Source organism: Gopherus evgoodei, unplaced genomic scaffold, assembly GCF_007399415.2.
Source record: "Gopherus evgoodei ecotype Sinaloan lineage unplaced genomic scaffold, rGopEvg1_v1.p scaffold_36_arrow_ctg1, whole genome shotgun sequence".
Lineage (NCBI taxonomy): Eukaryota > Metazoa > Chordata > Testudines > Testudinidae > Gopherus > Gopherus evgoodei.
Genome location: NW_022060038.1, coordinates 1,082,350 through 1,149,845, shown reverse-complemented (window position 1 = coordinate 1,149,845; position 67,496 = coordinate 1,082,350). Strand labels below are relative to the sequence as shown.

At 45.1% G+C, this 67,496-nt stretch overlaps 3 protein-coding genes and 1 pseudogene across 3 annotated transcripts; all 4 read left to right on the top strand.

Annotated features, from left to right (window-relative positions):
- Positions 1 to 11,682: 11,682 nt before the first annotated feature.
- On the top strand, positions 11,683 to 12,633 carry LOC115641961 (olfactory receptor 52R1-like). Its single transcript, XM_030545306.1, has one exon. It carries the CDS (start codon positions 11,689 to 11,691, stop codon positions 12,631 to 12,633), a length of 945 nt encoding a protein of 314 aa, XP_030401166.1. The 5' UTR covers positions 11,683 to 11,688.
- A 10,768-nt stretch (positions 12,634 to 23,401) lies between these two features.
- LOC115641882 (olfactory receptor 52D1-like) lies at positions 23,402 to 32,065 on the top strand. Its single transcript, XM_030545243.1, has 3 exons — positions 23,402 to 23,477; positions 23,767 to 24,740; positions 32,006 to 32,065. The coding sequence occupies exons 1-3, from the start codon at positions 23,402 to 23,404 to the stop codon at positions 32,063 to 32,065; spliced, it is 1,110 nt and encodes a 369-aa protein (XP_030401103.1).
- Positions 32,066 to 46,073: 14,008 nt separating this feature from the next.
- Positions 46,074 to 47,012, top strand: LOC115641881 (annotated as a pseudogene).
- Positions 47,013 to 56,900: 9,888 nt separating this feature from the next.
- Positions 56,901 to 57,839, top strand: LOC115641844 (olfactory receptor 52N4-like). The gene has a single exon (XM_030545212.1). It carries the CDS (start codon positions 56,901 to 56,903, stop codon positions 57,837 to 57,839), a length of 939 nt encoding a protein of 312 aa, XP_030401072.1.
- The last annotated feature ends 9,657 nt before the right edge of the window (positions 57,840 to 67,496 follow it).

Sequence of the window (67,496 nt, the reverse complement as noted above, 5' to 3'; positions counted from 1 at the left end):
TGGACCCTATCCTTTTCCTCCAGCGTATCTACCTATCCCCTCTGTTTAGTGTCATCTGCAAACTTGCTGAGAGTACAATTAATCCCATCATTTAGATCATTAATAAAGATGTTGAACAAAACCGGCCCCAGGACCGACCCCTCTTGCTTGTTTACCAGGGACCACATGCTGCCTTGAACTCGGCACAGTGCATAGAGCCCAAGGATGTGCTGCACAGAACCAGATCAGTGCAGCATGTGACTTGAAGGCCTTGATTAGGACTTTTTGAGAACAACACACTAGAAATAATGACTAATAATCTCCATGTAATGCATAGACAACCTGTGCCCAAGGTCACCCAGTGCATCCATGGCTGAGCTGAGACCCTTCACTCCAAGTTTCCTGGTCTCTGCAGATGCTTTGTCTCTGGTTAAATATCTTGGGCCAAATCCTCATCAGTGGAGATCCCCAGCACTAGAGAAACCAGTGGAGAGAGAGCTCCATGCCTCTGTGCTGCTGCATGGACCGTACAAGCCAGGTCTGAGAGAGACTAAGCAAGGGATTGGCAGCTAGGGACTCGTGGGGTATCTTCCCTGCTCAAGACACTTCCCTTCCTGCTGACTCAGTTTCCCCATCTGTAAAAGTGGGATACCTCCTGGGAGTAGTGACACTAGTTGGGGAATCACCTGTCAGCAGTGAACTCTGTGACCATGTGTCACTGTGCCTCAGTGTGACACAGCTGAGGATGCCAAATTCAGGACAAGCTGCAGTCTCCTGAGGCATCCCAGCCCTTGGCTATCTACCTTGACACTAGGATCTATGATGAGCAGTCAGTGAAAACCACTTTCACCACATATAGGGTCCTTCTAATTTCAAGAGAACAGCCACTTAGCCAGGTCAATATATAACTCAGATCTTACCTAGTGATCAGTCTGCTGCCAATCCTTTAGCAATGAAAAAATAAAGGTTTAATAATAAAATAAAAGAAGAGGCGCTATAAATGGTTTATAGGTCAGATACATGCAAGTGATTTTTCTGTGTTCATAGATCAGAATCATCGCAGTGATGATATAAACTGTCTCCTTGCAAAAGTCTCTCTGGAAATTACCGAAGCTGGTTGCTGGTCATCAGTCTTTGTTCAGAGCTTCTGTGTTGGAAATCCGGTGTAGGGAAAGGAAGACAAGATGAAGATGTCTCAGGGGTTCTTTTATATCCTCTGTCTTGTGCATGGCATTTTACTGTCCCAAACAAAGCCTATACAACAAATCGTCAATATTCATAACTTCAGACACAAAGAAGATACATGCCTATAAACAAGACAATCATACTTAGGGAATCATAATTTTCACATTCACTCCTGACATGGCATACTTTGCACAAGATGTGTTGCAATTGTATAACAGTGATGTGATAAACATAGAGATAAGGGTAACATAGAATCCCTCCTGGGAAGCTGTTCTAAATCACTTTACCTGTAAGGGGTTAAGAAGCTCAAATAAGCTGGTTGGCACCTGACCAAAAGGATGAATAAGGAAAGAAGATACTGTCAAATCAGGGGCAGGGGAGGTTTTGTTTGGGCTCTCTTTGTTTGTTCCCTCTCCGGACGGAGAGAGAAACTAGGCAAGTAAAACATCTCCTGAAAACATACCTGGAATGATCAATTGTAAGTAGGGGCAAGGAAATGTGTTAGATTATCTTTTGTTTTAGCTTGTGAATTTTCCCTATGCTAAGAGGGAGTTTTAGTCCTGTTTTTTGTAACTTTGAAGCTGAGCTGTCATAAACAGATAAGTAAAAGGTAATAGAACAGAAGTGCTTCCTATCTCTTTGCCTGGAAAGGGTGAACAAGAACAGTGAGCCCGGCTGTCACCTGACCAGAGGACCAATCAGAGGACAGGATACTTTCAAATCTTGAGGGAGGGAAGTTTTTGTGCTGTGCTGTTAGTGTTTGGTTGTTGTTCACTCTGGGGGCTCAGAGGGATCAGACATGCAACCAGGTTTCTCTCCAATCTCTCCAATACAGGCTCTTATAAGATCAGACTAGTGAGTACTAGGTAGATAAGGTGAGTTAGGCTTATGTTTGTTTTCTTTATTTGCAAATGTGTATTTGGTTGGAAGGAGATCAAATGTGTATTTGGCTGAAAGGAGTTTAAATTGGTATTTTGCTGAAAGGATTTTAATTTGTACTTGTGTACTTAGGCTGGGAGGGTATTCCCAGTATCTATAGCTGAAAGACCCTGTAACATATTCCATCTTAAATTTACAAAGATAATTTTTACTGTTTTTCTTTCTTTAATTAAAAGCTTTTCTTGTTCAAGAACCTGATTGTTTTTTTATTCTGGTGAGACCCCAGGAGCCTGGGTCTGGATCCACCAGGGAATTGGGGGGAGAAAGGAGGGAAGGGGGCGAGAAAGGTTAATTTCTCTCTGTGTTAGGATTACTTTCTCTCTCAGGGAGAGTCTGGGAGGGGGAAAGAGAAGGACGGAGGAAGGTGAATTGTCCTCTCTGTTTTAAGATTCAAGGAGTTTGAATCACAGTGATCTTCCAGGGTAACCCAGGGAGGGGAAGCCTGGGAGAGGCAACGGTGAGGGAAAGGGTTTACTTTCCTTGTGTTAAGATCCAGAGGGACTGGGTCTTGGGAGTCGCCAGGCAAGGTTTTGGGGGGACCAGAGTGTACCAGGCACTGGAATTCCTGGTTGGTGGCAGCACTACAAGTACTAAACTGGTGATTAAGCTTAGAGGAATTCATGCTGGTACCCCACCTTTTGGACGCTAAGGTTCAGAGTGAGGAATTATACCATGACATGAGCCTAGAGGGGAATTCTCTGTGTTTTACATTTTTTATTACCCTGTAAAGTTACCTTCTGTCCTGATTTTGCAGATGTGATTCTTTTACTTTTTCTTTAAATAAAGTTCTTCCTTTAAGAACCTGATTGATTTTCAGTGTCCTAAAGGCAAAGGGTATGGTCGGTACTCACATTACTCTCAAACCTCCTCCAGAAAGGGGGTGAAGGGGCTTGGGGGAATAGAGACTCTAAGTGACCCTTTTCCTCAATTTTTGTCTAAATCATTTGGTGGTGGCAGTAATACCATCCAAGGATAAGGAAAGGATTTGTACCTTGGGGAAATTTTAACCTAAGCTGGTAGAATATAAGCTTAGGGGGTCTTTCATGTGGGTCCTCACATATGTCCCCCAGAGTTCAGAGTGGGGAGGGAACCCTGACAAGTGGTAACAACAATGATAAAAATGATCCTATTCAATCTTACAGCATCACACCATGTTCTCCTCCCATGAGGGTGCGACAGCTGCTAGCCACCTAATCAAGGCCCATTGCCTGGGTTCTAGCAGGGCAATCAGCTGGGACCCTAGAGCCACTGGAAGGTGGGAAGAGCAGACAAAACCATGCTTTGATGCAGGGAGCTTGGTCCTTTTACAAAGAAAGGAGGAAAGAGTTCTTTAAAACTGAGAGCTGGACTTGGCTGTTTCCTCCAGGCACCACCAGCCATCCCCCTTGGCTTTGGACAACTTGCCCAGAGATGTGAGAGTCCCTGTGTTTTCTGGGACTAGCCCAAGAACAGACCTCCTGTGATGGGATCCCCGGTGTGCAACTAGGACTGTTGGACAGCTGAGCCCTCTGTCCCACTAACCTGGGGTGTCCCTCTGTCACTGTGATGCTGTGTCAAGTCCCAAACCTATGGCAGGTACTGCGCTTACACAGCCATCCATAGGCAGAGACATAGCCAACTGAGTTACATGAATAATCTCCCAGCCACTCAAAACTAACACTAGAGAGGCTCGAGCCAATTCCGCCCAGCTCCTCAGCCTTCTACACCAAAACTGCACTGTCCTGCCCTGCTCTGAAGCCTGGCCAGTGTAAGTTCATTACCCAGTTCGCCCCTCCCTCTATGTGGAGGACACACGCTAGCCTTTGTAACCTGAGCTGAGATTTCCCAAGCGCTTGAACCAAAACACATGTTTTAGGTAAAATAAAAAACTCAATAATAATGAGGGATTCCAGTTATCCCCATATTGACTGGGTACATGTCACCTCAGGACAGAATGCAGAGAGAAAGTTTCTTGGCACCTTAAATAACTGCTTCTTGGAGCAGCTAGTCTTGCAACCCACAAGAGGAGAGACGATTCTTGGTTTAGTCCCAAATGGAGTGCAAATCTGGTGACAAATCTGAGGAACTGTCCCAGACTGAGGTGTCATTACAGAAGGTTTTCAGAACAAATTGATAAACTAAACAGTAATAAGTCTCCAGGACCAGATGGTATTCGCCCGAGAGTTCTGAAGGAACTTAAATGTGAAATTGCAGGACTACTAACTGTAGTCTGTAACCTATCATTAAAATCAGCTTCTCTTCCAGATGACTGGAGGACAGCTGGTGTGGTGCCAATGTTTTAAAAAGGGATCCAGAGCTGATCCTGGCAACTACAGGCCAGAAAGCCTGGCTTCAGTACTGGGCAAACTGGTTTAAACCATAGTAAAGAACAACATTGTCAGACACATACATTAAGTGCTGGGGAAGAGTCAACATGTTTTTTTTTAAAGGGGAATCAAGCGTCACCAAACTACTATAATTCTCTGAGGAGGTCAACAAGCATATGTGCTGGTGGGGGTTCAGCTCCCTTCTCCCTCTCAGTTCCCAGGCACAGTTTGCTGGAAAAATAACAGTCCAGAGTCCAATCTGCAGGCAATTCGATGAGTTTATTGGGGCTAAACAATCAAGCATATTCTGAAGGGCTTCACACCAGTCAGGCTATCTCTATACCCTGATAGAGTTTAACCATACTCCAAAGCCCTTCACACTAGTCGGGTTATCTCTATATGCCAATAGTTTTCCTCTTCCCCTCTCTCTTCTACTATTCTATATCACTGGTCTACAATTTTTGAGAAGTCATCGGCTTCAGAGATAAAATGTGATTTATTTATTATGTATTTTGATGTGCTGAATTCAAATATGACAATTAAAACAACTGATTGGCTACTGTTTCTAAGATATTTAAGTTTTTACATTTTATGTCTAGGTATATTGTGTAGATAGTAGAGTTTTAATCATAAATTGTAAACCTAGGTCTTTTCATGTATTTATGGTTGCTTTACATTATAATATTTCACCTGTCCTGTTTATGTAAGACTTTAAAAATAAGCAAAAGGGTTATATAAATAAAATTTATTATGAAACAAAAGGCAAAAAACTATTATGGACGTAGTTTAGTCCTATTCAGTGTCTACTCGGCGCTTCTTGGCTAGTCTCTTATATTCATTAAATGGAGCATCTCTTGTCATTGTCCAGCAATAGTCTGCAAGCATTGACGGGCTCCATTTGCCCTGATAGCCTGCCTGGAGATTCCACTGCTGTAGTCTGGAGCCCAACAGCTCTGCCTTACTCTTGAGTAGTTCCAAATCCCTGACAAGGTCATTCAGTTCACCTTGTGTTATGAGGTGTGGTTCAGAGGAGGAGGATGGGAGAAAATGTGCGTCCTGTGACACTGATGATTCAGGACCAGAAGTTTCATCCTCTTCCTCTTCTGACTCAAGTGAGAATGATTCTGGTGCATCAGGAACTGGCAGTCCTTCTCCGTGGGGTACTGGGCGTATAGCTGATGGAATGTTTGGATAATGCACAGTCCACTTTTTCTTCTTTGACACACCTCTCCCAACTGGAGGCACCATGCAGAAGTAACAATTACTGGTATGATCTCTTGGCTCTCTCCAAATCATTAGCACTGCAAAAGGCATAGATTTCCTTTTCCTGTTCAACCCCTGGCGAAGATTTGTTGCACAAGTGTTGCAGCATATATGTGGGGCCCACCTCTTGTCCTGATCTCGAATTTTGCAGCCAAAATAAAGATGATAGGCTTTCTTAACCATAGTGGTTATACTGTGCTTTTGGGATGCAAAAGTCACTTCACCACAAGCATAGCAGAAGTTATCTGCACTGTTCACACCAGTACGAGGCATCTCTGCTCACTTTGGCTAAACAGAAATGTGTCTCTTTGCAAAATCAAACACTGACAAATAAGAGAGCACCACACTATGATTTCCAGAGCTGATATAGGGCAATTTGTTCAGCAGAGCGATGTAAGCTTCGTTATGATTGCATCATCCATGACTTCTAGGAAGAACATGATGCAATTCATATCATGTATAACGCAATACCAGCTTCAGATTGCATCATTCATTGTTTTGCCTAAAAAGCAAGTACTGTCCAAACCCAGTCACAGATTTATTCATAGATCCAGTCAAAGATGTATTTTAGTCATTTCTGGTTTAATTTGAGATCTCTTCCCTTTATAACTCACTTATCCTCCGCCATTCCCAAGTCAAGGGTCGTATATACTGACCCAATAGCACATCTTGAAAACTAGAGCCAATCAACAATTTTAAGCATCATTTTCGTTCTCATTGACCCAGAATTAGTAAAGTTGAACTACATTTATTTCAGAAGCATTTTGGCTGTAGAGCGGTGTATGCCGAAAGAACGCTCTTCTCCTGACCCCTAGCTCCGCATGCTGATGGAGCTCCCTCTTCCACCCCACTCTTCTGGGCAAACGTATTTATTCTAGTAGTGCTCCTCCCGTGGTACCATCCTTACAATATATGGCTGTGTTCCATTCAGGGGTGGGGGGCTTGAGTCTAGGGGCGAGGCAATGAGGCCACCTCTTTTGTACCCGTGAAACTCCGTTGCAGAAGATGTTGTGAAGTCCAAGACCATAACAGGGTTCAAAAAAGAACTAGATAAATTCATGGAGCATAGGTCCATAAGTGGCTACTGGACAGGATGGGCAGGCATGGTGTCCTTAGCCTCTGTTTGCCAGAAGCTGAGAATGAGCAACAGGGGGTGGATCACTTGCTGATTACTTGTTCTGTTCATTCCCTCAGGGGCACCTGGCACTGGCCACTGTAGGAAAACAGGATCCTGGGCTAGACGGACCTTGGTTCTAACCAGTATGGTCATTGCTATATATGTTCTTATGTCTGTCATGAGAAAGTGCTAACCTGTCTTACAGCACCTTGCTCCCGTGGAGGGCTCACAGCTGATGGTTCCATGTGGAAATAGGTACCTCTCTCCAGTCCATTAGCCAGGCTCCTAGAGGCCCAAATCAGTGGGATTTAGGTGCTTAAGGACCTTTGTGAACTACTAGAAAAAAACCCCATTGGATGATGATTCCCTATGGACCCTAGTGGGTGCTGTTTACCATTCCCCATAGGTACCAATGGACTGGAAAGAAGCTTGTGTGATCTGAGTGCATTATCCTGCTTCTTTCCAAATACAGCACAGAATGGTTTATTGAACATTTTCGCCCCATGTGTATCACTATTAACAGTGTTACCATCTCCATCTAGTAAAGACCTATACTGCTATTAAGATTTCCTTCGTTTCTAATATACTAACAAGATCTTATCATTATTTTCCTCAGCCCTGCTAGCCATGGATTTGTCTCTGGTGTCTTTTGCTTCCCTTATCCATTTGCTACATTTTATAACTTTCATATCTATCAATTGCTATCCACTTTCCCTGCTTTACAAGCACTGATGGATGATCTCCTCCTATCAAAAGGCCAGACTGAACAAAGGACTGAAGGACCCATCCCAGGTGTGGATGTACTCCAGAGACTTGATTTGAACCTGCAGTTTATTCCATCACTACTACAACCCTGAACTAAGAACATTGCCATTACTGTTTGTAATTGATTCCATTTAACCAATTTTTGCTCTCATTTATATTTCTTTCTTTTTATCAATAAACATTTAGATTTTAGATTCTAAAGGATTGGCAACAGCATGATTTGTGGGTAAGATCTGGCTTGCATATTGACCTGGGTCTTGGGCTTGGTCCTTTGGGATCAGGATAAGTTTTTTTTTTCTTTTACTGGGATATTGGTTTTCATAACCATTCATCTCCATAAGGAGTGGCCCCGGTTTTCATACTGGTAAACTGAAGTGTCTAAGGAAATTGCTTTTATGACTTCTGGTTAGCCAGTAAGGTAAAACAGAAGTCCTCTCTGTCTGGCTGGTTTGGTATGTCTTAGAGGTGGAAAACCACTAGCCTGGGGCTGTGAATGCCCTTCTCTAAGGTATTTGTCCTGAATTCATACTCAGTTGTGTCCCACCAAAGGCAGCATCATTACACAGGTCTGTAATGAAGGAAAGAAGGATCCACCCTGGAGATGGAACAACTGAAACCCCCCAAGGGCTTGAAACTCTTAAGCAATTCAGCAGGTTCCAGGAAGAGATTCAGACAGAGTTTGAGATATATCTACGCAAACATCTGGGTTGGTGAGAAAGGAGACCAGCAAGAAATAGCAATCTTCTTAAACAGTGCAGGACTTGAGGCCGTGGACGTCTTTACTAGCCTGCAACTGAGGCTTTGTCTACACTAACGCTTTTGTAGGTAAAACTTTTCTCTGCCAGAGTTGTGAAAAAAAACAACACACAGTCCTGACCAAGAAAAGTTTCACTGACCAAAGCGCCGGTGTGGACAGCCCCATGTTGGTGGGAGACGCTCTCCAGCCGACACAGTTCCTGCCGCACAGGGGTGGTTTAATTATTTTGGCGGGGAGCTCTATCCTGCCAGCATAGAGTGGCTACACAGCACACCTTGCAGGGAGCAGCTATAGCAGTACATTTGTGCTGCTGTGAGGTGTGTAGTGCAGACATAGCCCCAGTGAGGCAGAGCGAGCAGATTATTACACCCTTTACAGAAATGTGAAGAGCCTTGTGTAGCGCAAAAGAGCAAAACACTCGAAAGGTGAAATTTTTACCTGAGAGAGTCACAAACACCCAACATCACAAACTTTGCATTGGATACAACACACTCTTATTATAATGATGAGCATGGGGGTGCAGAGTGTTCCCCCGAGGTACAGAGCATCACACGTGTTGGCAGGTTTCTGAGTGGGAGCGGAAGTGGAGTCCCTGAGTTCACACTTTACAGGAGTGCGGAGCTCACTGACTTCAGCTAGTTCTGAAAACCTCAGGTTCATCCTGAGAGGGTGGCTCCCTCTTCCAACCTTTCCTCTGCATCTCACCCAATGAACAGCCCCTGCCAGAGCAGGAGTCCATTTCCCTCCCGGTGTGACAGAGAGACCATACTTATGGCAGGGAAGTCAGGACGCCTGGGTTCTCTCTGTCATCCTGCCACTCAATCTCTGTGGGACCTAGGCCAAATAATGGCTCCCTGTGTCTCAGTTTACCAGTCCATTTAATGGGGCTATGGTCATAGTGACTTTCCTTTGCTAGGTGTTTTGAAGATCTTTCAATGAAAGGTGCTGCACAGTATGATCATAGTTACTGGTGAGAATTGCTGATCTCTTATCCCTTACTAACAGAATCAGACCCTATGGAATTTTAAGCATTATCTCTTTTTATCCTACTAATCAACTATAATTTTTAAAATGCACAAAGCAGCCAATTCCTCTCTGACTCAGCACAGAGTCCAAGAGTTCTCATCTCCCTTTGGGAAGGTCCCTTAATTACTGTTTACTCCCAAAGCTGGATAAAGAACCCAGAAGCCCAGACAGGCTGGTCTCCAGCCTGTTTACATTCAGATACTCGCTTATCTGCTAGAGGCTGAGCAAACCCCGCTGGGATTGCACAGAGCTATATTATAAATGGAGCACACCCCTGTGTCAGCTCTTGGCAGATGCTGGGATGAGAGAGATGTGGAATACGGCTACCTGAGGGGGATTCCCAGGGAAGTTGCTTCCATCTCAGAATTCACAGGTACCCTTGTCTTGCTGAGATATTCACCTGCTCAACAAACCCAGTGCAATGTGGGCATGATGGGATCAATAATAGGTCTGTGGTCCTTTCCGCTCTGCACAGCCAGCAAACATCCAAAAGCCTTTACCACAGAGGATGAGTTTGCTTAAATATCATGGGCTAAAATGTCCCACTTTGCTGTGCCCTCCCGGGCTGATGACGTTCAGCCCCAAATTTGCTTTATTTCAGTGCCACAGTGGATCCTTCAGGATGCACAATACAAGGGCAAATTCTGAGGCCCTGGCCCATAATTTACCAGACCCCACTGAGGCAAACCTGCCGTTGAAGTAAGAACTGAGTAAAGACTTCAGGAGCCAGCTGTGTGTTAATGCAGAGACACTGTCACCTGGTCCTTTGCTTGCATTTCAGGGCTCTGGTTGTTAACAGGGGAACAGGGACTGTTCCCTGACTTTTATCTCCATGGAGCTGCTTGGGATCCTCACTCAAACAATCATACGAATTTTTCAACATGGGCAACACATCTTTTCTCCTAGCTTCATTTGAGAAGTCGGCTCAAATGTTATGCCAGAAACTCAAAATAGAATTCAACCAGAATCAGACACCCAGCATGTGTCATTCTCCATCCCATTCCTTAGGCATCCAAACATTTTCTTTGCTCTGGCCACTGCTGTGAATGAGCAGGTGTTTCCATCGATCTGCTAACAATGGCGCCCAGGTCTTTCCCCTGTGGTGTCTTCTAGTTGGGATGTTTCCCTCTGGTACGTGTTTAGTCAAAGCTTTTTTTTTCCCTCCTCTCTCAGGTTTTGAGCAACTGGGTGAATGGGGAACTCCCTAGAGCAGGGACTCTCTAGCCTGGATTTCGTTGCATTAAGGAACAATGTCATAAACAGACAGTAAAGGGTTAAGTTCACCTACCCTAACTGACACCTGACCAGAGGAACCAATGTGGGGACAAGATTTTTCAAGAGGAAGGAGGGAAGTTTTTTCTTTGTTCTATTCATTAAGTTCTGTGCCGGAGTGAAAAGATCCAGGAATCAAGCAGGGTAGTGGAAGGAATAAATTAGCTGATGTTTATTTCCTTTTGTGACTTCTTTTGCATAAAAGGGTGATTTAAATTGGGTTTTTCTTTCTTGTAACTTTAAGGTTTTGCACAGAGGGACTCCCTCTGTGTTTTGAATCTGCTGTCTGTGAGATTTCCTTGCATGTTAATCTCACTGAGATTTTCATTTCACCTTTCTTTTTCTTTAATTAAAAGTTTTGTTTTAAGAACCTGGTTGATTTTAATTTGTTTCAGGATCCAAGGGGGTTGGATCTGGATTCACCAGGTATTGGTGGGGGAAAGGAAAATTAAACTCCAGTCCTGTCAGGAAAGGGAGAATGAGTAATTTCTCCTTGGTTTAAGATCCAAGGATTTTGGATTGTGTTCACCAGGGAATTGGTGGAGAGGGGGAAGGAAAAATTTCCAAATGACTTTCTCATAAACATGTGTTTCAACCTTTTGGTGCTGGCAGCAATTGGACCTAAGCTGGTAATTAAGCTTAGGAGTTCTCATGGAGGTCCCCACATCTGTACCCTAAAATTCAGAGTGGGGGTGAAACCTATGATAGGAACAATGATGGATAACAAGTATCCACACTCTTGTTTCCCGCTGGTGCCTATTAAGGTTTCCCACATCAGATGTGTAGGAATTATTGAGGCAAGGGGCACCATAAAATATGGAATTGGCATCAGTAGGGTCAGTCTTCATAATTTATTTCTCTGAATAATGAACATGTTATTTGTCAGCGTGTGAAGAGAGGACAATCTGCTTCACTCATTACAACAACCTCCAGTAGTGTATGTTAACATTGTGTCTCCATTCAGGAATATTTTCTGCAACCAACACCCTAGAGCTTGGGTACATACAGGAAGTCAGGGGAACATATGGTACATGCAGGAGACCCCGTTCTGCCTCAGAGTTGGACACCTCTCTTGCTCCATGTCAGATTCCAACACAACCGACTTCACCAACCCCTCCACCTTCATCCTGCTGGGCATTCCTGGCCTGGAGGCGGCCCATGTCTGGATCTCCATCCCCTTCTGCACCATGTACACCATAGCTGTCTTGGGGAACTTCACCATCCTGTTCATTGTGAAGAGGGAGACGAGCCTCCATGGGCCCATGTACTATTTCCTCTGCATGCTGGCCGTCACCGACCTGGTCCTGTCTACGTCCATCCTGCCCAAAACACTGAGCATCTTCTGGTTCAATTCCAGGGAGATCAGTTTCAGTGCCTGCCTCACCCAGATGTACTTTATCCACGCCTTCTCAACGATGGAGTCTGGAATCCTCGTGGCCATGGCTTTTGATCGCTATGTGGCCATCTGCCATCCCCTGAGATATTCCATGATCCTGAAAAACTCTGTTGTGGCCAAGATGGGCCTGGCTGTGGTGCTGCGTGGTGCCATGTTCACACTACCCTATCCCTTCCTAGTGAGAAGGTGGCCATATTGTACAACTATTATCCCCCAATCGTATTGTGAGCACATAGCTGTGGTGAAGCTGGCCTGCGCCGGCATCTTCATCAGTAATTACTACGGGCTCTTTGTGGTATTCTCTATGATTGTACTGGATGGGTCTTCTATTGCCGTGTCCTACACTCTGATCCTCAGGGCCATCTTCAGCCTCCCCACAAAGGACGCCCGGCTCAAGTCTTTTGCGACCTGCAGCTCCCACCTCTGTGTCATCTTAGCCTTTTACATCCCAGGTCTCTTCTCCTTTCTCACACACAGGTTTGGCCACAATGTGCCCCTGCATTTCCACGTTCTCATAGCCAATGTGTACCTCCTGGTGCCCCCCATGCTAAACCCCATCATCTATGGGATGAGGACCAAACAGATCCGGGTAAGGCTGCTCCAGCTCTTTACCAATAAAGAGACCTAAAAGTTTTCTCCTTGTGCACTGATTCTCAGTCTGAAGTCCATGCAGAGCTGGCTGGTGACATGGTGCTGGACCATCTTCCCTGAATCACTTACTGATCAGTCAAAAACACATTAAATCCTTTCCTGGCCTTACTGTGTCAGCGTGACAAACTGGGGAATCAGTCTATGCACAATTCATTGGGTTCCCACCTTTCTAATTGCTGGTGACTGGAACATTTCCACCCCCATCCTCAGCTGCAAGGGGCAAATTTCAGATTTTCTTAGGGTGCCTCCACTTTGATCATGATTCCAGGGGCTTCTTGAAAACTCTTGGGTTTTGGCAGATAACTTAGCAATTAGCTGACGGGAGCACAGTATCTAATTCCTGTATAAAAGAAAGAAAGAGAAATAAATGTTAGACCCACTCAGCTCTAATACTAATATGTTCTGACATCTTGTGGCAAGTCACTTAACAGACACTGGTAAGATTTAAAATGTTAATGTATGTCATAACTATAAAGGGAGAGGAACAGCCCTCCTGTGTACAATACTATCAAATCCCTCCTGGCTAGATACACCAAAATCCTTTTACCTGGAACGAGTTAAGAAGCTCAGGTAACCTGGCTGACACCTGACCCAAGGGACCAATAAGGGAACAAGATACTTTCAGATCTTGGTGGGGGGAAGGCTTTTGTTTATGCTCTTTGTTTAGGGGTTTTTCGCTCTTGGGACTAAGAGGGACCAGACATCAATCCAGGCTCTCCAAATCTTTTGAACCAGTCTTTCCTATTTCAAACTTGTAAGTAACAGCCAGGCAAGGCATGTTAGGTTTATCTTTGTTTTCTCAACTTATAAATGTTCCTTTTTGCTGAGAGGATTTTTCGCTGTTTACTGTAACTGTGAACCTAAGGCTAGCAGGGGTTCCTCTGGGCTCTGTGAATCTGATTACCCTGTAAAGTTATTTACCATCCTGATTTTACAGAGATGATTTTTACCTTTCTTTCTTTAATTAAAAGCCTTCTTTTTAAGAACCTGATTGATTTTTCCTTGTTTTAAGATCCTAGGGGATTGGATCTGGACTCACCAGGAATTGGGTGGGGAGGCATGAGGAAGAAGGGGGGATGGTTAATTTCTCCTTGTTTTAAGATCCAAGTGTTTGGATTGGTGTTCACCAGGAACTTAGTGGAGAAGTCTTTCAAGGCTACCCAGGGAAGGGTTATAGTACTTCGGAGGGAGATATTCGGGTATGGGGGAGGTAGACAGAATTTCCCAAATGACTCTTACATGATTTGGGTGGTGGCAGCCAAGCCAGATCTAATCTGGTAATTAAGTTTAGAGCTTCTCATGCAGGTCCCCACATCTGTACCCTTAAGTTCAGAGTGGGGAAGGAACCTTGACAATGTATATGATTATTTTGTTATTAACTCTACAGAAAGAGAGAGAGAGAGAGAGAGAGACTCCGTCAGGACTCCTGGGTTCTATCTCAGTTCTAGGAGGGGAGTGGGGTCTAGTAGGTTATGGCAGGTGACTGATACGTCTGAGGTCTGTATAAGAACACAAGAAAGGCTATACTGGGTAAGAACAAAGGTCCATCTAGTCCAGTATTCTGTTTTCCAACAGTGGCCAATGCCAAGTGCTTCAGAGGGAATGAACAGAACACAATTATCAAGTGATTCATGCCCTGTCACCCACTCCCAGCTTCTGGCAAACAGCAGGGACACCCTCTCTGCCCATCCTGGCTATTAGCCGTTGGTGGACCTATCCTCTGTGAACTTATCTGGTTCTTATTGGGCCCATGTTATAGTTTTAACCTTTGCAACATCCCCTGGCAAAAAGGTCCACAGGTTGACTTGAAGAAATACTTTCTTTTTTTAAATATGTTTCCTATTAATTTCATTGTGTGACCCCTAGTTATGTGTTTTGTGAAAGAGTAAATAACATGTCCTTATTCAATTTTTCAAAACCAGTCATGATTTTATAGACCTATAGCATATCACCCCTTAGTCGTCTGTTTTCAAATCTGAAAAGTTCCAGTCTTACGTTGCCCTTCTCTGTACGTTTTCCAAATCCAATACATCTTTTTTGGGATAGGGTGACCAAATATGCATGCAGTATTCAATGTATTGGAGTACCATGGATTTATATGGATGCAATATTATTTTGTCTGTATTATTATCTAGCAGTCTCCTATTGATTCCCAATATGCTGTTCGCTTTTTTGACTGCTGCTGCACATTGAGTGGATGTTTTCGGAGAACTATCCACAATGACTCCAAGATCTCTTTCTTGATGGGTAACACTAATTTTAACTCAATCTTTTTGTATGAATGGTTGGGATTATATTTCGCCATGTGCGTTACTTTGCATTTATCAACACTGAAATTCATCTGCCATTGTGTTGTCCAGTCACCCAGTTTTGTGAAATCCCTTTGTAACATTTCTCAATCTGCTTTGGCCTTAACTGTTTTGAGTAATTTTGTATCATCTGAAAATTTTGCCACCTAACTGTTTACCACTTTTTCCAGGTAATTAAACTGCAGGCTCAAATCAAATCTCTGGAGTACATCCCCCACTGGGATGAATCATTCACTCCTTTGTTCAGAGCTTCAGTTTGTAGCAGGGTAAGGAGGTATGGAGCAGGATGGAAGACAAGATGGAGGAGTTCCCAAAACAAGCTATCCAGCACATAGCATGGAAAAACCTTAGAGTTCTGTCCATAGGCAGGTCCCTGCATGCCTTGCTTAGTCACAAGGTGTATCTGCTTTCTCTCAATGGGTCAATTGTATAGCTGATGGTCCTCAATGACTCATCAAGCAGGCTAGGCAATGCTGATGCCAAATTGTCTGGGGTGTTACCCAGAAGCACAGCACAAGTTTGAAATACAGACAGTTTAGAGCCAATATTTATAACTTTAAATACAAAAATGATACATGCATACAGAGAGCATAATCATAGCCAGCAAATGATAACCTCATCTTAGATACCTAACGTGACCTCCTCTGTACAAGATTTGGTGCCACTATAGGACCTTGGTTGCAAGAATGATCTATTACGGTCACAGTTCATATTAATAACAACATGGTTTTTGGAAAAAAATATCTTGTCAAATGTGCCTAAGATTATGCTTTAATGAGAATATAAGTTTGGCTGATCAAGAGAACTGTGCAAATGCAATAAACTTCAGTTTCTCTGAGGCATTTAGTAAGGGGAAACATTCAGGTGAAAAAAGGAACTCCATATAATATCAGTAGATGTGATGTTGCGTGGGATTAATTATATTCCTAGACTCAGTTTTGAACTAATCCCTTACCAGCTTTTCCATTGTTTCCTAACCTTCTCAATTGTTTTTAAAATCAGAACTGTCTGGTATTTGCTTTTTTTTATTTTTTTTTTTTTGGCTCTGCTGCTGCCTGATTGTTTACTTCCGGTTCCAAATAAGATGTGTGGTTGATCAGTCAGTTCGTAACTCTGGTGTTTGTAACCCTAACGTTCTACTGTAGATACTGTTTAACACCCTCCTTGACTGTCAATTCACTGGAAGATATTTCATCACCTCATGTAATATGAGAACCTCATACTGCTTCTTTCGAAATGCAGAACACAACTATCTCTTGACCACTTCTATCTTTTCTGCAAAGTTAACAAACCTCCTTTCTCCCTCTAGCCATTGACCTAAAACTTTTCTAGGATTTCTTTTGTGCTTAATATATTTAGTAACCTACTTTTGTGATCTTTAGCCCTGTCTTGACAAAAGGTTGTTTTTTCCCTACTCTCAGATTTTGAGCTACCAGGTGAATGTGGAACTCCCTACAGCATGGACTCTCTAGGATGGCTTTTATTGCATCTCAGAAAAGATATATTGGAATAAACAAGGCTTTGGAGTGGAGCCCAGAGCAGTGGAGCTGCAGGTTTTTGCCTGGAGCTGGAGCAGAGCTGCCACTGTGGCTGCCAGCTCTGGGGACCTCGTCCCTTGCGGGGGCTGACAGCTCCCAGGCCCTCACCAGCTGACAGCTCTGGTTCTGCCACCTCAGGGCTCAAGCATAAAATGTAAAGGATGTCTCTTAAAGTCATGGATTCTGTGATCTCTGTGACTTAATCTTATCCTTAGCCATGCCTATGAACAACTTCCCGTGGTGACTGGGGAAGTGGTGGAACCCCAGTGACTCAGGCAGTGGCCACACCTTGAGTGCAGGGGAGAACAACTCCGCTGTCTGGAGCTAGTCAGCGACTGTTGTGCTTCCTGCCCAGAATGTCAGCGGGCAGTTGTTATGTGCTGAAGGCTGGAATGTTGTTGCCTCAGTAATGCTGTTCAGGTTGCTCAGTGCTTCTGTCCTTGGAGCTCCAATGTTATCGTTATTAGCAGACAAGGCAGCCTGCTCGTTCAGCAGACCTCAAAGTTACTCATAAAGAAAGACCACAGGCATGGTTCAGTGACAAAGGCACCCAGCCAGATGTGTTGCCCTCAAGGCATAGCCATCACACCCTCCCTCCATGGTCACAGGTATGCTAACATACGAGTGCCGAGTGGCTCAGTCAGCAGCAGGAGTCTCTGCTGTCCCCTAGGCCACACAAAGGATTAAGACGAGTACCCCAACATTTATAGACTGAGATAAACAACGTACATACCACTTTTTCTGTTTCATTAAATCTGTTTGTTACTTCCCCTTATGCCACATTTCTTAGACAAAACTGCTCTAGTCATTATTTTGTCAAGCCATCTTATCTTGTATTAGGTTGGGATGTATCCGCACTAGCAGGAATATATTTACGAAACAACTTTGCCAAGTTCATGTACTGGACAGTGAACTTGTGAGCATCTGCTTTAATACTTGGCCTGACTTTGGTTCGCAGTCTCTGGTTCAGGCCTCAGATCTTGCAGCAGGACCAGTGCTCAAGTCTCTCTCTCTCTCCTACACTGGTCCGTCCTAGGGGAATACCCAAAGCCCCTCTCAGCCTACTCCCCCATGTTGATAACCTATTTGAAACAACGGGCATAGACTTTGTGGGACTCCTAGAGAAGAGCGCTGTGAGGTATTAACATAATATTGTTATCCTTGTCTACACAGTGTACACCCCAAAGCCATTCCCTTGCGCTCCACCAATGTACCTGCCATTGCAAATTAGCTTATGAAATTCTCCTCCCACTTGGTAATACCCTGAGAAATCCTTATTGATCAATGGCCTAACTTCACTTTACAACTAATGAAAGAACTGTGTGACCTACTGAGAGTAAAGACGTTCAGAAGGTTGATCTACCATCCCCAAACTGTTAGGTTAGTGGATTGATTTCTCAAAACTTTGATGGTGACATTAAAGAAGTTTGCAGGGTCGGATCCCAGACACTGGGACCAACTCTTCCACCCCTTTCTTTTTGCTATCAGGGAGGTGCCTGAAGCTGTCAAGTTTTCTCCCTTTTAACTGGGTGTCTGGGAAGCAACCTCGAGGATTTCCAGACCTGCTTTGAGAAACATGGCAGAGCAAAGACCCCAGGCGATGAGCATAGTCGAATACATTCTTCCATTAAGAAATCACCTGAGGACAGGTGTTTGCTAAAAGAATTTTCTAAATGCACAACTGGTACAAGAAAAGGCCTATAACACAGGAGTCCAGCTGTGAGTGTTCAAACTGCATGATTGAGAGTTATTGTTGCTACCAAGCTTGCGATTCAAATTACTGGTCCGATGGCAGGCACCATTTGAAGTAGTGAGGTGCTTGGGCCCCATCGACTGAGGTCCAGCACCCAGAGAAGAAAAAGGGGACTCGGGGTACTGGACTAGATGGACCATTGTCCTGACCCAGTGTGGCCAGTCTTAAGTTCTTATCTGTCTTCTGACAGTGGTCAGTGCCAGGCGCTTCAGAGGGAAAGAACAGGTCAATTATCAAGGGATCCATCTCCTGTCATCCAGTCCCAGCATCTGGCAGTCAGAGGCTAAGACACCAGGGCATAAGGTTGTGTCTCTGAACATCTTGTTTAACAGTCATTGATTGACCTATCCTCAATGAACTTATCTAATTCTTTTTTGAACCCTGTTACAGTCTTGGCCTTCACCACATCCCTTGGCAAGGAGTTCCACAGGTTGATTGTGCAGTGTGTGTAGAGGTATTTCCTTTCATTTGTTTTAAACTTGCTGGCTGTTAAATTCATTGGGTGACCCCTAGTTCTTGTGTTATGTGAAGGAGTAAACAACGGTTCTGTGTTCACTTTCTCCATACCAGTCACAGCTGTATAGAACTTTATCATACCCCCTCTCACTCATAAGAATGGCGCAACTGTTTCAGACCAAATCTCTGTCTAACCCAGTGTGCTGTATTCTGACAGTGGCCAATGTCAGGTGCCTCAGAGGGAATGAACAGAACAGGGAATCATCAAGTGATCCACCCCCCGCTGCCTGTTCTGAGCTTCTGGCAAACAGAGGCTACAGACATCATCCCTGCCCATTCTGACTAGTAGCCATTGATGGACCAATCCTCAAGAAACTCTTTGCCAGAGGATATTGTGAAGGCCATGACTACAATAGATTGGAAAAGGCACAAGGGCAGTAGGCACCAGAATTCCACTGAATGCTGATGGACACTGGGCATCTAACTCACATCTGTTTCTCTAAACATCTCCCTCCACCCTCCCTAATTACAGCCTGTGCAGTGACTCTAGCAGTCCCCAGGCTTCAAGGCGCATGCTGATTGCTGAAGGGATTCAGGAAGTTGCTCCTGCCCATGGCATGATAATGAACTATGGGGGGTTTATGACTAAGCAGGGGCAATCGGTTCTGTACTCTGTCAGAGAGATGCTATCAGATGAGAGGGGCTGTTACTCTGCAATTGAACCAAGGATATGTGAGAGTCTTTCCATGTGTATGTCGTGTTCTCATGGATCGAGCATGGGGCTTGTCAGCTGGGAGGAGAGGAGGAGATGTTCAGATTCTATGACAATAGGCGGCAACACAGAAATGCTGATAGACAAGTGAATACATCTATGTTGTGGCTCTTCCTTTTCTCTCAGGGTTTAAGTAGTGCTGGGCCATCCTAACAGGTCTGCAAGACTCAGTTTGCCCTGATAATTTGAGCCCCTAGTATCAGAGAATCATTTCTTCACTCCCTTGGGAGGCTCTTTGGCTAAAGCTCTCCAGAGTCTATTTTTTGCTGTTTCTGCTGCTCAAGAAGCCGAGGGAATTGTCAGGGAGTCCAGGCCAACCTGACAGTCCACAGGGACTGTACAGGGAATCATAAAGGTTGCTGTCCAATACAGCGAGCGGCAGGCATGCAAAATTCATACACTGATTCTCAGGGATCTGCCTTTCGGTCACTGTAAGGAGATTTCCTTTTTCTGCTGAGCAGGATTTCGGTGAGTTGCCTGTTTCCACAATAAATTTTGTGCTGAGGGCTTAGGAAGTGTTCCAGGGTTCAAACCAAGAACTATCTGGGCTGGAATTCACCAGCACGGTGACATGAACTGTTTAGTATTATCAGGAAAAACAGACTTAGAAGTAGTCTCAGCACATCAGTTGACAGCTCCCAAGGGGGGTTCTGTCATCCAACTCATCACAACAAGTAGCACCAAAAAGGAGTAAAAATAAAAGCATGTTTCTGGAGTAAAGGACACCAGGTGGAAATCTCCTGGGGGGATGTCCAGGAAAGTACCTGGGGAGGTCCAGAAAAGCATGGTGTGTGTGTGTGTGGGTGTGGGTGTGTGTGTGTCTGTGTGTGTGTGAGTGTGTGTGTGTGTGTGGGTGTGAAATAGGGTGGTGTAATGAGGCCATGAGTAATCCTACTTCAGTCTCATGGCAACGTCAACACAGAAAAGCGGCCTCAGGAAGGGGTGTGCAGGTTTCTAATGGGCTGCAATATGTTAAAGGCTTATGTAGTTTTGAGGAAGAGTTACTCATGCTGGCTCCTTTTAGTCTCCATGTCCTCTCTCCCTCCTGCCAGGTCAGTCCCTCTCTCCTTCCCTGCACAGGCTGAGCTGCTGCGGGGGTTCCCTTCACCTCTGGAGAGGCTGATCTCCCCCTTCACCCCGGTGCAGGCAGACACTGAGTTCAGCCTAGACTGAAGAGGTATTTCTGTTAGCTGTTGCTGTGGGATCTGGCTCCTGTTGTTGGTCCTGGGTGAAGGGTGTCACTGTGTGGCAGGGCTGGAAGTTGTGGGTGTGGGAAACCTACATGCACAGACGCGCAGTACTGGCGGTTGTGTGGCAGGCACGGGGTGTGTACATGGACAGGCAATGCTGGGAGCGGTGGGGGCAAGGAGGAAGGTGTACACAGAGAACATTGGAGTTATGTGAACAGGCAGGGAGGTGTACACAAAGAGGTGGGCAGCACTGGAGGTGGTGAGGGCGAGGAGCCGGGTGTACACTGACAGGCATTGCTGAAATTAAATTTCTCTTTTGATTGTTGGTCCACAACCAGCACTGGGACCTTTCTTAGCTCCCAGACTGGGCAGGTCTCAGTGTCTCTTTGCTCTGGCAAGCTACAGAACTGCATCCTAGGTGTCACAACCTTTATTCAATTTTGTTTCCAACTGTTATTGTTGTTATGTAAATTCAGGCATTACACCATTTGAAAGAACCATTGATCTTTGTGTGACACTGTAACCCATGTTCTTCATAGTGATACTAGTATGATATGTAAGAGCAGCAAAGAAGCCTGTGGCACCTTATAGACTAACAGACGTTTTGGAGCATGAGCTTCCGTGGGTGAATACTCACTTCGCCAGATGCATCTGACGAAGTGGGTATTCACCCACGAAAGCTCATGCTCCAAAACATCTGTTAGTCTATAAGGTGCCACAGGACTCTTTGCTGATTTTACAGATCCAGACTAACACAGCTACCCCTCTGATAGTATGATATGATTATAGCATAATTATGAAATATTTCATACAAGATGTTTCGTAAGATGTCATTTTTCTGAATATGATTATCCTATTTGCATGCATGTATCATTTTTATATCTGAAGTTATAAATATAAATATTGACTATACAGTTACACCTGGGTAACTCAATAGCTGGTTGGGAAACACCTATTCAGGGCAATGAGTCATTAGGGAAAACAATAGGCCATAGGCTAAAGCTATCTCCTACTTGGTGAGGCTTCCTGAGAGTGCTCCAGACAGCCGGTAAGTAATGGATACTATGACTCTACAAGGGCATGTGACCAGGCCACATAACTCTGAACTTAATTTTGGAGAGTCTGTATTTTCCCCACAAACTAGAGTGGGAACCACATTTTGAAATAAAGGGTTCCCACTATATGCTAAAATTACATAAGGCAGGGAGGGACATCATCAGTGGTTCTTCACTCCCCGCACAAGAGGACTCCTGGAAACATCTGATGAAAAAAGTGTGAACTGGGGAAAGTGCTGGACCCAGGCTAAAGGGGTTTCTAGCCTGTGTAAGGCAACCTGAGAAACCCAAGCTCCAAGGCAAATGCAGATTGTGTCTCGAGAAGTTGCCAGGCAGCTTATAGCATCAATCAGGGTGAGAAACTGCTAATTCATAGTCAATCAAAATAGGTACACTTAGTTTGCGTTTTTGTTTATTTGCTAGATTATCTGCTTCGGTCTGTTTGCTATCCCTTATAATCACATACAATCTATCTGTTGTAGTTAATAAACTTGTTTTATGTTATAATCTAAACCCAGGGTGCCTTTAAGTGATGTGTCTGAGGGAAAAAATCTCAGCTTGGTTATCACAAGTGTGCATTGACCTCCCCACATTGAGGGAGTGGTGAACCAGGTAACAAATTCATACTGGTTGGAGTTTGAACCAGGGCAGGACAGTCCAGCTCTGGGGTCCTAGGTTAGGGAGCTGCTGGTTAGTTTGCTTGTAGCCTCTCTACTGTTGGTTCATGCAGTGGCTGGTCAGAGAGCCTGCACATAACTGCAGCTGGCAGTGACCCTGCCTGTGTGAATGCTGGTGGAGGTGTAGGATCAGGAGCAGGTCTGCAGTTTGTCACAGCATCACACTGAGAGAGGGAGCCCAGGCTGGTGAGTCAGAAGGCTCAGTGGTACCCAGTTCTAGGTGACACCCCGGGGGGGAACCTGTCACACTTTGCTCCTGAGTTGCTTCAATCTCCAAAAATACTCTGGCCCCTGTCCATATGTTCCTTCCTCGTCCCAGGATGCTCTGATTCCAACAGCACACTGGTTGCCAGTTTCTTCTCCATGATCCCCATTCATCCCTTCCTCCCATAAGCTTTGAGATGCCCTACGCTCCTTGAAATTCTTCCTCTGCAAGGGGTGAGGTGCCTCCCATCACACCTGCCCCCTTGGCTGGGGGGTAATCAGTGACTGTGTCTCACCGATGATAACATCTCACCCATAAGTGGCATATGCCAAGGCATCAATGTGCAGGAACCACTGGTAGCTGCCTGAAACAGTGGGCCACAGATGTTAAACCCAGGATGCTCTGGGACCATTTGCTAGCCAGTTCTACTAGCCATCAATAGCAAGAGTTGTACAAGATTTCATTGGCTAAAGTCATTATTTTTCTCACTTAAAACGTTCATACATGCAGTGGGTCACAGGATTCCTCAGCCTCGTGAAATACTCACCTAGTGTAACATTTCAAAGGGGCAGCACTCACATGAGCATTTCTCCCCATAGGGGCTAAATTCAACAGTCACGAATATGCATCTGACGAAGTGGGTATTAACCCACGAAAGCTCATGCTCCAAAAGTCTGTTACTCTATAAGGTGCCACAGGACTCTTTGCTGCTTTTACAGATCCAGACTAACACGGCTACCCCTCTGATACAGTCATGAATAGAAAAAAAAAGCCTCCTGTAAGCTCAGGTATGAGTTTGCAGGCAAAATGCCTGCAGCTGACTCCTGGGGACATGTTCGCAGATTCCAAGGCCACAAGGGACCAACGTGATCCATCTAGTCTGTATAACACAGACCGGAGAATTTCTGCAACATTTTTGCTAGAGAAGATCTTTAAGAGGAACATTGAACCTTGACTTAAAAATTCACAGTGAAGAAGATTCCGCCAGGATCCTTGGTAAATTATTCCAGTGGTTAATTAATCTTGAGCCATCTGCGAATGCTGCCACCGCACTGCTTACCTCCCTTTCTAGATTGGTTATAACTATAAAATATTTACCATAGTATTTGTTATAAAGTGTGTAACTCCGCTCGTTGTGCTTCTCTCCTTTCACAGGCATCGTAAGCATTTCTGAGACCTCTCGATGCATCAACCACTTCATGGCAGGTTTCAACCTCACCTCCTCTGACCCTTCAACATTTATCCTAGTGGGCATCCCCGGCCTGGAAGCTGCCCACTTCTGGATTTCCATCCCTTTCGCTGTGTTCTACTTTATCGGCCTGTTGGGAAATTTCACAGTTCTGTTTGTTGTAGGTAAGGAGCAGACCCTGCACAAGCCGATGTACCTGCTGCTCTGCATGCTGGCACTCACAGACATTGGCTTGTCTACCTCTGTCGTGCCGAAGGCACTTTGTATATTTTGGTTCAATTTGAAAAGCATTACTGTGGGTGGCTGCCTCACCCAGTCATTCCTCCTTCACATGGCTTCTGCTGTTCAGTCAGCCGTCCTCGTCACAATGGCCTTCGATCGCTATGTTGCCATATGTAACCCCCTGAGATACACCACCATCCTCACCAACGCACGATTAGCTAAGCTAGGACTAGTGGGTTTGACAAGAGCTGTTCTCATCGTACTGCCCGGGCCCCTGCTCCTGATCAGGCAGCCATTCTGTGGCAACCACATTATCCCCCACACTCATTGCGAGCACATGACTGTGGCAAAGATGTTATGTGGGGACATCACATTTAACTGGACATATGGCTTGGTGATAGCATTTGTAGGCATCGGGTTAGACCTGACGCTCATTGCCCTGTCCTACGGTCTGATCATCAGGGCCGTCTTCAGAATCTCCTCCAAGCAAGCCCACCAGAAAGCCCTCAACACCTGCACAGCCCACATCTGCGTGATACTGATTTCTTATACTTCCATCCTTTTCACCATTCTGATTCACCAGTTCGATCAGGGAGCTGTTCTGCATGTTCACATCATCTTGGCCAACCTCTATTTCCTTGTCCCCCCTATGCTCAACCCTGTCATTTATGGGGTCAAAACCAAAGAATTTCGTGATATAGTGGGCAAATACATCTGGATGATCATCTGGGGCCAATGACTTTAAACCTGTGTGACAAGAGGGGGAAAGGTATCTTGTCATTAATCAAGGGTGCTCTGTACCAGTGAGTTTTCTACTATTAGTGTTGCCGAAGCATGCAGTTTTAAACCAGAAGAAATGACAGTTTGTGTGAGAAAAAAAATCTGGAACTAAAGAATGATGTCTAGGATTTGTTGGTGCTCTGAGAGAGAGGATACCGGCACCATCTATCACAACATGAAGCAGTTCTTACAACCTCCCAGCTAATTGGGATGCTCTTTGGGAAGAATCTGAAAAGTTCTGTGAGCTGCACGATGTCCCTTTAGCCAGGTACAAAGGAAGAGCATGCCTAGAAATGAACTGTGAAAAAAAAATGCCTTCTTTGGTGTTGAGATGATGCCAGATTGGTGTGGCCATGCTGAATGAATGCTGTGAGCACAACTTGACATGACTTAAACATGACTGAAGAACTGCAGAGGATCCTAGGAGCAGGGTCCCCTTTAAGCAGAGGCAGACTTGATAAAAGACTGGAAAAACCTGCATATGCGATCAATATTGAACCTATTGGTTAGTAAAAATGAGCCCATGAAAAAGTAAAATCATAGAGTTATTAGGGTTGGAAGGTCATCTAGTCCAAATGCCTGCTCAAAGCAGGACCAATCCCCAACTAAATCCCCAAATGGCCCTCTTAAGGACTGAATTCATAACCCTAGGTTTAGCAGGCCAATACTCAAATCACTGAGGTATCCATCCCTCCAAATAGCCCATCCGTAATGTTCCAGCATGGAGTACAGGCCGACCTGTTTATAGTGACCCTATGGCAAGGACTCCATGCAGAGAGCCAGAGTGAATGATTGACTAGTGAGTAAACATGAAGTGGTCTTTGTTTGGTACACCCCACCCCCACCACAGCCCCTTCCAAAATACTAATCAGCTAAAATTAATAACCATGCGCCCACTGGACATGCTTCTGAGACATGTGACTCCTTTGAGGGAAAAAAATTATAAGAATCAAGCAAAGTAAATTACTGTCAGAGAAGAGATGAGAGAAAAGGGAGAGGGGATTCCTTAATTGTTACTTGAAGACGCTGCTAGACAGAGTAGCCAAAACTCTGCTCCGTGGGCTCAAGTAGGACTGTGACCAGAAAGGTTTCCAGGCAACCAAGGCCTGGTCTTGAGGAAATCCAAGACAGACCAGAGGGCTGAGGAGACTGGACCTGGAGGGAAGAAGTCGTCCATAGACTTGGTAACCACCTTCTCTGCTTGCCAAGCAGGAACTGTGTGAGGCTAGCACAGTGGATGTTTGCGAAAGAGAGGCTCGCTAAGAGGAAAGTGTCGTGCTTGTTGTATAGTTCTTTAATGTTTAACATCGGAGTTATGTGCTTGATGTAACCTTTTTCCGTTTGTGTAATTACTTCTCAAATAAACTGCGGTGTATGCAAGTTAATTACCATGGATCTCTTTCACTGGTATGACAGTGACCTGTTCCACGGGGAGCCATTAAAAGATCCATGCAGGGGTAGTAGCCCCTGGGCCCAACACTTGGCTATTCAGGTATTGCAAGCTCTCGGACAATGTTAATACCAGCCAGATAAAAGCGAGTAAATAATTTTAAATAAGTAGAAAGTTACAAGTAGCTTTTAGAAAAATTAATACTGCAAAGTTTGGGAAAAGTTTGGAGGGAAGTAATAGGTTAGGAGCTGTAAAAATGTTAAAAAATAACAGCTCTGAACAAAGGAGTGTTATAAAAGGACATTTTCTGGCTTAAAAAATAAAACCCTGCTCTGTAAATGTAAGTATCTGTGCAACTTGGTACAGTCACATTGGATAGACTCCTGCTAATTAAACAAATTATATATGGGGGTCAGGTGGCTACTACCACCATAATGTTTTTATCCCTAGGTCTTCACAGCTATTCTGAAGGAAAATGGGCCTTTTTGGTGCAGGCAGCAGGCAGCCAGATACTCTGATCTATATTATTTGGTTATTGGACAAGTTAATGAAAATCACTAAAGGAATGTAAGTGGTATATATATATATATATAGCAGCAAGGTCAGTGCATGGTATAACCTGCCCGGAGAGTTCGGTCTACCCATCAGGGTGAGGGGGAAAATCAAGTAATGTACCGCATTCCAGGAGAACACCATCCATTTCCAGTTCCTAAAAGAAGGGTTCCTTACCCAGGTTTTAACCAGTTGGGCCCAGCCTGCTGCTATTGAATACAAAAAATGGAGAACAGAAATGGGTTTATTGCACGCAAATAAAAAGGCACAGTGTAGTGAGGCGGTATGGCTCCCCTCCAGCCCAGATGAGGAAGACCCCAGCCGGAGGCCAGAGTGGGCAGAGCTAAAGAGCTCTGAGCCCGCCCCTCAAAGGGTCAGGCGCCGACCCGGAACTATAAAGGCCGGCCCTCAGAGCTCAGTCAAGCCCCAGCAGTCGGAGCGAGCAGACGTCCCTCAGGGAGCTCGAGACTGGGAAACTTCTGCGACCCAGGGCAGCTGCCTAGACTGGCCTGAGCTCCCCCGTGCCCGCTACCCAGAGGAGCCACTGGAGCTCCTCTGCTCCCGCTACCCAGAGGGGCCGCCGGGGCTCCCCCCGCACCCGCTACCCGGAGGGGCCACCATGGCTCCCCCGTATCCATTACCTGGAGGAGCCGCTGGGGCTCACCCCGCACCCGCTACCGGGAGGGGCCACCAGGGCTCCCCAGTATCCACTACCCGGAGGAGCCGCCGGGGCTCTCCCGTATCCACTACCTGGAGGAGCTGCCGGGGCTCACCCCGCACCCGCTACCTGGAGGGGCCACCAGGGCTCCCCCCACTCCTGCTACCCGGAGGAGCCACTGGGGCTCCCCCGTATCCACTACCTGGAAGGGCCGCCTGGGCTCTCCCGCGCCTGCTACCAGGAGGAGCCACCAGAGCTCCCCCACGCCTGATACCCGGAGGGGCCTCCGGGGCTCCCCCGTGCCCGCTACCCGGAGGGGCTGCTGGGGCTTCCCCAAGCCTGCTACCCAGAGAAGCCGCCAGCACTACCCTGGCCCGACTATCCCGAGGAACTCCCGGACCTACCACCCAGCCCCGGCCGCGACGAGCCCATGCTCCTGGACCTTGCAGAGGCCGACGTCAGGACCCAGGTAGGCCCTGAGGAGGAGGACGGAAGTGGCCCGGGGGCAGCTGACCCCAGTCCGGCTGCAGCCTTGCTGGAGGCTATGTCAGTGTGTTGTGGCCAGGATCCCCAATGACTGACCAGCGGATCCTCAGCCATTGCTAGGGCCCCGCGCTGGGACGCAGTGGAGTGGGAGGGCCTGTGTCCCCCTTGCCACACATCCCGGGGTGGCAGACTCCCCCTTTCCCTGGCCTGAGGAGGCCAAAGCCTATGATTACTGCTCAGCTCTGCCCAGGGCCTGAGCTTCCTGACTCAGTGTTTGCTGCCCCGCCCTGACCTAGAGCCAGGCTCATATCGATGATTAAGGCTCAGCCCTGCCGAAGGACCTGAGCCCTTGCCCCACAGGGCAGGCGATTGCCGCGAGGACTGCCGGGCTATTTTTCTGGACCCACCAGTGTGTATTGAGCCAGCGTGGCTCCCCTCCTCCTCCCAGAGAGGGTCGAGCCCCGGCTGCACTCGTGTACACACAGAATGGGGGTTAAAAATGAGGATGAATAAATTCTGTTGCATGAAATTTACAGGTGGATCCACAAAGGGAAAACAAGGACACTGTCACAGTTAAATTCAGGACTCACAATTTGTCAGACCACTCTGTTTATTAGTGTAGCGCTCTGCTAACACACCCAGATAATGTGAGCACCACGCAAGACCCACACTACTTTATTTTATACAGATAAAAAGGGCAGGAACTTGACAAGATAACGAAGGGAGCAGAACTGACAAGTTTACCTGAGGCTAGACATACATAGTTAATTCCTTGCTAACTTTTACCAATCTCCGGCTAATGTTCCACCATTAGCCTGAGTGGACTCATTGTTTGTGCCTTAATGGTTCTTTTCCTGACTCCTGTATTTCAACATTCCTCGTTTCTGCTTAAAGGTACATACAGCATTTCTTTAATCCTTTCTATTTTTACAATATAATTCATTCTACTTTCACAACACCCTGGTCTGGAATAGAACAATCATTGCTGCTATTGTTACTGTAAGCCCTAAACAAATCCAAATCCAGCAATGTAAAGTGGTAAAGGGAGGAAACACGAGGAATGTTACACCCCCAAGTAGTGGTAATGAGGAAAAGAAGGACTGTAAGTATGTACCCATAGAAAACTGTACTGCTAATGCCCCATGGGAATTTGGGAATATCAGTATGTGGTGTATGGATTGAAGGGGGGATCCTAACCTGGTGAAAAATATCAAATTTATCAGGAAATATTGCCTGGTATTCCTTAAAATATGTCATAATGAATGACCGTGGAAAACAGTCATCCAAACATGTGGTTTGTCACGGAGCACCCCCCTCCAAAATATATATATGTATAACTCTCTGGCCTCGTAGGGTGTTTGAGTTATGGGGTGCCACAATAGGGGTGTGCTGTTACCATGTGTAATCATAATGGTACTGCTAGAGAGAACAATCCTTAGGCTTGCAGTTATGTACAGACATAGTGCAGATGGCAGCACGTTACACACAGAAAAGAAAGCCATCGTCAATTGCTAGGCTGAACAGATTGCCAGACTCTGTTTGCCCTGACAATCTGAGCCTCTGGTATCGGCACATCATTTCTTCACTCCCAGGGGAGGCTCTCAGGCTGAAGTTCTCCAGAGTCTATTTTCTGTTCTTCCTGCTGCTCATGGAGCTGAGGGAATTGTTTGGGAGTCCTGCCAACCTGAGAGTCTGCAGGGACTGTACAGGGGTCGCTGTCCAGCTCGCTGAGGGTCAGACATGTGCTCATTCTCGGGGCTCTGCCTTCCTGTCGCTGTAAGGAGATTTCCTCTCTCTGCTGACTGGATTTCAGTGAGTTGGCTGTTTCTGCATTAAAGTTAGTGCTGAGGTCTCAGGAAGGGTTCAAGTCAAGAAACTTCTGGGCAGGAATTCAGGAGCACGGTAACTTGAACTGGTTAGTATTATCAGACACTACCAAGGGATTTACCTGGTAAATTGGAACTACAGCTGTACTGGAAATAGTTTAGACAAATATTTGTTTTTTAAGATCAGTTTCTTGTCTCTACTGTGTCCTCTGCTAGCTGTCTTAGTAGCTTCCTCTGCTTGTACTTTCTGGTTTTCCTCTGGTTCTTTCCAGTTTTCCAATTCAGCATCTTCACTGCCCTGTTGGTAAGTACAGCCAAAGCCTCTGCAGTGGGTATGTGTATAACCAGAGGGTTCACAACGAGAATGGGTCTCACACTGGCCAGATTCTGCTCTCACCTTCTGTCTTTAGGGAGACACTCTAGATTGGCACTGGCCTCCCTGAGAACAAAATCAGAGCCCCTGTGTTTTGGAATCTCCATCTTTTATAGCTGGTCTCAGAGCACCACATAAACGGGGGGTTTCTGTTAGTGTCTTTGAGCACCTTCACAGAATAGCGCTCTGTGCAGCAGGACCCAAAGCCACGATTTTTGCAGCTCGGAGCAGAATGTTAAACACAACGGGTGATTCTGATCCCATTGTGATCAATGGCAAAACTCCCAATATGGCCTGGAGTTCACTCTAAATCCACATGTAGGGACTTAAATAAATAGCCTGATTTACACCAACCATGAACCTGCAGACTGGAGTCATCCTGTGGCCTCCAAGGATAGACCGGAGAGTTTCTGAAATCTCAGACACGCAGGCTTAAAGTATCAGACGGGTAGCCCTGTTAGACTGGATCTGTAAAAGCAGCGAAGAGTCCTGTGGCACCTTATAAACTAACAGAAGTTTTGGAGCATGAGCTTTTGTGGGTGTATACCCACTTCATCAGAAAGCTCATGCTCCAAAACATCTGTTAGTCTATAAGGTGCCACAGGATTCTTTGGTGCTTTTACAGATCCAGACTGACATGGCTACCCCTCTGATACTTGATGCCATGCAAGGCACTGCATTTAGCCATATGGAGTGGAAATCCGTCAGTCTCATGAAGAAACTTGCACAAATACAGACAGGCTTAAAGGTTCAGATCAATCAGGATAACGTTTTTTTCTGGAGAAAGATGAGTCTTCAGGAGAGGATGAGAAGCACTGCAAGGCAGTAAAAATAAGAGCATAATTCTGGCATGGAGGAAACCATACAGGGTTGGAAATCTCAGTGGAGGAGGTCCAGAAATGCAGAGTGTGTGTGTGTGTGTGTGTGGAGGGGGATGTAGTATCCAGTTCACAGTGGCACTGAGTACTGAAACCAGGTGAAATAGTGAATGAACTTCCTGCCTAATGCACAGACCAAAGAGGCGTAACAAGTCCTTCTGAGGCAGGGGGGTGTCAAACTGTAACATAGCATGGACCACACACTGTAGTAGATTCTCTGACACCCTCCCCCATCTGAACCGTCCCTCCTTCTGTGAGCAATCCTACTACTGCCTTGTGCCAAGGTCAGCAATTGCCAATATGGAGAAGCAGCCTCAGGAAGTTGCTAACGGGCTGCGATATGTTAAAGCTTTGTGTCGTTTCGAGGAAGAGTTACTCACACTGCCTACTTTTAGTCTCCACATTCTCTCTCCTTCTCACTGGGCCTGTCCCTCTCTCCTTCTGTGCTCAGGTTGAGATGTAACGTAGTCTGAGGAGATATTTCTGTGAGCTGCTGCTATGGGGACAGGCACCTGGTTTTGGTCCGGGTTGAGGGGTAGCACTGTGTGGCAGGGCTGGAAGTTGTGGGGGTGGAGGACCCACATGGACAGGCAGGCAGTGCTGGGGGTTGTGGGAGCAGGGAGTGGGGTGTACACAGAGAGGTGGGCAGGTCTGGAATTTGCAGAGGCAGGCAGAGGGTGTATATGGATAGGCGGACAGCGCTTGGGGTTTTGGGGGCAGGCTGGAGGCGTACACAGACAGGTGGGCAGCACTGGGGATTGTTGGCGCAAGCAGAGGGTACATGGAAAGGTGAGTAACACTGGAGGTTGTGGGGGCGAGGAGCAGTATTTGGCAGAGCTGCTGAAATTAAGTTATTCTTTGTGATTGTTGATCCAAGGCCAGTGCTGGGACCTTTCCTGGCCCGGAATGCATGTGGGCAGGTCTCACTGTCTCTTTCCTCTGACAAGCCACAGAACTGCAGCCTGGGTGTCACAAATTTTCTCAGTTTTGTTTCAAATTGTTGTTTTTGAATGTAATTTACGTAACCTCAGGCATTTCACCAGTGGAAAGAACCACTGATCTTTGCTCCTCAGCTAGTTCAATCTCCCAGCATATTCTGACTCCCTGTCTATACTCTCCTTCCTCATCCCAGGCTTCCTCAATTCCAACAGCATGCTGGTCGCTGTGGTTAGATGTTTGGCTGTGTGTGTGTGTTCTCCCTGTGTGCTGTCCCAGCTCTGCACAGACAGCTGGCACGGCAGACCTCGACCGAACTGCCCAGTGACCACAAGATCCGTTACGGGATGAAGGCACCCAGCCAGGTTTATTGTTGACTAAGCACAGTACTAGTATCCTGCAGACTCTACTGTACCACTAAGACATGTTTGCCCATAACAATGGACCAGCTCAGTAAATCACGGGATTTCCATTCCTCCCTCTGAGATACATCTTTATACCCCGATACAAACAAGTTATGTACTGCCACTCTGACATAGTTAGTTACTGCCCCCTGTCGTAGCTATTTATCACCCATCTCCTTGTACATATTGGTTCAGTCAAAACCTCTTTATTACGTACTGTCATCCTGACCTAATTTTTAGGAGTGGACAGCGTGTTCCTGTTATCCTTGGGGAATGGTTTTGTACCATCCTTGTCATTGCAATGTTCTGGTACCACTTGATATCAGGATGTGATTGCGTGAGTGCTCTGTGCCTAGCACCTCTTAGGAATGTGTATTTCCACAATAACAGCCCCATTCTGACAGATTCTGTAAAGAGGCCTTGCCTCTTGCTCACATCTTGTCTTTCTTTTTTTATCAGTAAAGCTTTGACTACTATTCTAGCCCACACCTCAGGCCTCTGATACAAGGGCTTATGTCTCAGGTTCTCTTCCTACACATTCCCCCACCTTTTGTCATTTTATGGGAAGGATGGTTACCCATCATCTTGGAAAAGCATAATGCCTGGACTGAAGATGGTCCCCTGGGCTAAACACTGTTATGTGGCCACCTTACTTTCCGATCCACACATTTGTGCCCCATCTGTGCCTTAATCTGCACATTCTCTCATACAACCAATGGACAGATTTTATTTTCCAATTGTTTTTAGTCCCTTTATGACTGTGCCTTGGGGGCACTTTTAGATACTTAATATGTATGGGTAATATGGATATGGTGTATATATGTGTATGTTACATATGAGTATGTATGCGTACATAGGACAGCACTTTATATCCAAGCATAACAATACTTTTCCAGTCTGGGTGGCGTAGTTTGGCTGTGCTGGTACTGCAGATATCAACTATTAGCATATATGCTTGTTTGTCAGCCTGAGATTGAATTTTGGGGTTGACTTTTTGATACTTTCAGGTCTTGTACTAATATGTGTAAACAAAGGACAAAGATACTGTGTGTTGCATTTTCCACAATCTGATGAGTCTTTTAGTACAATGAGAAAAGATAACACACATGCACCTTTACATATACTACTAATCATGTAAAACTGCAAGATTTTCCACATTTCAAGGACAATTTTTAACCAGTTGATTCTGGGAAACTTTCACAGGAGTGCATCAGCTACTTTGTTAGAAGCTCCTGAAATGTGTTGAATTTCAAAATCAAAATCTTGGAGAGCTAAACTCCATCGAAGCAGTTTTTTGTTGTTTCCCTTGGCAGTATGAAGCCACTTTAGCGCAGCATGGTGAGTTTGTAGCTGGAAGCGCTGTCCTCAAACTTATGGGCGTAGCTTTTCCAGGGCGTACACAATGGCATAGCATTCACTGATTGACCAGTGGCTTTCCCTCTCAGACAGATTCTTGCTGAGAAACACGACAGGATGGAAGTTTTGATCCTGTCCTTCCTGCATTAAAACTGCTCCGACACCACGCTCAAATGCATCTATGGTTACTAGGAATGGCTTGTCAAAGTCTGGGGCCATTAGCACAGGGTCAGACATGAGTGTCGCCTTAAGCTGGGTAAAGGCCTTTTGACACTCATTAGTCCACTTAACAGCATTCGGCTGGGTCTTTTTGGTCAGGCCCGTTAGTGGGGCAGAGATTTGGCTGTAGTGTGGTACAAATCGCCTGTAATATCTGGCCAAGCTTAAGAAAAATTGGACCTGTTTCTTTGATTTTCGGACAGGCCACTTTTGGATAGCATGGACTTTTGAATAGCATGGTTTATTGTTCCTCGACCCACCTGGTGTCCCAGGTAAGTCACTCTGTTTTGGCCTATTTGACACTTTTTAGCCTTAACAGGTAATCCTGCCTGCCTGATGCGCTCGAAGACTTTTTCCAGGTGTTCTAGGTGTTCTGCCCATGAATCAGAAAAAATGGCCACATCATCGAGGTAGGCAACTGCGTAGTCTCCCAATCCTGCTAGGAGACCATCTACAAGTCTTTGGAAGGTGGCGGGTGCATTTCGCAGCCTGAAAGGATGACCATTAAATTCATACACCCCTGCATGGGTGATGAAGGCTGACCTTTCTTTGGCGGGTTCATCTAGCGGTACTTGCCAGTACCCCTTTGTTAAGTCTATTGTAGAGATGAACTGGGCACATCCCAGTTCCTCATGGGTGCGTTCCATTGGATAGCTGTCCGGACGAGTTACCGCATTTAGCTTACGGTAGTCCATGCAAAAGCGTATTTCCCCATCTGGTTTGGGCACCAGAACCACTGGAGATTCCCATGCGCTGCTAGAGGGGCGGATTATACCCATCTATAGCATGTTTCGGATCAAACGTTCTATAGCAGCTTGGGCATGAGGAGACACCTGGTAGGGTAGGGTTCTAATTGGGTGAGCATTACCTGTGTCAATGGAGTGGTATGCCCATTCAGTCCGTCCTGAGGTGGCTGAGAACAATGGGGCCAAGCTAGTGCACAGCTCCTTGATCAGTTGCCACTGCAGACGTTCCAAGGTTGTGGAGAGGGTCACCTCTTCCACGCCACCGTCACTCTTTCCTTCGTAGTAGACACCTTCAGGCCACGTAGCGTCATCTTCTCCCTGGGCTTTAAACTGACAAACTTTTAAGTCTCTGGAATAGAAGGGCTTGAGAGAATTAACATGGTACACTTTAGGCTTTAGGGTGGAGGTGGGAAATGTTATGAGATAGTTAACAGCTCCCAGGCGCTCTTGGACCATGAATGGCCCTTCCCATGATGCTTCTATCTTATGGGCCTGTTGCGCCTTCAAGACCATAACCTGTCTCCTATTTTGAAGGAACACTCTCTGGTGTGTTTATCATACCAGGCCTTTTGCTCTTCCTGAGCATCCTTTAGATTTTCTTTAGCAAGGCTCATAGACTCATAGACTCTAGGACTGGAAGGGACCTCGAGAGGTCATCGAGTCTAGTCCCCTGCCCTCATGGCAGGACCAAATACTGTCTAGACCATCCCTGGTAGACATTTATCTAACCTACTCTTAAATATCTCCAGAGATGGAGATTCCACAACCTCCCTAGGCAATTTATTCCAGTGTTTAACTACCCTGACAGACAGGAACTTTTCCCTAATGTCCAACCTAAATCTCCCTTGCTGCAGTTTAAGCCCATTGCTTCTTGTTCTATCATTAGAGGCTAAGGTGAACAAGTTTTCTCCCTCCTCCTGATGACATCCTTTTAGATACCTGAAAACTGCTATCATATACCCTCTCAGTCTTCTCTTTTCCAAACTAAATAAACCCAATTCTTTCAGCCTTCCTTCATAGGTCATGTTCTCAAGACCTTTAATCATTCTTATTGCTCTTCTCTGGATCCTCTCCAATTTCTCCACATCTTTCTTGAAATGTGCTGCCCAGAACTGGACACAATACTCCAGTTGAGGCCTAACCAGTGCAGAGTAGAGCGGAAGAATGACTTCTCGTGTCTTGTTTACAACACACCTGTTAACGCATCCCAGAATCACGTTTGCTTTTTTGGCAGCAGTATCACACTGTTGACTCATATTTAGCTTGTGGTCGACTATGACTCCTAGATCTCTTTCTGCCATACTCCTTCCTAGACAGTCTCTTCCCATTCTGTATGTATGAAACTGATTGTTCCTTCCTAAGTGGAGCACTTTGCATTTGTCTTCATTGAACTTCATAAAGAGTGTTGGAGGGTGCTTTGTAGGTTGCTTACCAAGTCTAGAATGTTAGTTCCTGGAGAAGGCGTAAACCCCTCCCATTGCTGCTTCACCAGCTGTAATGGCCCCTTAACCTCGTGACCATACACAAGTTCAAATGGTGAAAACCCTAAACTGGGATGTGGTACAGCTCTGTAGGCAAAAAGCAACTGCTGTAACACTAGGTCCCAATTATTGGAGTATTCGTTGAGGAATTTACGTATCATGGCCCCCAAAGTTCCATTAAACCTTTCCACCAGGCCATTGGTTTGATGGTGGTAAGGGATGGCAACCAAGTGATTCAGCCCATGAGCTTCCCACAGATCTTTCATGGTCCCTGCCAGGAAATTAGTTCCTGAATCTGTAAGGATGTTGGACGGTCAATCTACCCTGGCAAAAATGTCTGTTAAGGCCTGGCACACAGTTTTAGCCCTGGTGTTGCTTAGAGCTACTACTTCCGGCCATCGGGTATCAAAATCCACGAAAGTCAGTATGTATTGCTTTCCTCTGGGGGTCTCTTTTGGGAAAGGACCCAGAATATCCACAGCTACTCGCTGAAATGGGACCTCAATTATGGGGAGTGGCTGGAGAGGGGCTTTGACCTGGTCTTGGGACTTTCCTACTCTTTGGCACACCTCACAAGGTCGGACGTAATTAGCAACATCCTTACCCATCCCCTCCCAATGGAAGGACTTCCCCAACCTGTCTTAGATTCAAAGTTACAGCAAATAGAGGTAGAAATCCTTCCAGCAAAAGACACATTTACAAGTTAAGAAAACAAACATAAGACTAATCCATCTTTCCTGGCTATTACTTACTATTTTGAAACATGAGAGACTGATTCAGAAAGATTGGAGAAAACCTAGGTGTACATCTGGTCCCTCTTAGCCCCAAGAGCGAACAACGAACGAAAAAAACAGCACAAACAAAGACTTCCCTCCACCAAGGTTTGAAAGTATCTTGTCCCCCCATTGGTCCTCTGGTCAGGTGTCAGCCAGGTTCACTGAGCTTCTTAACCCTTTATAGGTAAAAGAGACATTAACCCTTAACTATCTGTTTAAGACAAAGGGGGTGGGGGGTTCAGGGGCAGGCATAAGAAACACTAATAGCCAAAGAAAGGCCTGGCCTTGGCCAGAGCACGACCTCACTCCTTACCCCTCCCATGGGGTACAAAAGAGGTGGGATGAAGACCCCAGATTTATGACCCTCCAAAACGGACCATGACCATAAGTTGTAAGGGGTGAGACTAGGGGTGTGCATTGCAGGTATATTTGGGTCTGCTAAGAAGGAGGAGATGGGAAATGAGAATGGGGAATGGGGACACAGGCAAGTCTTTGGGGCATCTGTCATAACATTTCTTCCCAGATCTGGACCTTAGCGTCCAAAATATGGGTGTTAGCATGAAAACCTCCAAGTTTAGTTACCAGCTTGGACCTGATATCGCTGCCACCAGCCAGGAATTATACAGTGCCTAGCTCACTGTGGTCTCCCCAAAACCTTCCCTGGGGGACCCCAAGACTCAGATTCCTTGAGTCTCAAAACAAAGGGGAATAAACTATTTCCCTTCTCCCTCTACCTCTCCAGGTTTTCCCTCCCTGGGTTCCTGGAGAGATATACAGAAGCAAGCTCCGTGAATCTAAACAGAGGGACTCCACCCTCCCTATTTCCAATCCTGGGAACACAAGTACTGAGAGAGCTAATCTCTCTCCCCCTCACCCAGAGGGTATGCAAAGTCAGGCTTCGTAAATCTAACACAAAGAGATTTTCCCCCCTGACTTTTTTTTCCCACCAATTCCCTGGTGAGCTGCAGACTCAATTCCCTGGAGTCCCCACTAAAGAAAAACTTCAACAGGTCTTAAAAAGAAAACTTTATATAAAAAGAAAGAAAAAAGACATTAAAAATAGGCTCTGTATCAAGTTGACAATATACAGGGTCAATTGCTTAAAGGAAAAAAATGAATAAACAGCCTTATTCAAAAAGAATACAATTTAACACATTCCAGCAACTACACACATCAGCATCAGAGCTGGGAATGGAACGATGGGGAACACACTCTGCCGGCATGCAGAGCTATTCCTACGCTTGCTTGGAACTAATCCCAATAAATGGTTCATTGTCTGCACTTCGGACTTCTGGACTTCCCCTTTCTGTCTGCATGATGACCTCCAGGGGATGGGGTGAAGGTGAAGCCCGCTATCAGCAGTACATTCCCATTATGGCAATTACAGTTACCACCTGTATCATTACTGGCAGTAGGCAGAGTGTTCTGAAATCCTGGGACTGGCGTTATTGCCGTGTGTCCTACAGTGCTGTGTGAAGTAAAACAGAAATTTGAATTAGTGATACTAAAATGAGGCCGTAATATATAAATATCTTAGGCCTGGGCTACACTTGTGTGTGGGGGGGGTTTGAACTAAGATATGCAACTTCAGCGACGCTATTCATGTAGCTGAAGTCAAAGTATCTTAGTTTGACTTACCTAGCCGTCCTTATGGCGGCGAGTCGACTGCCGTGGTGCCCCCGTCAACTGTGCTTGCTCATCCTGCCAATGTGGAGTACGGGCGTTGAGTAGCGGATAGATTTATCGTGTCCAGATGAGATGTGATAAATCGATCCCGATACATCGAACACTACGCGCTGGATAGTATAGACATACCCTTAGTTACTATAGAGTCCTGTTCATTCATGTTATAGGTTACCCTTACTGCTGGTTGTTACCTTCTCGTAAACTTTACTGGGCAGGAAACAGGAATGGCTAGCTTCTCTTCCAGGCATTGTATACTGTTACACCTCCGTACGCTAGTCTGAAAAGTCTATTGTTAAATATTTCTTCCCTATATTATGTTAGGTACTTACAGGCTTTTATCAAGACACCACTTAACCATTAGGTTTTCTAATCTTTTAATAATTCTTGTGACACTTCTCTCAACCCTTATCAGTGTATCAACATCTATCTGTAATGGTGGGCTCCAGAACTGTACACAGGATTCCAGCAGGAGTCACACAGGTGCCAACTATAGATGTAAAACAACTTCTCTACCTCTTCTTGATATTCCGCTTGTTATTATCATGGTATCTCATTAGCTGTTTTGGCCACATGATCACACTAAGAGCTCATATTTAGCTAATTATCCCTTCATGCCCCAAATATTGTTCAGAGGCACTGCTTCCCATGGCAGATTCACCCACCATACAAGCATTGCCTACATTTTTTTGTTCCTAGATGAAGATAGCTACATAGCTATATAAGAATACATATCCTTTGCTTCGATACAGTATACCAACCAATCCAAATCCTAGAATCCTAGAATCATTTTCATTGTCCTCTATTGGACTCTCTCCAATTTGTCCACATCTCTTCTGTAGTGGGGGTCCCAAAACTGGATGCAATACTCCAGGTGTGGCCTCACCAGTGCCAAATACAGGGGAATAATGCTCCTAGTAATGGAGCCTAATATGCCGTTGGCCTTCTTGGCAACAAGAGCACTCTGCCGACTTATATTCAGCTTCTCATCCACTGAAATTACCAGGTCCTTTTCTGCAGAACTGCTGCTTAGCCGGTTAGTCCCCAGCCTGTAGCAGTGCATGAGATTCTTCAGTCCTAAGAGCAGGATTCTGCACTTGTCCTTGTTGAACCTCATCAGATTTTTTTTGACCCAATCCTCCAATTCATCTAGGTCACTCTGGACCTTATCCACTCTGGACCTTATCCTCCTGCGTATCTATCTCTCCCCGCCAACTTAGTGTCATCTGTGAACTTCCTGAGGGTGCGATCCATCCCATCATCCAGATCATTAATAAAGATGTTGAACAAAACCGGCCCCAGGACTGATCCCTGGGGCACTCCGTTTGATACCAGCTGCCAACTAGACATCGAGCCATTGATCACTATCCGTTGAGCCTGATGATCTTGCCAGCTTTCTATCCACCCTATAGTCCATTCATCTGTACTTCTTTAACTTGCTGGCAAGAATATTGTGGGAGGTCGTATCAAAAGCTTTGCTAAAGTCAAGATATATCATGTCCACTGCTTTCCCTGTATCCACAGAGCCAGTTATCTCATCATAGAAGGCAATTAGGTTAGTCAGGCATGACTTGCCCTTGGTGAATCCATGTTGACTGTTCCCGATCACCTTCCTCTCCTCCAAGTGCTTCAAAATTGTTTCGTTGAGGACCTGCTCCATGATTTTTCCAGAGACTGAGGTGAGGTTGCCTGGTATGTAGTTCCCTGGGTTCTCCGTCTTTCCTTTTTTAAAGATGGGCAATATATTTGCCTTTTTCCAATCGTCCAGATGCAGGTTGCTCTGAATCAGTGACCTGTTCTCATCATTAGTTACAATCCCCCAATTTTTGCATCATCTGTAAACTTTATCAATATTCAGACATGAGAAGGGTAGGCAGCCGAATTACTGACACATGGCTCGGCTTACATATGTCAGTAACAACCGTAACGTATTGTGACGGGATACCCAGGGTGCAGCCTGGACTGAGGAACCACAGTGCCCGCTTAACTTTCCAACCTGGATTGTGTCTCAGCAGTGCTTTGCTAGTGACAAGCAGCAAACCCTCCAGGCTCTGTTATCACTCAGCACAACCTCATGTGGAGTCCCACACACAGCTAGATTGCATGAATGTTCTTTAGAGCCACTCATGAATCACGCAGGGAAGGGCACCCGTGAAATCCCCCCAACTCCTAGCACAGTACCTTAGGAATATATCATCTTGTCCTGCTCAAGATGACCAATGTAAATGTATTATTTTTTTCACACATTATCAATGGAAAGTGGATATACACCAGCCTTTGTAAACCTGAGCAGGTTTACCAAACACTTCAGGCAAACTCACTGGTAAAAATAAACAGTAAAACATGTTTATTGACTGCAAAAGATAGATTATAGATGATTATATGTCAGAGTTAGTTACCAAAAGAAAATCAAATATAAGCACACACTCTAAACTCTCAAACTTATGAGACTGGGCAACATCAACATTAAGCTGTTTTTCTCATCCCACTGGATATTGCAGTTCATAGTACACAAGTTTCACCCTTGAAACCTCCGCCAGATGCCTCTCTTGAATTCTTCAGTCTTCTGAGTGTCTTTGTTGCTTGCACAATAGATTGAGGGGGATTGGATGGGGGTTAGGAGAAAAGGTCAAGTGTGGGCTACTGTGTTTTGTTTTATAGCCTTACTTCACGGGCTTGGAGAATGCAAGTCCAGCATGTCTGGTGGGCATTGACCCACGCTAGATAGAGCAATTGCCCTGATATGGCCTTCTGTGAGTTTGGCATTGCATTGTAGCTCCCTTGCTAGACAATGGCTGTTGATGTTTATTCAACACCCTCCCGGGCATTCATTAATTTTCCTTGCTGTTGTTTCTGGGTAACATAAGAACATAGGAATGGTCTTACTGGATCAGACCGAACGTCAGTCCAGCTCAGTATCCTGTTTTCTGACAGTGGCCAAAGCCAGGTGCCCCAGAGGGAATTAACAGGTAATCATCAAGTGATCCATCCCCTGTTGCTCATTCTCAGCTTCTGGCAAACAGAGGTTAGGAACACCATTGCTGCCCATCCTGGCTAGTCACCATTGATGGATCTATCTTCTGTGAACTTCTCTAGTTCTTTTTTTAACCCTGTTATGGTCTTGGACTTCACAACATCCTCTGGAAAGGAGCTCCACAGGTTGACTGTGAGCTGTGTGAAGAAAAACCTCCTTTTATTTGTTTTAAACCTGCTACCTACTAATTTCATTTGGTTACCACTAGTTCTTGTGTTATGAGATGTAGTAAACAACATGTCCTTATCTACTTTCTCTACACCAGTCATGATTTTACAGACCTCAATCACATCTCCCCATAGCTGTCTCTTTTCCAACCTGAAAAGTCCCAGAGTTTTTAATCTCTACTCATATGGAAACCATTCATACCCCTAATCATTTTTGTTGCCCTTTTCTGAAACTTTTCCAATTCCAATATCTCTTTTTTGAGATGGGGAAAACACAGCTGCAGACAATATTCAAGATGTGGGCGTACCATGGATTTATATAGAGGCAACACGATATTTTCTGTCTTATTATCTATAACTTTCTTAATTATTTCCTGCATTCTGTTTGCTTTTTTGACTGCCACTGCACATTGAGTGGATGTTTTCAGAGAACTATCCACAATGACTCCAAGGTCTCCCCTTCTTGAGTGGTAACAGCTAATTTAGACCCCATCATTTGATATGTATAGTTGGGATTATGCTTTCCAATGTGCATTACTCTGCATTTATCAACATTAAATTTCATCTTCCATTTTGTCACCCAGCTTTGAGAGATCCTTTTGTAGCTCTTGGCAGTCTGCCTGGGTCTTAACTGTCTTTAGTAGTTTTGTAACATCTGCAAATGTTGTCACCTCACTGTTTATCACTTTTTCCAGATCATTTATGAATATGTTTGTTAGAATATAGATATTCAGGCCTGTCTGCAAAGGCCTATCCTTTAAGAATTTAGGTGTAATCTTGTCACTTAGCTAGTTATAGAGGTATAAAAAAAAGAATCAAAATCATTGTCTGTGGAATGGCCTTCTCTTACTGTGACAGGCTAAGGCCATCAGCTAAGATGTAGTTAGGCAGCTATAAGCTGGGACGTGTATGGTCACATCCTCACATTCCAAACTAGTCACATTGAAATAAGGTGCTACTGGGCTGTTAGGAATACAGTCCTGTCCTGATATTCCATCACCTCCAGAGAAAGGGAAGATCCTGGAAGATGTAAAAGGAAACTTAGTTTGATAGCATCCTGTCTGGCAAGAACTCACTTATCAATAGACAGAGCTGGAAAACCCTTATATCTGTATAGGTGTAGTTGTGAAATCCTCACTTCTATATTGTTTTGTATGTTTATTTGCATGGTCTCTGTCTGGTTCTGTGATTGTTTCTGTCTGCTGTATAGTTAATTTTGTTGGGTGTAAACCAATGAAGGTGTGGAATATAATTGGTTAAATAACCATGTTACAATACGTTAGGATTGGTTAGTTAAATTTCAGTAAAATGATTGGTTAAGGTATAGCTAAGGCATTCCTCTCTGTTCATGCGAGAAGGACCAGGGAAGTGGCAGGATGAAGGAATAAGCCCCCTAACAATGTTGACTAGGACTGGTCACAGAACAGACCCCTAGGGGACATGACTATTTCCCTCTCTCCATTCTGAAAACTGACCATTTATTCCCACCCTTTTTTTCATATCTTTTAACCAGTTACCAATCCATGAGAGCACCTCCCTCTTATCCCGTGGCAGCTTACTTTGCTTAAGAGCCTTTGGGGAGGGGCCTTGTCAAAGGCTTTCTGAAAATCTAAGTACACTCTATCCACTGGATCCCCTTTGTCCTCATGTTTGTTGACCCCCTCAAAGAATTCTAGTAGATTTGTGAGGCATGATTTCCCTTTACTAAAACCATGTTGACTCTTCCTCAACAAATTATGTTCATCTATGTATCTGATAATATTGTTCTTTATTATTGTTTTTACCAGTTTGCCCGGCACTGCAGTCAGGCTTACAGGCCAGCTGATTCCCCAACAGAAGCTGCTGATTCCCCAGCTTACAGCATGTTTTCGTAACAACCATACAACACAATCTCAAACTTCAATTGCACTAATGATATACATAATTAGCTAGAACAATGATTTTCAGCAGATCATAACCTTTTTCCTGATGCCTCGTATGGCGTGCTTTACATGCAATAGCACAATTATATTTAAATGAGGGATATGGTGCTTCTCTGAGGTATAGAGTGTCACACTTATCTCAGACAAAGCCAGGTGCTGGCAAAAAAGTCTCTCATGAATAGAAACAAGGGAAGTAACAGAGATGCAGGTCCATAGACCTAAATACCAAGACTGTTGTGCCCTTCGTGCCCACTCTGTTGAGCACAAAGCCATAGCCCAGCATGATAGCATCTCTTTCCATGGGGAAAATTTGGCTTCTTTCCAACATAGGAATTGCATCATGTATCAGACGTATGGTCCAATTGGTCCAGTGTCCTCTCTCTGACAATGACAGCCCCACTGCTACAGAAGAAAGTGTAAGAAACCCAGCAGTAGGTGGATGGGGGATGATCTGACCCTCTTGAAGGTGTCACCCCTAATACCTAACAGCTAAAGACTGGCTTGTGCTCTGAAACACGTGGGTGTATAGGCTTTCCAAAATATTTGTTTAGCAGTATCTTTTGTAACTGTTAGTCTCACTAGCCATGTAAATGTCAACACAGTTCCTGATTCTTACTTATCTCACGGCCTCAACTACTTCTTGTGGCAATGAGTTCCGGAGTCTAATTAGGCACTGAGTGCAGAAAGCATTCTTTTTTATCAGTTCTGAATTTGTCACGTTTCATTGTAATTGAGTGTCCTCTTGACTTTATGTTATGAGACAGGGAGAACACATTCTCAATCTACTCTCTACCAGTCATTATTTTATAGACTTTTCTCATATCCCCTCTTATTCATCTCCTTTCTAAGGTAACAATGCCAGTCTTTTCAACCTCTCTCCATATGAGAATTTCCCTGGGCCCTTGATCATTCTCATTGCCCTTCTTTGAACTCCTCTAGTTCTGCAATATCCTGTGTGAGAAGGGTGCCCAGTACTACACAGAGGAGTCCAGAGCTTTTTTCCTCCAATGGGCATACACGCTGTATTTATTGACGTCAAATTTCATCTACCATCATGCTGCCCATTCACCTGGCTTGGTTAGCTCCCTCTGAGGGCTTCTCTGGACTTCATTTTGACCTAAAACATGTAGTGCCATCTGAAGTGTTGCCACCTCACTGCTTACCCCCCTTTCTAGATTGTTACTCTTCTATTTGATATAAAGTCTATAACCCCCCTTATGACAGTTTGGACCCCCCCCCCTTCTGGGATGCAAGCTGGTATACTGGGGTTTCACTGAGCCCCTCCTGCTCTGCCAGCCTGAATTCTCTCCCCCTGTTTTGCTGAATTAGGATCTCTGGCCGCTTGCAACAGACACAGAGACGTAGGGCCACACCAGCTGCAGACAGAGACTGAAGTCAGCTCTGTGTTAGAGGATTCATCCAGTACTCACATGCCCATCCTTTTGGGGGAATAAACCAAATTGATACTGTCCTGCCTTGTGTAGAAAGATCTGCACAGTGCAAACTCATAAAAATTCGCCTCAGTGTGAAGAAAGATATGTCCCCCTGATAGAAATTGCACAAACTGGGGTTTAATAATAAACAGAACACATGCATTAGCTTTAAAAGGCAGTTTTAAGTGATTATAAGGGATAACAAACAGAACAAAGCAGATTAACTTAGTAAAGAAACAAGAACCACAAACTGAGCTTAACACTCTAGATAGGTAGGATATGCATTAGCTAATACTCACCCTGAGTGATAAACAGGCTGGCAGATTCTTAAGGCACAAGTTGCCTTGGCTTTCATGGGTTTTAGGCTAAAAAGCCTTGTAGCCTGGGACCATCACTTCCCACAGTTCAGGCTTTGTTCCTCGGGTGTTTCCAGGTGTGTTGTTGTAGGGAGACTGAGGCCCTTCAATCATGTCATTTTCTCCCTTTTATATTTTCTCCCTACTTGCTGAAAAGTTCTTTTGCTGTGACCTGGGTCAAACAGTTCCCTTGTGCAGTGCTATCTGTCAGAGGTTTCTATTGTACACAGTTCCTGGGGTAATACTTGTGCTTGTATACATTTTCTCAATAAGCCGTTAACAGTGTTTGGCCTTTTTACTGTCGTACCTGAAAGGCTGCCTGTGGGTGTTTCCAACCTCAGGACGTTTCAGCAACACATACATAGCCAAACTTCATAACTTCACATATAACGATAGTACATATAATCCAATGAGATATTACTCTCCAGCAGATCAAGACTTTTAGAATGACACCTCACAAGGCATATTTTGAATAAGTCTTATCTTAATTACATGACAGTGGTGTATATTGGGGTGTTTCACACCATCTCTCTGTTTTTCTCCCTTTACAGACACCTTGAGCATTTCTGAGCCCGAACAACGCATTAACCACCTCATGGCAGTTTTCAACCTCACCCCTTCTGACCCTTCAACATTCATCCTAATGGGCATCCCTGACCTGGAAGCTGCCCACATCTGGATTTCCATCCCGTTCTCTACATCCTACATTATCAGTCTGTTGGGAAATTTCATAGTTCTGTTTGTTGTAGGCAAAGAGGAGACCCTGCACAAGTCAATGTACCTGTTTCTCTGAATGCTGGCGCTCACAGACATCAGCATGTCTACCTCTATTGTGCCAAAGGCACTGTGTATATTTTGGTTCAATTTGACCAGCATTACTGTGGGTGGCTGCCTCATCCAGACTTTCTTCCTTCACGTGGGTGATATGATGAACTCAGCCATCCTCGTGACAATGGCCTTCGACCTCTACGTCGCCATATGTGACCCTCTGAGATATGCCACCATCCTCACCAACACACGGATAGCTCAGCTAGGGCTTGTGGGTTTGTTGAGAGCTGTTCTCGTCATTCTGCCCCTTCCTCTGCTCCTGAGCAGGCTGACATTCTGTGGCAACCGCTTTATCTCCCACAAGTACTTTGAGCACATAGCTGTAGCGAAGATATCATGCGGGGACATTGCAGTTAACAGGATATACACCTTGGTGATAACATTTGTAGTCCTCGCGTTAGACCTGACGCTAATTGCTCTCTCTTACACTCTAATCATCAGGGCTATGCTAAGAATATCCTCCAGGAAAGCCCACCAAAAAGCCCTCAACACCTGCACAGCCCACATCTGTGTGATGCCGACATCTTATACTCCCTTCCTCTTCTCCCATCTGACCCACCGGTTCGGTCAGGGCATTGCTCCCCATGTTCACATCATCTTGGCCAACCTCTATTTCCTCATACTCCCCATGCTCAACCCTATCATTTATGGGGTCAAATCCAAAGAGCTTCATGACAAAGTGGGCAAATACACTTGCAGAATGTGATTGCCAGGGGGCACTGACTTTAAACCTCTGTGACAACAGGGGGAAAGGATATCTCCTCATTAATCAAGGGTGCTCTGGACCCATTTGGCTGAGCTCAACATTGTGGAAGTTCAGAGCCTGGGAACTTCCTCGCACTTAAAGTCTTATCACTCAGTCACCAAGTACTCCTCTCCCTGTTGCTGAGCTCCTGCTCTCTGGCCATCACCTGACCTCTTTAAGCACCACCTGTCAGCCCTCAGCCCCACAAACCCTGTCAATAAGCTTTTCAGTGACTTCCAAACCACCAAAATATCTCACAGCTTTGTGATGCAAGGTGGTTGTCAATTAATCCCTGTGTGGACAGGGTTTTGGATCAGTTTGGATGAACAGAAGCTATGCTTTCACATAACAAAAGACAAAGAAAGAAACTACAATGCTGAACTGCTTTATTGTATGTGCAATGATTCAGTGAACAAAATGTACCTGATTTTTCTACACCGACAAAAAAAGTGATTGCACTGGTCACTGCTGATGGATGACCAGCAGCAGAAGAATTCTACTTCAGACGAAGACTGCAAGGATTAAATGTTGCCTTTTAGAAACTAACAGTAACAAACTAAATCAACAGAAAATGTGGACATTGACTACTATGACTGAATGCATCAGAAATAAAAATAATGCAAAAAGTAGCCCAAAAAGTATTTAGTGCAAAAAATATATATTTTTTTATATTATTTAACACTGTCATTCTTCATTTTTTGTTCGAAACATCTGCTGACCCTCAACTGGGATACAAGAACTATTATTGGGGCTGTCAAGGTGTCACCCCCACTCTGAACTTTAGGGTATAGACATGGGTACCTGCATGAGATAACCCCTAAGCTTATTTATCAGCTTAGATCTAGTAGCTGTCACCACCAAATAGTTTAAACAAACTTTTATGGGAGAGTCATTTGAAAACTCTGTCTTCCCTGCAATTTTTTCCCCAGTCTTTATCCCCCTTTTCCTAGCAGAATTGAGACTGATTCACCTCCCACCAATTCCTGGTGAGCCCAGATCCAAAAAACTCCTTGGATGTTAAAACAAGGAAAAATCAATCAGGTTCTTAAAAGAAGACTTTCAATTAAAGAAAAGGGTGAAAGAAAAACCTCTGTGAAATTAGCATGCAAGCTACTCTCACAGACAACAGATTCAAAACACAGAGGATGTCCCTCTGGTCAAAACCTTAGTTATACAAAGAAACCCAATTTGATTTTCCCTCTATGCAAAAAGAAGTCACAAAAGAAAATACACATAATCTAACACATTCCTTCTCCTTCACTCTGGCACAAACTTTTCTGAACCGACAAAGACTGATTTCCCTCCTCCCTCTTTGAAAACATCTTGTCTCCCGATTGGTTCCTCTGGTCAGGTGTCAGCTAGGCTAGGTGAACTTCTTAACCCTTTACAGGTAAAAGAGGAATTAACCCTTAACTGTCTGTTTATGACAGGTGCTTTGAATGTGAATTCGAGTTTCATCTCGCTTTGTGGCTAATGTGAACTCTTGCTGGGGCTTATAGCATTTTTTGTAATCAAATCTGTACTAGGTATCTAACAAAAGTTTTCATTTGCTACTTGATGTAGTATTAAGTGACGTTCAGCTATTAATGCAGTAGAAACCTGGCAACCACAAGCCCAGACCTGGGCTGGAGGTAGAGCAGCAGCACTGAGGCAGAGCTGGGAGCCTGAAGAGGACCAGAGTAAGGAGCTGTGGCAGCTCAGACCTGCTGCACCTATGGATAACTAGGGCTGAGCTACAGCAGGGAACTGCAGGGCCAGAGCCAGGATAGAGGGTGCCGGATATGCCACAAGTAACACGGCTGCTGAGCATGATGAGTTACTGGGGAGAGCAAGGTGGGGCCATGGGCAAAGGGCCCAGCACAGAGAGACATTGCTAGACAGGAGGGCATTGAAGGCTGGACTCAGAGTGGGGGATGTGAACCTAATGTGGGGGGGTTGATGCTTGGGGGAAGGGTCCTGCCACCTAGAGCCTGAGGGAGTGTGGACGCTGTCAGAGCGGGTATCACCACAGAGCATCCAGAGCAGGGAGAGAGGCCTGTTACGTGTGAGAAAGAGATCTTTTTTTTCTTACATCCCAGAGATGGATGGTTTTTGGTGTTTCCTATGCCCATAGAGTGGGTTTCCTTTTTTCTCATACATTTTTTTCCATTTGTTCATTATTTTTCTTACAGTTGCTGTTTAATAAATTGTATGTGGCTTGAACGTAATGCAGTGATCAGAGGGTCAGAGAAGTGCTCGTGCTGAGAGAGTGCCCCAGAGTGGGGACACCATAGCCCCTGTCCTAAGTGATCACAATGAGAATGGGGGTCAAACACAGGGCCGGTGTTTGATGTGGGCAGTTCTGGCTCAGGCCAACATACTGAAGGTGATTTGGTTTGATACCTATCACTTGACCTGACCTTCTGACCAAGAGCCAGCTGGGCTTACGGAGGCAGGCAACCAGCCAGCCAGGTGAGAGACATGCAGCTCTGGAGAGGGTGGACCCAAGCTGGAGCTTCACCAGGCAGGCACTCAGTCAGGTAACTCCTCCAGTCAGAGCAGGGACACGGGGCCACCTGCACTAGAAGCCATGTCTGGTGTGGGGCTAGGCTGGAAGAGGCTTCCTATCTGATCCATGGGATGGGCAGCTGAGGTTGATGCAGGGCAAGAGGAGGTGGGGTGCACATGCCAGCACATCTAAGTATCCACACTTGCTCAGGAAAGGGCTTGCTCTTCCCCCTGCCACTGCCGGCAGATAGGGGAGTGCACACTTAGCTCCACACAAAAGGGAGTTCCACACTAACTGAGGGCACTGGTGCCTGCTCCCATCCCTCCCTTGCAGACCAATGACCTGGGAGTAGAGTTGGAATTTGGGGGGAGCATGGGCTGTTATAACAGCAGTAAGGGATAGACAAGACGGAAGTGGGGTGTGGTGGGGGATAAAATCAGTATCTTAGATGTCTGTATACTAATACGAGAAGTACACCTCTACCTCGGTATAAAGCTGTCCTTGGGAACCAAAAAATCTTACCATGTTGTAGGTGACACTGTGTTATATTGAACTTGCTTTGATCCACTGGAGTGCACAGCTCCCCCTTCCCCCCCGGAGCGCTGCTTTACCATGTTATATCCAAATTTGTGTTATATCAAGTGGTGCTATATCGAGGTAGCGGTGCATGAGGAATAAGCAGGAAGAACCAGAAATGCTAGTAAATAAACACACCTATGACGTTGTTGACATTATGGAGACTTGGTGGGATAATACGCCTGACCAGAATATTGGTATAGAAGGGTACTGCTTGCTCAGGAAGGACAGGCAGGGGGAAAGAGAGAAGGTATAGCTTTATGTATTAAAAAGGTATACACTTGGACTGAGGTTGAGATGGAAATAAGGGACAGATTTGTTGAAAGTCTCTTAAGGATAATGGGGGCAAAAAATAAGGGTGATGTCATTGTAGGGGTCTACTGCAGACCACCTAACCAGGAAGAAGAGGCGGATGAGGCTTTTTTTAAACAACTAACAAAATCATCCAAAGCACAGAACTTGGTGGTGATGGGGGACTTCAACTATTCAGACATCTGCTGGGAAAACATCACAGCAGGACATGGATAATCCAACCAGTTTTTGGAGTGTATTAGAGACAATTTTTTATTTCACAAGGTGGAGAATGCTACTAGGGGAGAGGCTGTTCTGATGACAGAACAAAAAGCAATGGTCTCAAGCTGGATATTAGGAAACACTATTTCACTAGGAGGGTGGAGAAGCACTGAAATGGGTTACCTAGGGAGATGGTGGAATCTCCATCCTTAAGAGGTTTTTAAGGCCCGGCTTGACAAAGCCCTGGCTGGGATGATTTGCTGGTGTAGGTCCTGCTTTGAGAAGGGGGTTCGACTAGATGACCTCTTGAGGTCTCTTCCAACCTTAATATTCTATGAGTCTATGTTCTAGAATTGATTTTGACAAATAGTGAGGAATTGGTTCAGAATTTGAAAGTGGAAGGCAGCTTGGGAGAAAGTGATTATGAAATGATAGAATTTGTGATTCTAGGGAATTGTTGGAGGATGAGCAGCAAAATAAAGACAATGAATGTCAAGGAGACAGACTTTCGCAAACTCTGGGAGTTGGTAGGTAAGATCCTATAGGAAAAAAGTCTTCAGTAATCTAAAAATCCAAAAAGAGTCCTACAAAAAGTGAAAACTATGTCAAATTACAAGGGATGAATATAAACAAATAGCATCTGTGTAATAGTTACTGTGGTACCTGGAATGGGACGGCTACTAAGGTGGTCCCCATGAGCCCTATGGGAAAAATGAGACAGGGAGAAGCTCGCTGGGAGCCACTAGGAGTAGATGAGCAGGATGGAATGGTGTAAAATGGACAATAATTCAGTTAATACAGATATCACTGTATTCATCTTTTTTTGAAATGTCTAGCAAATCACCTGTCAATGGTGGAAAACAGGAAATTGCCTTATGTTAATCTGTGTAGCTAATTACCGGTGATGCTTAGGTAATAGGTCTACTTCAAAGTCTCCATGATTGCCTATTGTTCACCTAAGGACTCCGAGCTGGCAAGAGAAGGCCTGGAACTGTATAAAAGACACTTGGGACCTGATCATTTTTATCTCAGGTCTGCTTGATGCTTCATGAAGGGGAAACTTAAGTCTTAAGATTGAGATCTCCAGTCCTTTCTGGATCACTCTGAATATGAATATTGGACTATAACCTATGGACTAATTCTGAAAGAACTCTTTGCAACCACCAAGCTCACCGTCTCTACAATGAATCTGATCTCAGAACAGTCCTCATGTCTGCATGTATACTGATCTTTTAACTAATACTCCTTCTCTCTTTTCTTTTTTAATAAATTTTAGTTTAGTTAATAAGAATTGGCTGAAAGCATGGCAAAGTCAGGCCGGATGGCTGCAGGAGGGTCTGGGAAAACAGGTATGTTAGCCCAAGAATACTCAAGGCCCTTTTTCCTACAAGCGGGGAAGGGGTTACTTCAGGTCAATTATGGACACCTGAGTCTAATTAAGGGCTGCCTGAATCCTGTTAAAACCTCCCTCCAGGTGAGAGAGAGGGTGAGGAGAGATTAAGTGCTGCAAGGCTGGAGGCAGTAGGGAGATAGACACACAGAACCCAGTGCCTGTTTAGGGGAAGGACTGACACCCTAGGACCAGTGACAGGACAACACCTGCAAATTTTAACACCATCAGCTCAGGATTAAACAAAGACTGTGACTGGCTAGCCAACTACAGAACCAGTTTGTCCTCCCTTGGTTTTCACACCTCAACTGCTAGAACAGGGCCTCATCCTCCCTGATTGAACTAACCTCGTTATCTTTAGCCTGCTTCTTGCTTGCATATGTATACCTGCCCCTGGAAATTTCCAGTACATACATCCGACGAAGTGGGTATTCACCCACGAAAGCTCATGCTGCAAAACGTCTATTAGTCTATAAGGTGCCACAGGATTCTTTGCAGATCCAGATCCAGACTAACACAGCTACCCCTCTGATACTTGACAGACATAAGGGTTTCCCAGCTGTGTCTATTGATAAGTGAGTTCTTACCAGGCAAAAAACTATCAAACTAAGTTTCCTTTTACATCTTCTAGGCTCTTCCCTTTCTCTGGAGGTGATAGATCGGATTACCTTCCTAACAGGCCCAGATTGCCTGATTTCAGTGTGACGGGTTGGGGATGTGAGGATGTGACCGTTCACTTCCCAGCTTATGGTGGCCTCTGCTGCTTAGCCAAAGGCCTTAGCTTAAGAACAGGGCCTTAGACAGTCACAGGGAGAGAAGACCCTTACACAGATTCTTTCTTTTACACTTCTATAACTAGCTAAATGATAAACATACACCGATATTCTTAAAGTATAGGGCTTTACAGACAGGTCTGAATATCTATACCCTAACACTCCACCCTTTTTTCTCTTTTGGGATCCTCTTGTCCAGGTATCCTTGGAAAAGCACAGGACATATGGCGACACATTTCCTGATAGGGCCAGGCATCATGGTGGAAGGTGTCGATATTCCATTTGTCCCACTGCCCCTTGTGTAGTACCGTGCCCTGCACCTTCTCTCATATGGACATACCACACCTATTCCAATTAGCATTCCAGGCTTCCCATTATAGTGGGCTTGAGAGTTTGTGTCTGGATTGTCTAGTGGAGAGGGCTTATTACATTATGTATAGGTTATAATTAGTGGTTGTTCACTAGGGGGCTGTGCCTCCCTTGATCATTTCCATATGCAACGTAACACAAATACAGTTAACAATACACCAGCTGCTATGATAATCCACAGCAACACTGAGAGGCCAGACCACTGCAGTACAGTCGAACATCCTGACCACCACCAAAAACACTGCTTCTCCTCCTTTGATAGGTTAAAAGTTTGTCAGCACCATCCTGTAGTGGGTATTGTAAGTTTGACCAACTGTTGACTCTTACAGCAAGTTGCTCTTGTAATCTTTGTGTACTTTGTCCATATTGTGTCTCCATTGAATATCCACAATGAAATTTGGTACTGTCCAAACCAATTCAACTACTTGGTACTGCCTAGGGTAGTAGGTGCTGGTTCGATTGTTTACAACGATTAAGTCCACTGATCCACTGGTGCACCATAGTCCATGTGGCAGTGTACAGAAGGTCCCAATTTGGTCATATAGTGGAAGTAGTTTGCCTCCTAGTCTTTTTGGTCCCGTATCTTGCAGCAGCATTCCCAAACATAGTGCAGGGGGCAGTACACTACACAGAGAAAAGAGCCATCACCAGTTGCTAGGCTGAACAGTCTGCAAGACTCAGTTTTCCCTGACAGTCTGAACCCCTGTTAACAGAGAATCATTTCTTCACTCCTGGGGGAGGCTCTCAGGCTGAAGTTCTCCAGGGTCTATTTTCTGCTCTTCCAGCTGCTCACGGAGCTGAGGGAATTGTCTGGGAGCCCAGGCCAACCTGACAGTCCACAGGGATTGTACAGGGGAATCATAAATATCGCTATCCAGCACGCCAAGGATAAAATACGTGAGATTCATACACTGATTCTCAGGGCTCTGCTTTCCTGTCGTGGCCAGGAGATTTCCTCTCTGTGCTGAGTGGGATTGTGGTGAGTTGCCTGTTTCTGTATAAAGTTAGTGCTAAGGGCTCAGGAAGGGCTCCAGGGTTCAAGTCAAGAACCAGAAATTCTCCAGCACGGCAACTTGAACTGTTTAGCATTGTCAGAAACTCCAAAGGTTTTACCCGGTAAAATTGGAACTACAAATGTATTGGAAACTGTTTAGACAAATATTTGTTTCAGATCAGTTCCTTGTCTCTTACTGTGTCGTTCTAGCTGTCCAAGTAGCTTCCTCTTTTTGGGTTGTGTGGTTTTTCCTCTTGTTTGTTCAAGTTTTCCAATTCAGCAACTTCGCTGCCCTGTTTAGAAGTGCAGCCAAAGCGTCTGCAGTGGGTATCTCTCTTACCAGAGGGTTCACAACAAGAATGGGTCACACACTGGCCAGATTCTGCTCTCATATTCTGCCTTCAGTGGGTCACTCCAGATGGAAACTGGCCTCCCTGAGAACAAAATCACGGTCCCTGTGTTTTGAAATCCCTGCCCTTTATACCTGCTCTCTGGATGACACATAAATTGGAGTTTTCCTTTAGACTCTTTCAACACCCTAACAGAATACTGTTCTTTGTAACAGGACATGAAGCTGTGATTTTTGGAGATGGGACTCGAAAGTTAAAAACAAAGAGTGAATCTGGTCCCATTAAGTTCAATGGCAACATGGCCAGGAGTTCACCCTAACTCCACATTTAGGGACTTATATAAATGTCTTGCTTTACACTGGTCATGAGACTCCAGTGACTTCACCTGGAGTCGTCCTGTGGACTCTAAGGACGGTGAACTCATTTGGATCAGAGAATAACTGACAGGAAATCTCAAATTCACAGGCTTAGAAGTTCAAAACAATTAGGAAAACAGTCATTTTGCAGGAGAGAGAGGGGTCTGCTCTCTGAACCCTGCATCTCTGCTTTTGTAGAACATGAGAAGCACCAAAAGGCAGTAAAAATAAAACCATGCAGATCACAGTGGTGCAGAGTCCTGAAACCGGGTGAAATGGGGAATGTGTGAAATCTCCCACACTAGTGGCAAATACCAAGACACCTGTGCTGCTGCTCTTCGTGCACCCACAGAAACCATGTGCAGCTTTGGGAACTGCTAAACAGGAACATTCAGTAGCTAGGAAGTATGCACATCATGATAGCGGGCAGCTCTGGGACATGTGAGTGCCTAGAAAAATACAGCTGCCATGTGTAGGAGCCACTGCTATCTGTGTGAAACAGTGGATCACTGGGACTCACACTTTAATCCCCAGATGCTCCGGGACCATTTGTTAGCCAGCTCTGTTAGCCATTAATGGCGAGGCTTGTACAACTTTTTATGGGGTCAAGTCATCATTATTCTCACCTGAAACGTTCATCCTGGCAGTTGCGTCACGGGACCCCTCAGCCTCGTGAAATACCCACCTACTGTTACATTTCCCAGGCACCACAGTCACATAAGAATTTCTCTCCATAGGGCTAAATTCCCCACTGTCATGAATAGAAAAAATGCCTTCAGGAGGTTTAGGCACAAGCTTGCAGGAAAAATGCCTCCAGCTGACTCCTGAGGACGTGTTTGTAGATTCCAAGGCCAGAAGGGACCATTCTGATCATCTGATCTGTATAACACAGGCTTGAGAATTTCCCCAAAACTATTCCTAAAGCAGATCTTTTAGAGAAACATCCAACTTTGATTTTAAAATTCTCAGTGATGGAGAATCCGCCATGACCCTTGATAAATTGTTCCAATGATTAATTAATCTCACTGTTCAACAAATGTACACTTTATTTCCAGTTAGAATTTCTTTAATTTCAACTTCCAGCCACTGGTTCATGTTACACCTCTGTATGCTCAGCTGAAAAGCCTGTTATTAAACACTGGTTCCCCATGTAGGTACTTACGAAGCCATCCCTTAACCATCATTGTTAAATTAAAAAGATTCAGCTCTTTGAGTCTATCGCTGTAAGGCAGGTTTTCTAATCTTTTAATAATACTTGTGACTCTTCTCTGAACCCTCTTCAATATATCAACATTTCAATCACAGACACAAGAACTGGATACAGGATTCCAGCAGGAGTCGCACCAGTGCCAATGACAGAGGTAAAATAACTTCTCTGTCTCTCCTTGAGATTCCCCTTGTTATCATCCAAGAATCACATTGGCTCTTTTGGCCGCAGGGTCACACAGGGAACTCAGGTTTAGCTAATTATCTCTTCACCCCTCTCCCAAATTTTGTTCACTCATTCTGCGTCCATTGAGATTCCCCTATCATGTAAGCATCACTTGCATTCTTTGTTCCTAGATGTAGATGTCTATATAGCTATATTAGAAGACATTCTGGATGCTTCGACCCAGTTTGCCAGCCAATTTGGATTGGTTTGAATCAGTGACCCGTCGTGTTCATTATTAACCATCCCCCAATTTTTGTGTCATCTGCAAACTTCATCAATATTCAGGCATGGGAAGGGTTAGCAGCTGACTTGCTGACACGTCTCTCTCCTTGCACTTGTCAGTTAACACATGTAACTTATCTTTCAGCCTGAGCTTGGCTTGGTTAGCTCCCTCTGAGGACTTCTCTGGACTTGGCTCTGACCTTAATAATCTGGTGCCATCTGTAAATTTTGACACCTCACTGCTCATCCCCCTTTCTCTATTGTTAATAACTATAAAATATTTATCGTACTATTTGTTATAAAGTGTGTAATCTCCCTCGCTGTGCTTCTCTCCCTTTACAGGCACCTTGAGCATTTCTGAGCCTGATCAATGCATCAACCGCCACATGGCAGCTTTCAACTTCACCCTGTCTGACCCTTCAATATTCATCCTAATGGGAATCCCTGGCTTGGAAGCTGCCCGTATCTGGATTTCCATCCCTTTCTCTATGTTCTACTTTATCAGCCTGTTTGGGAATTTCACGATTCTGTTTGTTGTAGGCAAAGAGCAGACCCTGCACAAGCCGATGTACCTGCTGTTCTGCATGCTGGCACTCACAGACATTGGCATGTCTACCTCTGTTATGCCGAAGGCACTGTGTATATTTTGGTTCAATCTGAAAGGCATTACTGTGGGTGGCTGCTTCACTCAGATGTTCTTCCTTCATGTGGTTTCTGGTATGAAGTCAGTCATCCTTGTGATAATGGCCTTTGATCGCTATGTTGCCATATGTAACCCTCTGAGATACAACACCATCCTCACCAATGCACGAATAGCTAAGCTAGGGCTAGTGGGTTTGACAAGAGCTGTTCTCATCGTACTGCCCGGGCCCCTGCTCCTGAGCAGGCAGCCATTCTGTGCCAACCGCATTATCCCCCATATGTACTGCGAGCACATAGCTGTAGCGAAGATATCATGTGGGGACATCACAGTCAACAGGATGTACGGTTTGGTGGTGACATTTGCAGTCCTTGGGTTAGACCTGATGCTCATTGCCCTGTCCTACGGTCTGATCATCAGGGCCATCCTCAGAATCTCCTCCAAGCAAGCCCACCAGAAAGCCCTCAACACCTGCACAGCCCACATCTGTGTGATACTGACATCTTATGCTTCCTACTTCTTCTCTAACCTGACCCACCGATTAGGTCAGGGCATCGCCCCCCACGTTCACATCATCTTGGCCAACTTCTATCTCCTCATCCCCCCCATACTCAACCCTATCATTTATGGGATCAAAACCAAAGAGCTTCGTGACAAAGTGGGCAAATACATATGCAGAATGTGATTGCCAGGGGCCACTGACTTTAAACTTGTGTGACAAGAGTGGGAAAGGATATCTCCACAGTCATCAAGGGTGCTCTGTCCCAGGTGGACTGAGCTCTGCACTTTGGAAGTTCACAGTCTGAGTTCTTCCTCACACCTAATGCCTTACTACTTCCAGACCAATCACTGCTCTCTCCACTGCTCAGTTCGCTCTCTCTGACCATCCCCTGACCTCTTTGAGCATCACCTGTCAGCCCCCACTACCACACACCCTGTCATTTGGCCCTTCCATGATTTCTAGACCTCCAGAATATACTGCAGCTTTCTAATGCAACTTTCACATTAGTCTCTGTGTGAATAGGGTTCTGGATCAGTTTGGCTAAACAGAAGCTATGCTTTCTGATAGCCAAAGACAAAGAAAGCAGCTACAATGCTGAACTTCTTTATCATATGTGCAGGCATCCAGTGAACAAAATGTGCCTGATTTTTCTACTTCCAATCCTTCAGAAGGCCTGGAGGATAAACAAAATGTCAGTTGAAAAGTGCTAATGCAGGAAAGCTGCTGCAGGATTTGAAGATATTCTATTAGAGCTTGTTGGTGAGAGTTATGAAACTTTGTGTTTTTCAGAACCTTTGTGTCAAATAACTTACCTCTTTGCACAGTTGATTTTGGAATGACTTTTCACCTGGAACTTTCAAAACACACATTAACCATTCTTACTATTGAAGATGTGACAAGGAAGCGTCAAGATTTCATGTTGGAGTTTGTGAAACACTGATTGCCACCAAATGTCCAGTTGATTGAATCGCTTGGAGTACTACATCCTTCTACTGCACTCAGTCCTTCACCACCTAGGTTGGCTGATATCTCAATTTTGCCATTGTTTTGTGGAGACCTTGGACAGCTGGAGCAGCAGTGGAGAGTTTTGCTAATGGAGGTGCACTGGCCTCATACTCAGGACAATCAAATTGAGCAGTTTTGGGTTGAAGTTCTCCAACAGATGGATGCCGCTGAGGACAAAGGCTTTAGTGAACTTGGCTTATTTGCTCTTTCACTGTTGTTGCTACCTTTTAGCAACTCTGCAGTAAAAGATTTGTTTTTATTACATTCATCTAAGAAAACAAACTGCAGAACAAGATGCAAGAGGAACTTTCAGAAAACATTCCCCATGTTACAGCATATATGCAACAATACAAAATCTGTTGGGAACAGTTTACGCCAATGAAAGAAATGACTGCACCGGTCATTGCTGATGTATGACCAGCAGCAGAAGGATTTTACTTCTGACTAAGACAGCAAGGATAAAATGTTGCCTTTTGAAGACTAACAGTAACAAATTAATTCAACTCAAAATATGGACATTGACTACTATGATTGAATGCATTAGAAATAAATATAATAAAGTTATTTTTGTTTTTCCACTATATATATATTTTGAGCTACTTTGGGGCTATTTTTAACATTTCCCATTTTTTGTTTGAAACATCTGCCAACACTTATTAGGGGTACAAGTACTAGTATTGGAGTTTTGAATGTGAATTTGATTTTCATTTAGCTTTCATTGGTTACTTGATGTGTTAGTAAAAAAATGTGTTAATAAAAGCCCCCTTTGTTTCAATAAATCGATTGGGCTACTTTGGGTTAATTTCTAAGTGATTTGGGGCTATTAATGCAGTAGAAATTTGTCAATTGCAGTAAAGAGGCAGAGCTGGGCTAGAGGCAGAGCTGCAGTGCTGAGGCACAGCGTGGGGGCTGCATAGACCAGAACCAAGAGCTGGGGCAATGCAGACCAGCTGCACCTAGGGGGAACAATACTAGGCTTACAATGGTGCCAGGACCGCTCCGGTGCCAGACCCCATTTGCAAGCTGTCCATAATAACTACTTGGAGGCCCACAAAGGGTTATTCCAGCCCTGGCCATAACCAAGCAATGCACTGCAAGGTGTACTGGGAGTTGTAGTTCGCACATTTGTGCCTTCCACCAAGGCCCTTGGATCTGCGCTGACAGCTACACTACTAACCCAGAATGCCCTGCACTGTGCTGTGAGCTGCCCCAGTTGAAGTGGGTTGAAGGAAGGGAAATGGTTTAGGGAGAGGTTTCCCAGTGCTGAGGTGCTGATCCCACCACACCACCCTCCCCATGGGACACAGGGTTGGGCTTCCGGTGTGGCCTTCCCGCCCCCAAGTCTCCTCTGTGCTTCTGGGATGGCAGCACTGCTGTGATTCCCGGCATGCAGCCCCTAGCAATCATGATGCCCGGCTGCAGGATCCTGGGCACTGTCTTGGCCCTGCAGCTTCACTCTGGGTGTGTGTATCTTTGTGTGTCCCTTGGGCCGCCATCTAGCATGGCATGGGGGCAGCTGGTTGTCTGCATCCCAAAGGGCCGGGGAGTGGGGCGTGGTGACAGTGTGGCTGGCTGCTGTCCCCCCTGCCAGTGGGAATGCTCAATCACTCCCCCCTGCTAGCACTCCAAGAGGGGAAGGGGTACAGTGCAGTTTGGGGGAAAGGGGCAGTTGTGGGGCAAGTCTAGGTGAGGTGGGGGAGCTAGCAGTGACTCTATGTGGGGGAATAGGAGAAGCGGAGTGTGAAGCTGGGGGTTGGCTGTGGGGGCAGAGGGAGAGAGGGAAGAGTCTGGGTTCAAGGTGGGGTTGGCTCTGTGTGTGGGGGCAGTAGAAGGGAGGGAGGTGACAGCCCTGGAGTGAAAGTAGGGGGTGGGCAATAGTAGGGTACTTGAGGAGAACCCTTGTGTGAAGGTGGGGGTTAATTGTTGGTGGGGACAGAAGGAGGGACGGGGAGAGGAAGAGCCCAGGTGTGAAGATTGGGGTAGAGGGGGCTTGAGGCTGGATTGTGGTGGAAAAGTGTGTGTGTGTGTGCCTGTGTGTCTCAGTGGCCGTTTATCCCTGCAAAAAACAGGCACAAGCAACGTTTCTCCCCACACTCCAGGCGAGTAACTTTACTGTTTCACTTGAAGTTATGAGGGATGGTGAAGCAAAGGGAGAAATAAGCTAAAGAAACTAACTTTAAAAAACAGTTTTTTAAACATTATTGTACCAAATTAGATACAATTAACTTAGGTTTGAACAGAGACTGGGAATGGTTGGGCCATTACACTAACTGAATCTGTTTCCCCATGTTAAGTATCCTCACGCCTGCTATGGGTCATCTCAATTATCACTTCAAAAGTTGTTTTTTTTTTCTGCTTTGAGCATAGCGAAGAAGCTTTATCAGTAGCAGTGAAGCTTTTGGCAAGTTGTAAAAGTGCCTTTGACAGAAACCAGGATTACTTTACTAAGATTTGTGATATTGTCAAGTTACTTTCTAAACTTACCATTTTTAAGGCACAACGAAGGAAAGGAATCTAATTTGAAAGAGAATTCCCATTAATTTTGTGATTTCTTTTCAAAGTACGACAAAACTTTCAAGAAAATGTAGGCAAATTATTTTAATTTCACAAGCCCAGAATTTCAAAACAAAGTGCTGCAGATTTGGTCTGCACAGAAATTGCACAGGCAGTGAAAAAGACTATTTTTTTTCTCCTGTAACTGTAGATGAGGCCAGGTCATTTAAGACAGAACAATTTACAGATTATATCATATAAGCAGAAAACCTAGAGATTAAATAAAGTTTCCTGTGCTTCATCAATTGCTCATCTTCCTGAAATGCAAATGGAATTTATACTGCCATAAAGACAGCTTTGGAGACAAGTGGATTGCAGAAGGTGCTGACAGTTGCTCAATCTTATGATGATGCTAATCTGTGATGTCAGGACACGTACCTGGGATTCAGCAGCGAATGAAAGAAGACCATCCATTTGCAAAGTATGTACATTGCATGGCACACAATATCAACATCATCCTCATGGAGTGCTGTAAAGTACATCATAGTGCTGTGGGTTTTCAAACTGTACTTGAGAAATTGTATTCAGTCTTTGCAGAGCCAGTCAGTCAGATGTTTCTCAACATGCAGACAGCTTTGGGTCTTAAGTGTAACGAGATCATGTGTCTGTTGACCCAGGCTCTGAGTGTTCCCAAGTTTTGGGTTTTTTTAAGTTGCTTTAATTTTTCTTATCAGATCCTCCCTGTATTTTATCATTTTCCATCCTCTCCTCCTTGTTAGGACATAGAGAATCTCCATTAGTAGATCCTCCGCTAAGGGTTGTCCGAACCACATGCTCCTCCGCACCTGTCAGCTTTCCCCCAGCCCTTCATTTAAAAACTATTCTACAACCTTTTTAACTGTAAGCGCCAGCAATCTGGTTCTGTTTTGGTTTAGGTGCCCATCTTTCCTGTATAGGCTCTCCCTCTCTCAAAAGCTTCCCCGGTTCTTAATAAATCCAAACCCCTCCTCCCTACACCATCATCTCATCCATGCATTGAGACCCCGCAGTTCTGCCTGTCTGACTGGCCCTGTGCATGGTACTGGAAGCATTTCAGAGAATGCTGCCATGGAAGTTCTGGACTTCAATCTCTTACCTAGCAGACTAAATTTGGCCCCCAGGACCTCTCTCCTACCCTTCCCCGTGTTGTTGGTGCCTACATATACCAAGACCACCAGCTCCTTCCCAGCACCACACATAAGCCTATCTAGATGTCTCAAGAGATCCACAACCTTCGCACCAGGCAGGCATATCACCAGGTGGTTCTCCTGATCATCGCAAACCCAGCTGTCTATGTTTCTAATGATCGAATAGCCCATTACTAACACCTGTCTCTTCCTAATAACTGGAGTTCCCTCCCGCAGAAAGGTATCCTCAGTGTGAGAGGTTACCACATCATCATCTGGGAGGAGGGTCCCAACTATGGGATCTTTTTCTTCTGCTCCAGTTGGATGTTCTCCTTCCTTTAGGCTTTCATCCTCAACAGCACAGAGGCTGTCAGACCAGGGGTGGGATCATTCTATTGTGTCCCAGAAAGTCTCAGCTATGTACCTCTCTGTCTCCCTTAGCTCCTCCAGCTCAGCCACCCTGGTTTCCAAAGTCCATACATGGTCTCTGAGGGCCAGGAGCTCCTTCGACCAAATGCACACATACGCAACCCGCCCACAGGGCAGGTAACCATACATGCTGCATTGGGTGCAATAAACTGGGTAGCTCCCACTCTGTTGCTGGACTTCTGCCTGCACTCTCTTTTTACTCCCGAAGCTTGTTCCCTTGTTGGTGTTTTGTTTCTATCAAGCGGTGTTTTGACCTTTAAGTGCAAAGAATGTTAGGTGTATCTAGCCCCCTGTAAACTCCCTCACCAAACTCCCCTGTTATCCGCTCCTGTTCACTCACAGGCCTTGCACAACACACATGGACTGAAACATAAAACAAATGCAACACCATTTTCTTCTGGGCAGCTGACAGATCTTGGATTTACAGTATCAAAACCTTCAATCACAATTCACCAAGCGGAGCTAAAACTTGCCTGCTACACTGCCTGCCACTCAGCAATTAGTTTAGTCAATTACCTTGGGGAACTTATCAGATCAGCTTTCAAGAAAAATGTAGGTCTGCATCACTCTAAATGCACGGCATTAATAAACAATGTTATTGCTCCCTGCATGGTCTCTGATCTTGTCAAAAATACTAGTGAGTCTCAGGTTTCAGAGCGGTAGCCGTGATAGTCTGTATCAGCAAAAATGATGAGGACTCCTTGTGGCACCTTAGAGACTAACAAATGTATTTGGGCATAAGCTTTCATGGGCTAAAACCCACCTCATCAGATGCATGGAATGGAAAATACAGAAGACAGTTATAAATACATAGCACATGAAAAGATGGGAGTTGCCTTACTAAGTTGGAGGTCAATGCTAATGAGTCAATTCAATTAAGGTGGAAGTGGATAGTTGACAAGAAGGGGTGAATATCAAGGGAGGGAAAATTCACTTTTGTAGTGCTAATGAGGCCAGCGCAAACAAGGTGGCCCATTTCAAACAGCTGACAAGGTGTGGGTACCAGCAGAGGGAAATTAGTTTTTATAGTGACCCATCCATTCCCAGTCTTTATTCAGGCCTAGTTTGATGGTGTCCAGTTTTCAAATTAATTCCAGTTCTGCAGTTTCTCGTTGCTAGTAGCGTTCTGTTACTTTCTTAGTTGGGACTGTCTTGTAGTAGGTGACTTCTGGGTACCCTTCTGGCTCTGTCAATCTGTTTCTTCACTTTCCCAGGTGGGTATTGTAGTTTTAAGAATGCTTGATAGAGATTCTGTAGCTTTTTGTCTCTGTCTGAGGGATTGGAGCAAATGCAGTTATATCTTAGAGCTTGGCTGTAGACAATGGATCATGTGATGTGGTCTGAATGAAAGCTGGAGGCATGTAGTTAATTATAGCGGTCAGTAGGTTTCTGGTATAGGGTGGTGTTTGTGTGACATTCGTTTATTTGCACTGTAGTGTCGAGGAAGTGGATCTCTTGTGTGGACTGGTCCAGACTGAGGTTGATTGTAGGTTGGAAATTGTTGAAATCCTGGTGGAATTTCTCAAGGGCTTCCTTCCCATGGGTCCAGATGATGAAGACATCCTCAATGTCTCACAAGTAGAGTAGGGGTGTTAGGGGACGAGAGCTAAGGAAGCATTGTTCTAAGTCAGCCATAAAAATGTTGGCATACTGTGGGGCCATGCGGGTATCCATAGCAGTGCCGCTGACTTGAAGGTATACATTGTCCCCACATGTGAAATAGTTGTGGGTAAGGACAAAGTCACAAAGTTCAGCCACCAGGTTTGCCGTGACATTATCAAGGATACTGTTCCTGATGGCTTGTAGTCCATCTTTGTGTGGAATGTTGGTGTAGAGAGCGTCTACATCCATAGTGGCTAGGATGGTGTTTTCTGGAAGATCACCGATGAACTGTAGTTTCCTCAGGAAGTCAGTGGTGTCTTGAAGATAGCTAGGACTGCTGGTAGCGTAGGGCCTGAGGAGGGAATCTATATAACCAGACTATCCTGCTGTCAGGATGCCATTGCCTGAGATGACGGGGCGTCCAGGATTCCCAGGTTTATGGATCTTGGGTAGCAGATAGAATACCCCTGGTCAGGGCTCTAGGAGTGTGTCTGTGTAGATTTGTTCCCGTGCTTCTTCAGAGAGTTTTGTGAGCAGATGGTATAATTTCTTTTGATAATCCTTAGGGGGATCAGAGGGTAATGGCCTGTAGAATGTGGTGTCAGAGAGTTGTCTAGCAGCCTCTCGTTCATATTCCAAGCTATTCATGATGACAACAGCACCTCCTTTGTCAGCCTTTTTGATTATAATGTAAGAGTTGTTTCTCAGGCTGTGGATGGCGTTGTGTTCTGCATCGCTGAGGTTATGGGGCAAGTGATGCTGCTTTACCACAATATCAGCCTGTGTATGTTGGCGGAAGCACTCTATGTAGAAGTCCAGTCTGTTGTTTCAATCTCCAGTCCACGCAGAATCCTTCTTTTTGTAAAAGCAGCAAAGAATCCTGTGGCACCTTATAGACTAACAGACGTTTTGGAGCATGAGCTTTCGTGGGTGAATACCCACTTCCTCAGATGCATGCCTCACATGCATCTGAGGAAGTGGGTATTCACCCACGAAAGCTCATGCTCCAAAACATCTGATTCTTTGCTGCTTTTACAGATCCAGACTAACACGGCTACCCCTCTGATACTTTACACCTTCTTTTTGTAGCATTTTGAAGGTTTCTGTGGGTCAGTGTGCTGTTCAGTGACATGTTGGAAATATTCCTTGAGTCAGAGATGGTGAAAGTAGAATTCTAGGTCACTGCAGAACTGTATCATGTTTATGGGGGTGGTAGGGCAAAAGGTTCCCCTCCCCAATAGCCATGGAGGAGCAGCCAATGATCCGTTGCAAGGAATGGATGATTGGGTGTTGTATATGGAGTATGGAGTGTTCTGCTGGGAAGGGACACAGTTCTGTAATATAACACTTGGGTGTACAACTGCACCAGCATATGGCCAAATTACACACATCTACATGCTGCCATCAATTTTTAGGACCCTGAAAATCAATCAGGTTTTTAAAAGAAGAATTTTATTTTTCAAAAAAAGTAAAAGAATCACAACTGCAAAATCAGGATGGAAGGGAACTTTACAGGGTAAATGAAAAGATTTTAAACACAGAGGATTCCCCTCTGGACTCAGCTTTCCAGTTACAAAACAGGAATGAAATTACCTCTTAGCATAGGGAAATTTCACAAGATAAAACAAAAGATAATCTAACACATTTCCTTGTTTGCTTACAACTTTTGTAATCTTAGATGCTCATTTCAGGTATGTTTCTAGGAAATGTTTTTTCCTGCCCTGGTCTCCCTCTCTGTCTGAGAGGGAACAAACAAAGAGAGCACAAACGACCCCCTCCCCAGATTTGAAAATATTTTATTTTCCATTGGTCTTTCTGGTCAGGTGCCAACTAGGTTAATTGAACTGATGAACTGTTTACAGGTAAGGGGATTCTGTATCTCTGGCCAGGAGAGATTTTATCTTATTGGATACATAAGCATTGTTACCCTTCCTTTTATATTTATGACAAAGGCTATGTGACATCAGAGCTGGGAGGCAGGTATGGGTAAAGGCCCTGTGTCGTCAGAGTTCTGATATACATGTTTGCTGGTAACTAGCCCCAATAAACATTGCATTGCCTGCACTTGGGACTTCTGGTCTTCTGCTTTCGGTCTGTATGGCACAAACCAGAGGAGAGGGTGAAGGGAAAGCCCTCTAACACCTGGTGTCTGCTGTTTGTACTTGGGTGACTTAGGTAAGCTCATAGGTAGCTCAGTTTGGGTGTGTGACGCCATATGCTGTCATGTTGGGTGATAACAGGGCCTGGAGAGGCTGAATCACCAGCAAAGCAGTGTGGAATTGGGCCAGCTCAGATGGGTGGTTAGAGGGGCACAGCAGCTCCCACGGCTCCCAGACTTCACCCCGAGAGTGACAACCCGTCACACTCATACCCTCCGGAGCACAAATTAGGCCCCAGGAGCCTATGACACAAGCATGGGTGAGGGACTGTAGCCTGAACAAAAGTTTCAGATGTAGCAATTCTTTGATTCCTTTTCCACCGTGTTCTTACCCTAGCAGGGCACAGCTACCTAAAATACCACCATAGTGAAATAGTCCCAGGGCAAAAGATTAGGTAAACTCCATGACTGTTCCCTCATAAAATGTGGGATGCCATGTGAGATGAATTCCAGGTCATTTTGGTCCTGGGATTGGTGAAGGAATCACACAGTGAGTGGAAAAGCCCCATGGTACAAGTTCTGATGCAGGATGGCACAAGCTATTTCTGCATCGATTTCTGAAAGGTCAACACAGTATTCAAATTTGATGCTTCCCCAGTGCAGAGAGTAGATGAACTACACGAACAGTTGGGAGCTGCAAGATATATATCCACTTTTGACCTCACAAAGGGATACTGGCAAGTACCTTTGATGCCAGAATCATGGCAGAAGAAAGCCTTTTCCATGCCCTTCGGCTTGCATAAATTCAGGATTATAGACTCATAGACTCATAGGTCAGAAGGGACCAATCTGATCATCTAGTCTGACCTCCTGCACAAGACAGGCCACAGAACCCCACCCATCCAATTTTATAACAACCCCTATCCCAGGACCGAGTTATTGAAATCCTCAAAATTGGTTTGAAGACCTCAAGCTGCAGAGAAACCACCAGCAAGCAACCCGTGCCCCACGCTGCAGGGGAAGGCGAAAAACCTCCAGGGCCCCTGC

Coding starts and splice junctions, on each gene's coding strand:
- LOC115641961 (XM_030545306.1), top strand. CDS start 11,689: ATGTCAGATTCCAACACAACCGACTTCACCAACCCCTCCACCTTCATC.
- LOC115641882 (XM_030545243.1), top strand. CDS start 23,402: ATGAGTTTGCAGGCAAAATGCCTGCAGCTGACTCCTGGGGACATGTTC. Junction 23,478..23,766: donor CAAGGCCACAAGGGACCAAC/GTGATCCATCTA, acceptor CTCCTTTCACAG/GCATCGTAAGCATTTCTGAG. Junction 24,741..32,005: donor TAGTGGGCAAATACATCTGG/ATGATCATCTGG, acceptor CAGGCATTTCAC/CAGTGGAAAGAACCACTGAT.
- LOC115641844 (XM_030545212.1), top strand. CDS start 56,901: ATGGCAGCTTTCAACTTCACCCTGTCTGACCCTTCAATATTCATCCTA.